This window comes from Anthonomus grandis, chromosome 7, assembly GCF_022605725.1.
Source record: "Anthonomus grandis grandis chromosome 7, icAntGran1.3, whole genome shotgun sequence".
Taxonomy (NCBI): domain Eukaryota; kingdom Metazoa; phylum Arthropoda; class Insecta; order Coleoptera; family Curculionidae; genus Anthonomus; species Anthonomus grandis.
In genome coordinates, this window is record NC_065552.1 from 2,199,077 (window position 1) to 2,260,024 (window position 60,948).

The 60,948-nt window shown below is 33.3% G+C and overlaps 2 protein-coding genes across 4 annotated transcripts; one reads left to right on the plus strand and one right to left on the minus strand.

Moving 5' to 3' along the window:
* The first annotated feature begins 16,693 nt into the window (after positions 1–16,693).
* Positions 16,694–29,870, plus strand: LOC126738377 (uncharacterized). Its single transcript, XM_050443679.1, has 7 exons — positions 16,694–16,978; positions 17,031–17,206; positions 17,263–17,474; positions 20,282–21,098; positions 25,658–26,085; positions 29,393–29,607; positions 29,665–29,870. Exons 1-7 carry the CDS (start codon positions 16,709–16,711, stop codon positions 29,863–29,865), a joined length of 2,319 nt encoding a protein of 772 aa, XP_050299636.1. The 5' UTR covers positions 16,694–16,708; the 3' UTR covers positions 29,866–29,870.
* On the minus strand, positions 29,867–52,076 carry LOC126738375 (ribosome biogenesis protein SPATA5). 3 transcript variants are annotated; one of them, XM_050443677.1, is made up of 9 exons: positions 51,496–52,076; positions 51,090–51,438; positions 50,647–51,011; positions 50,452–50,590; positions 49,234–49,516; positions 48,909–49,128; positions 44,703–44,837; positions 43,460–43,683; positions 29,867–30,107 (listed from the first exon to the last, which is right to left on the minus strand). In XM_050443677.1, exons 1-9 carry the CDS (start codon positions 51,869–51,871, stop codon positions 29,883–29,885), a joined length of 2,316 nt encoding a protein of 771 aa, XP_050299634.1. In that variant the 5' UTR covers positions 51,872–52,076; the 3' UTR covers positions 29,867–29,882. The 3 variants fall into 3 exon arrangements, with proteins under 3 accessions (XP_050299634.1, XP_050299633.1, XP_050299635.1); XM_050443676.1 differs by having other exon boundaries at positions 50,644–51,011; positions 51,496–52,072; XM_050443678.1 differs by lacking the exon at positions 29,867–30,107 and having other exon boundaries at positions 43,555–43,688; positions 50,644–51,011; positions 51,496–52,073.
* Positions 52,077–60,948: the final 8,872 nt, after the last annotated feature.

Below are 60,948 nucleotides of genomic sequence, written 5' to 3' on the forward strand. Positions count from 1 at the left end.
TTCTTGAATTGTAAGAAATTATTACGGCCTAATTTACGTAACGTGTTTTTGCCTTTAGAATTTATGAAATTTAGTTAATGCAGCTTCATGATCAGAAACCGTACAATCTACGAATTCAGGAGCAAAAGATGACACGACATAGTCGATGGTACTAAAACTATTTCTAGTTATTCTGGTAGGAAAGTTAATATGCATTACTATACCCATTGAGACGAAAATAGAGTGAAGAGATTCTTGAGCAGCACACACACTGGAAAAATTAATATTAAGGTCGCCACACAAAATTAATTTACCTTTTAAGGGCAAGGATTCTAGCAAGCTTAGTAGTTTTTGAAGGAAAGTCTGTAAGTCAGCGTCAGGTGTTCTATATACACAAATAATATAGAGGTCGTATGTATTATGGTAAACTATGGAAAATTCAAATACTTTTTCTGATAAAAAGTTATCAAACTTAATTAGCGGTGAAAAATCGTTGTTTATAGACATAATCATAGTGCCCCCATGAGATAAATTAGTTCTATTAAATCTTGCTATTGTAGTGTAATTTTGAACAAAAACAAGTTCATCAATGTTTAGCCAGTGTTCGGCTATAGCAACTATTTCTGGAAAATTTAGCTCTTCTAATAAAAGAAATAATTCATTAGTTTTGTGCCTTAAGGACTGAATGTTAAGAAGAAATACGCTAAGCTCGCTATCATCCGATTTATCAGAGGGTGCTTGATACTCTGGTCACGTCACGTTATTTAAAAATTTTTGTTCCTAGGTGAGGAACCACTGGAAAAATAATTAGATTGACTTTCTCGTATTTTTTGAAGCCTTAAAATTTTTTCTGAAGAAAAAAAAGGATCCAAAAGCGGAGAGGTCTTCTTCCACTTAAATTATTTTTATTTAATTAAATTTTTAACAAAAAAGGACCTTTAAGTTTTTGCCTTCTGACACACCATTTTCGTGTAAAAAAATTAAATCCATACACAAGGGTCCTTTACCCTTGAAAAAAAACTTACATAAAAAATTCCAATTATTTTAGAATAATTCTAATTGAAATTGTTCTAACTCTAATTTAGAACAATTTCATATGAATTTTATTACTTGATGGTCATAACTTGAAAACCACTGGAAATATTATCATAATTTTTTCACGCAAAAATAGTAGGATTCCTGAAGATAAATGTGAGAGTAGAAACATCAGAGTTAAATTAAATATTTGGATAGTTCTTTATAAATAGTTAATCGAATTTACCAAGTTAAAGTTAATTAAGTTACCAAATAATATTAAGGAATGTAGTTATATTGAAGAATTTAAACGGTTGTTAGGAGGGCATATCTAATTTTTATATTTAAGTAGTTTAACGTTGTATTTTAATCTGTTATTATTTATTCGCTTACTTTTATTTTTATTAAGATATTGTAAATATGTTTTAAAAAATTATAATATATATTATTGTACTTGTATGTAGTAATATGCTAAATAAATAAATAATATTATTATTATTATTAGTAAGAGCATTTTTGGTTGCGGAATTGTTTTTCCTAATTTTTTTGCCAATTTTTGAAACAAATGAGTCCTCTAGACGCAAAAGCGGATAAATCCACTTTTTGTCATTTTGGCGCAAACCTATAATACTATTAAAGTTATCTACTATGCATACTATGCAATATTTAAAAAAGTTTCAAACTCGGTCATATCACGCTTAAAAATGCCCTTTAAGCTCCTACTAAATTTCAAAACCAGATATATTTTAAGCTAAATGACATTGAAACAAAGGTAAATCCATTGGGCTGCAAATTCGGATATATCCCAACCGTGTCGCTTCGCGTAAACGCACAAGCAAGTCAAAACCCTCTAAATCCATTTTGGCGGTTTAATACTGTTTACATTTCTTTTTTTTGCAGTCAGTTGTTCTGAAAATTTGATTGAAGTAGTACCTACGTATTTAGTGTGATTTGAAATTAGTACTATTTAAGTGTTAATTAATGGTTCACATATTAATTATTTTTATAAAGAAAACTCATAATGAGCGCTCCTGAGGAAAGAACACCCAGTAAAGCACGGAAAGTCTTGAGACAGTGTAAAAACTGGAAAAGACATGCTGCTACCGAAAAGAGGTATGTTTCTTTTAAATGTATATGATATTCGTTGCTAAGCTTACGTTTTTTGTTTCATAGATATTCAGCACAAGATTTCCTTTATATTCTCACAACACACCTTCATGCAAGTGCTTCTTATTAACAAATGCTGATATTGCAACTTTCCATAAATCTTTCTTTGCTTCTCACAAAAAAACAATACAAGATTGTTTTATTATAAAGCACGGTACTATTAAGCAAGTTAAAAGACGAAGAGCTTCAAAAGATTTAAGAGCCCGAAACGCGTCTTTCCACTATTTTATACCTAAAAAGCTTTCCAAGGAATGTGTAAAAATACCTTTTGCGGGCCCTAAATCTAGGACATGAGAGAGTCAATGGTGTATTAAGTCGATTTTTTAAAACAGGACAAATGCCTTTAGAATCACGAGGTGGTGATAGAGTCAAAGACAAAAATTAAAAAAAAAAGAAATGATCATAAACTTTATTAAGTCGTTCTCTGTTATAGAAAGTCACTATTGTCGAGGCAGAAGTGAAAGGCAGTACCTGGCTAGCAACTTGAGCATTAAAAAAATGTGGAATCTTTATAATTCAAGTTTTGAAGACCACCGGGTGAAAGAATCTTTTTTTAGATCCCTATTTAATACCAAATTTAATTTGGGATTTAAAGCGCCTCAAACAGACGTCTGCTCACGCTGCTTAAAGTAAAAATTAAAAATTTCAAATACGAAAGACCAACATGAAAAACAGAACCTTATTAAGCAGAGTAGGCTCCATAAATTAAAATCTAAAGCATTTTTCCAATTGCTGCAAGAAGAGCGTCCAGGGTTATTAACAATGTCATACGATTGTGAAAAAAATTTAGTGCTACCGAAGATACCCGACCATCAAGCCTATTATAAACGCCAATTTTATTTATATAATTTTACTGTAGTAGTTGGCTCATCCCATTCGCAACTAACAAAACAGAATGCATTCTCTTATGCCTGGAAAGAAACTGACAAGTCGAAAGGTTCAAACGAGATCAGTTCCGACAGACTTCAAAAACTAGACTTAACAGGCATAACAGATCTGAGACTTTGTTCCGATGGATGCGGAGGACAAAATAAGAACCTAACAATGATCACCATGATATCGGTTTGGTTTCAAGGTGCTCCAGATCACATTCAATCGGTAGAGTTAATATTCCCAGTGACGGGCCACTCATACATACCCCCTGACCGGGTTTTCGCAAATATTGAGAAGAGGGTACGCAAGGATTAGACCATTATTATTCCAGAGAAGTACCATGAAATATTTGAGGAATTTGGTACCGTGGTACAGACTGGAAGGTTTTTGATTGACAGGAACAAGTCAAACTTAACATAAAATCCACTTCGTCACTACATTTTAAAATAAATTCATGTAAACGTATATTATTTACAAAAAACCAATCAGAAAATGTCATTGTTAAAGGAGAGCCATTTTATAGACAGTCCGTTAGTAGAGCCCAAGGTATATGGAAAAAAGGAAAAACACTGATGACTGAATCCTTCTGAAATGAACATGGGTTGTCCAAACTTAAAGCTAGAGAAAATTAAAAATGTTGACGAACTCCTCATCGAACACTTCGGCGCTGGAAGGCGCTGATGGAAGGAAGAAGCAGATATTTTAGGACTTCGGTACTACAAAGATGTTTTGAACAGATTTGGTAACTTAACTGCAGAACAAGAAGAAATGGTCCAGGAAGAAGAGCCTCAAGAAGACCACAATAGATTTGTGTAATACATTTTAAGAAAACATTCCAACAAATATTATTATTTGATTTTTTTGGACACGTTTTTTTGATTAAGAATTATTTTAAAGTTTATCTTGGTTACTAAAAGAAAATAATGCAAATTTTTCTTAAACAAATAATGTCTCTCATTAAACAGTACTTTAAAATTCCACAACAGATAAATCCTGGCCTAAGTTTCAAAATCAGTTATATCCACAGCATTTTTTTTTAAATAAGTGTTTAAAATTAAGAAAAGAATCATTATTTCTTTGCTATATTTTATTAGGAACCCATCACCTTTCGGTTGGTCCAATATTAAGCCAATAATATTGTTTATAAATAAATGGCAGTTTTTTGGAACTATCTCAGTTTTATTACAAAGTGATATATTTGGTTTTGCATCTAGAGGACTCAAATAATTTTTAGAAAATAATTATTATAATATAAAAAAAATTAAACATAAAAAAGGGCATTTATTTTCAAATAATTTCATATACGAACATTTCTAGTACTTCAAAAAATGTTTGAGTTAGAGACGATTTTGTCATTCAAAGTCCCCCAAATTTGAAAATTTTAAAACCAAATTGTAATTTTATGATTTTTATTTTTTTAACAGACATTTTGGGTCAGGACTTGGGAACCACTGGAAAAATTTTTATAATTTTTTCACGACCAAATAGTGCTGTTCTTGAGGATGACTTTGAGTGTAAAAACGTCACTCTGAATTCAAGATTTAAATAGATAGGGCAATTTTGATTGGACCACTTTTTTTGCTAATTTTTTTTTCAAATTTCTCCATTTTATTGCAAATATCCCTAAAAAATAATCGAAATATTTTTAAAAGAATTTCGCATAAAAAAGTCCAATTATTTTCAAACAATTTCGTATAAAAACGTTTTTTGTGTCTCAAAAATTTTTTGAGTTAAAGCCGGTTTTGCCATTGAAGGCCCAGAAGAAATCAAATTTGAAGATTCTAAATTGCCAAATTGTAATTTTATGAATTTTATTACTTGATGGACATTTTTGGTCATAACTTGAGAAGTACTGCAAAATTTTCATAATTGTTTCACGACTCAAATTGTTTGGGATGAGAGCTTAGTTAAACACCAAACTTGCACTTTTTCTTTACAAATACGTAACCGGTTCCTCAAAAAAAAAAATAAAAAAAAAGGTCACGATTCTACTTTATCGTTTACTTGCGTTACCAATTTAATCCACCTCATGATTTTTAACGAATTCAATGTTTAAAATAAATGTTTCTTTGTTCATTGTAAGTATAAATGAAATTGAACTAGTCAAACAGTGCTATCTGAACTACCACTAACGTCAATTATACTGCTTATTCTACGCAGATACATATATAAAACACTAAATCCATTGCAAAAAATTAACACGGTATTCCCTTCTGTATGGCAACTAATTCCTGCAGCAACTTTGCGCTTCAAAATTGTTATTTGGTAATTATAATGTAAAGTGTATTATATTATTAGGCGTAATTCATTCACCTTTAAAACTTCTTGTAATATATTGAATTAAACTTTATAACCATCAAAAGGATAACTCTGTATTTGTTGGGCGCCAAAATATCGACTTTGCAACGAATAGTTATTTGTTGGGTCAAAGTTCGTATTTCCCGAGCAGTTAACTGATTGATGCAAATGAATTAACGAATCTCTTATTCTTCTCCTAATGGCACTTCCTTTCTAACGGTCTCCGTACGGGTCAAACATTATAATTTAAAATCTAACAGATTTTGCATTATTCTAATTACAATAACCGAACGCGGAATAATAAAATGGACTCAAGAGGTATCCAATGTCCACCCCACTTCCGGTTCCCATAGAGAAAATAGACCCGTAAATAGAGTAATCGAATACACCGTATGTAAGTTAAGTAGAGCACTTCAATAGAATGTCGTTCTCATGAAATCCGTGCGTGTAAAAAAAAAAATTGTTATTTCCTTTCGAACCGGTTCTTAATGACTTTCTTTTAACTACAATAAAATGGTTGTTGCGTAAGTCGCGGATGATGATAGTCGGATGGATTTTAGGTGCTTCGCTTAATGATTCCTAGGAAAACCATTACGGTAATTTCCGATTTAAATATTTAACAGCTTTCGCATATTTACACGGTTTTCTTTATGGGGTATTAGTGGCCACTGGGACGTAAAGCCATTACGTGCTAATCGTCTCACGCGTTAGAATATGCATAGAATATCTTTAGAAGTGGTGAAAAGAATGAGCGACAAAAACGTGATGTTTAAGAGAACTCTATCTCATTGAAATAATCAGTTTATTGTCTAAAATTAGTGAAAATGTTGTTATTTTTATTGGGACACCCTGTATTTCATTAGTTATTTGGATTCTACGTGAAATTTGAGCGGGTCACACAATATACTTTAGTCAAACCGTTTTTAAGAGGTAATCCAATGAAAATCAGGTAGTTTGTATACAATAAATTACAATGTTATACCTAAATATCATATGTAGCAACAAAATGCAAATAAAAAAGACATTATGCAGAGATTTTCTATTAAAAAAATATAAACAAGAGTTATTCGTTAAAATGTTGAGGTTGTCCGTCCAAGATCCAAGTGGCGTTAATCAAACTTTCGAGAACTATAACTCAAAAGTGCTGTATCAGTTACAAAGTAGTTGTTAGTGTTGAGACTTTTTTAGGGAAATTATACATTCTATTCAAATATGTCTAAATTATTTTTGTAGCTTTATTGCTTCAAAAGTTATCCATTAAATTGTCGGGTTTATTCGTCCAAGACCCAAGTGACGTCAATTAAACTTTTAAGGACTATAACTCAAAAGCTGTATGAGTTACAAAGTAGGTGTATGATACTTTTTTAAGGAAAATTATTGGCTCTATTCAAATATGTTTGATTAATCTTTGTAGCTATAATCTTTCTTGAGTTATTCATTAAATTATCGAGGTGGTCCGTCCAAGACCTAAGTGACGTCAATCAAACTTTAGAGGGATCTAATTCAATAACTGTATTAGTTATGAAATAGTTATATGAGACTTTTTTAAAGTAAATTTTATGTTCTATAAAGAAATAATTAAATCACCCTTCTAACTTAATTGGTTTAAAAGTTATCCATTAAATTATAGAAGTTGTCTGATTAAAATTCAATTGACGTCAGCGAAATTTTGAGGGCTATAACTCGAAAGCCGTATTAGTTACATAGTAGTTGTATTACACTTTTTTAGAAAAATTGTACGTTCTATTCAAATATGTTTAAATTTTCTTTTTAGGTATATTGGTTCAAGTGTTATTCATTAGAATGTCGAGGTAACCTGTCTAAGATCCAAGTGAACTCAACCAAACTTTTGAGGATTATAAGTCAAAAACTGTATTAGTTAAAAACTAGTTATATAAGACTTTTTTAATATAAATGTTATATTCTATAAAATGATATTTAAATCACCCTTCTAACTTAATTGATTCAAAAGTTATCCACTAAAATGGCGAAGTTGTCGGTCCAAGACCCAAGTGACGTTAATCAAACTTTGGAGGAATATAACTCAAAAGCTGTAACAGTTACAAAGTAATTGTATTAGACTTTTTTGAGGGAAATTATACGTTCTATTCAAATATGTTTAAATAATCTTTGTAGCTATATTAGTTCTTGAGATATTTATTAAATTATTGAGGTTGTCAGTCCAAGACCCAAGTGATATCAATCAAACTTTTTTAGGATTATAACTCAAAAGCTGTATCAGCTGTATAGTAGTTATATAAGACTTTTTTAAGTAAAAATGTACATTTTATTCAAATATGTTTAAATTATTTTTGTAGCTGTATTGCTTCCAGAGGTACTCATTAAAATGTCGAGGATGTCCGTCCAAGACCCAACTGATGTCAACCCACATTTTGAGTATTATAACTCAAAGCTGTAACAGTTACATAGCGGTCGTATTAAACTTTTTTAAAGAAAATTGTACGCTATATTCAAACATGTTTAAATTATCTTTATAGCTCTATTGTTTCAAGAGTTATCCATTAAATTGTCGAGATTGTCCGGTCCAACACCCAAATGACGTCAATCAAACTTTAGAGAAATAGAATTTAAAAGCTGTAATAGTTACAAAGTAGTTGTATTAGACTTTTTTGAGGGAAATCATACGTTCTATTCAAATCTGTTTGAATAATCTTTGTAGCTATATTAGTTCTTGAGTTATCTATTAAATTATCGAGGTTGTCCGTCCAACACCCAAATGACGTCAATCAAACTTTTAAGGCCTATAATTCAAAAGTTGTATGAGTTACAAAATAGTTACATTAGACTTTTTTAGGGTAAATTTTATATTCTATAAAGAAGTAATTAAATCGCCCTTTCAACTTAATTAGTTCTTGAGTTATCCATTAAAATGTCAAAGTTGTCGTCCTAATGAAACTTGAACGATTCTCCGTAAAACTAGTAATCATGGTGGCCAAGAAATTTACAACTGAAAGAATATCTTTATCGTATCCTTATATAGCACTTATATCTCTATTTCTCTCTCTCTTTTTCTCTTAAACGCAATGCGTGTCATTCTCGAAAGATCAAATACAAATTTTTTTTTTCGGTTTTTTCCCATCGTTCCAATTTTTCATCAATCACGTTCGGTGCATTCTACGAATCGTGACCGTGTAATCACGAAACGAATTCATTCTCATGAATATGAAGAATGTCGTGATGAATTATGAAGCCGTTCTACGCATGAGTAACTGTTCTAAAGACCTTTGCAGTAAAACTCCTTAATATTGATTAGTTACTAATGGGGTTCTTTCAGTCTCAAGCCAACCAATCACGTCGATCCAATAAGGTTTGATTTTCCCGGGTAAAAGTTTATAAACTCGACATGCGCAGTAGAGAAATTTGTATCTAAACGTAGTACAAACGGGGGATCGTGTTATAATTGTGTCTGGATTGACAGGACGAATTTGACAAATAGTATGGACATTTCATTGAGAATTGTGTACAATGGCTTGTACAATTTTCAAGTAGAGGTATCAACCTGTACAATTTTTTGAAGTAATGATCGTAAAGGTGTACAATTTTTAAGGCATGTATTAATATGAAGTAGAATAAATGATAAACAAGTACAGTCTTTAAAGTGATTTTATAGAACTTAACGATTTTTCACGTAAAACGAATACAATTTTTTAGTGACATGATAAAAAAAGGTACAATATTCAAGGAATATTGTGAACTAGTACTATAAGTATAAATCCGTACAAATTTTTTAAGCAATATTATAAAATGTGCAGTTTTTAAGTATAATTGTAAGTAAATTCAATATTTTGGATTTTTTTTATGTACATGATATAATGATACAAATAAAAGTACAATTTTCAAATAAAGCGGTAAACAAGTACAAAATCTTAAAAGATTTTATAAACAAGTAGAATTTTTTATTGATTTTTTATAAAATGTACAGTTTTTAAGTATAATTGTTAGCAAATTCAATATTTTGGAATTTTTTTTATAAACATGTACAATTGTTCGAGTAAAATGAGTACAGTTTTTTTTTTAATCTTTTTAAAGACTTGTACAATTCTGAAGTATAATTTGTAAACGAGTACAATCATTTAGAAAAGGCTTTTTAAAGAAGTACAATTTTTCAAACGAGTTTAGCAGAAAATGGCAGTATCCGTTTACCTCTTATTCAATATTCAAAATCCTTTTGACTAGACAATTATAACAAATAGCGCAAATTAATAGTAAATATAAAATAAATAAAAATAAATTATATAACTAAATCAATTTGTTTCAAGATGTTCGAAGTGTCCACCGCATCGTTACTAATACAGTCGCGTACTTTTCAATAAGTAACGTGAACTGCAGCAGCCTTCACTTCGGCAACTGATATGCTTGTTACCGCATTTCTGATCCTGGCTATCATATCATCTCGTGTTGTAGGTCTGGTTTGGTAAACGATATCCTTTAGTCTGCCCCACAAATAAAAATCTAGGCAAGTCAGATCAGGAGATCGCGGGGGCCAAGGAAATATACTTCCTCGACCAATCCACCTATGAGGAAACCTTAAATTTAACACATTTATCGCAAAATGCGCGGGACATCCATCGTGCTGTAAAAACATCCTTGCACGGGTTTGAATTGGGATGTCTCCAAGCAGTACAGGCAAGTGATCTTGTAAAAAATCTAAATAGGTGTGTCCATTGAGGACCTCTTCAAAAATATATGGACCAATAATCCTTCCCCCTATTATCCCACACCAGACATTAACAGACCACCGACCCTGATACTGCACTTCTCTCATCCAGTGGGGATTTGTGGGAGCCCAATTAGTGCATATTGTGTAAATTTACACTACCAACACTGGTGAAAGTTGCCTCGTCTGTCCATAGAATGTTTGGGACAAACTGGGGATCTTCTTCCATCATATTGCTAAACCAGTTACATATTGAGTCTCTGCCATTAAAAAGCAAACTCATTTTATGTGGCGACCTAAACATTGATTTTTCCAGAGTGTGTGCTGCTCAAGAATCTCTCCAGTCCATTTTCGACTCTTTTGGCTTAATCATGCACATTAAATCACCTACTAGAATAACTAAAACCAGCTCTAGTACAATAGATTATGTCGTATATTCGTCGAGACTGGCTAAATCTAAAAATGTGGTTAAGGAAACATGGTCGATTGTTAATGCTTTGAGAAATAAGCCTTCTTTGTCAAATACTATCTCCACTTCATCTGAAAACCTTAATGATTATTTTGTAAATGTGGCAAATAATTTAATGAGTACCATAACTCCTTCCCATGATCCACTTTCATATCTTCCCATTGCAAATGAGAATTTCCACAGCTTCTTCTTTACGCCCGTAGTGTTACCAGAGCTTTGCAGTTCAATTAGGGAAATCAAAAACAAAGGCTCTTCTGGAATTGATGGAATTACTCTCAAAATGTTTTCAAATCTGCCCGAATGTACATTATGTCATCTTATTACTCTAATTAATCAGTCTTTTCAAAAAGGTGTTTTTCCTAACTGCCTTAAGTTGGCGATAATAATTCCACTACATAAAGGAGGAGACAAAGATCAGTCTTCCAACTATCGCCCTATTGCTCTTCTTCCCACACTTTCAAAAATTATTGAAAGATTGGTTAAAAAAAGACTTCAATCATTTTTGCTAAAATATAAAATACTTACTTCCCATCAATTTGGATTTTTAAATAACAAATGCACAAATGATGCTATGTTTCCTCTTTTTAATAATGTATACTCTAGCTTAAACAACCAACACCCTACAGCAACAATTTTCTGTGATTTTTCTAAAGCCTTTGATTGTGTTAATCATGACATCTTATTAAAAAAGTTGCAATATTACGGGTTCAGAGGAGCGCCTTTTAAATGGTTTAAGTCGTATCTCAGTAACAGAAGTCAAGCTGTGAGAATTGATTCGACTATGTCTTCTTGCAAGCCAATACAAAGTGGAGTGCCTCAAGGTTCCGTACTTGGCCCTATTTTGTTTCTTATCTTCATCAATGACATTGCTAATCTAAATATTAACGGTAAAGTCTGTCTATTTGCTGATGATACTAGTTTTACCTGGAGTGATCCGGATATTTCTAAACTTCATAGAACCGTATCAAGTGACTTAACTACTATCAAATCATGGTGCGACTCTAATCTCCTTTGTCTCAACATTTCCAAAACTAAAATGTTGTCCTATAAAAATACCTTGCAATCTTTTGTACTTGGTAATGCAACAATTGACGAAGTTGATTCTGTAAAGTTTTTAGGGCTAACTGTTGACAACTCGTTAAAATGGGACACACATATTGACTTTTTATCAAGAAAATTAAGTTCCGCTTGTTTTGCGTTAAGATTAATTTCTAAGGAGCTTAGCCTGTCTACTTCTAGAACAGTTTATTTTGCCCTTTTTGAATCGCACCTTCGATACGCCCTTCCATTCTGGGGTACATGTAGTGCAACTCAATTTGACCGTATTTTTAGACTACAAAAGAGAGCTTTACGTTATACACTGAGACTTAAATACAGAAGTCATTGCCAGCATTTCTTCAAAAAATTTCAAATATTAACTTTTCCATCTTTATTCATATTTGAGTCCCTTTGTCTAATACGCAAACACGGTTCAGCATCTGATAGGCCTTCCCATAGTTATCTACTTAGATACACGGAACATGATCTATACCTGCCTACCCCACATTCAGAGTTGGTCAAAAGTTCCATATTATATAATGCAAAAAAAATGCACAATCATCTGCCATTGGAAATTAAATCCATCACATCTTTTTTTGCATTTCGTAAAGCATTAAAAGCATTCTTACTGGAGAGAGCTTTTTACACAGTTAACGATTTTTTTTTGTAATCATTGATTTGAAATTTCGCACTAGCAGATTATGTATTTTTACTATCTGTACATGTTTAGGTATACTGCTTTTTGTAGCTATTTTAGGATTTTTTATAATTTTTTACTTTTTTAAACATTTTTTACATTTTTTTTAACGTAGAGAGATTTTTTAATGATCTTTTTTTTTTGACATTGTATACATTAAATTGTATATTTTATAATAATATTTTTGACTACTTACAATTTCTAAATTGTATTAATCTGTATATATTGTAGATAATCTATTCTATTTATTTATTTATATTTTTTTAAATTTTGTTTTGTTTTTCTTTTTTTTAATTGTGTTTTGTTTGCATTTTTGTGGCTTTTTTTGTTTTACAGCTTTGTCTACAAATTGTAACAATTTCTTGACAATAAAGCATTGATTGATTGATTGAATAAATCAAGTCGTCTATCAAAATCGGTTGCTGGTAATTCCTGATGCAGCACCATATGATATGGATGCAACCTAAAATAACATTCAAATTAGGTAAAAAAATAAAAATAATATATATTTTTTAATATTCAATTCTAGTAATAGTCAAATTTAATTATCAACTTTTTAACAAACCTGTGGTCTCTTAAAATGTTATGCACAGTTGATTTCGTAATGACCAAATCCAATAAAATTTGCCTTATTCCTATGTGAGGGTATAATCCAATATAAGCAAGCACATTACCAATATTTTCTTCAGATCGTCCAGAGCGTCGTCTTCTGTTAAGAGGTAAATGGATACTGCCATTTTCTCGCAACCGAGTAGCTAATCTTGCAAATGTCCTTTTCGTATAATGTCTCTGTTCTGGATACCGCATAGCATATATTCGAGAGGCAACCGTTGAGTTATGATTGCATCCGAAATAAACTGCTAGCATATTATAGGCTACTTCATATGGAATTTTCATTTTTAAACTTATTAATTTGTAGTAAAAAAACACTTACACATAAAAAATAACTTAAAACTGACAACTGTCAATTTAAGTAACTTTAAATAACATTTTCCAATCCTTTGTTTCTGTTTATATTTCCATTGGCCTATTGATATAATAATAATATTCAAATCGAATAATATTATCAAATAGAATCAAATAGAAACGCGGTTTTCACTGGTTTGTTAGTATGTTTTAAGTCTTCGAAACCGCAGTGAAAAAATCATATCATTGCATTTAACTTTTTAGAGAAAATCTCTAAAAACCCAGTCTCTGTTAAACAACGCCCTCTGACGACTTCACTGAAAACAAAGTGACATTGACAGGTGCATATTTTGAAAGCCCTTTGAATTTCCTTTTAAACGAGTAGCCGCTTGAATTACTTTAAATAAAGAATCTGAGTACAGGGCGATTAAATAGTTACATTATTTATGATCTTCCCCCACCCTTCTCATTGGAGATATGAAGAAAATTCTTTAGCCAAATTAAGGCAAAATGAATGAAGATTATTCTGATGTTTTCAAAATGGTACCTAATACTGGCTATTTTAGACGAAATTTGAATTTTTTGAAATTACTGTGCTGTTACGCCCTCTTGTGGTAGTCTTAGGAATTTGTAAATATTTTCCAGCCATTTTTTTTGGCCACTTTTTTTTTTCAGCGCTGTGCGATGAATAGTTTTCGAGATACAGCCGGCGTCCTTTCTTATTTGGACACCCGGTACAATTAATAGGTAAAACTATGAAAGTAAACGTAATTTTTTAAGGGATTTTTTTTTAAACGAATACAAGTTTTAAGTGGAATATAAACAAATCTAATTTCATTTTGTATTTTATAAACAAGTACAATTTTATAAGGTATTTTAAAAACGAGTATAATTTTTTGAGGGATTTTATAGACATGTAACATTTTTTAATTAATTTTATAAACAAGTATGTTTTTTTTAAGTAAACTTACAAACTTGTGCAATTTTCAGGGAAAGGTACAAACCGGCACAAGAGGAATTTATAAGCAAATACAATTTTTCAAACGAATTTAAAGTATTGTACAATCATAAATGTGTACAAATTCTTAAATGAAACTAGCACATTTTTTGAAAAAGTGATTTTATGAACTGTACAACTTTTGAAGTAGATTTAGAGACTTATAAAATTTTTCAACTAAAATGAGTACAATTTTTGAAAAACTTTGTTTTATGAACAGTATGATTTTAATAAATGTACATTTTTCAAGGAAAAATTGTAAACGAGTACAACATTTTTGGTACTTGTAAAGGCTTGTACAATTATTAGGTAAAACTGTAAAATTAAATACAATTTTTTAAGAGATTTTATAAAAGAAGTACAAAATTTAAAGTGATAGTATGGATTGTGCAGTCTTTTTAAGTACGACTGTAAGCGAGTGTAATTTTATAAACCAGTACAATTTTTAAGATATAAGATACAATTTCTTCAGGTAAAACTGTAAATGAAAACATTTTCACAAAATGTATTTTAGAAAATTAGTGCAATTTTTTTGAGTAAAATGAATACAACATCCTTGCAATCTTTTTAATTCATTCATTAAAAAAGTACAATTTTTTCAAGATTTATTGAGCACGTACAATTTTCAAGTAAACTATAACTGAGTACAATTATTCAATAGATAGTAATGCAAGTACAATTTTTAAACAAAAGTATAAAAGGCCTGTACATTTTTTTTGAGTAATATTATAAAAATGTACAACTTTTTAAGTGATATTAAGAAATGTACAATTTTTCAAGTGAATTATTTAAAGTCTTGGACAATTTTCAAGAAAAACTATAAACAAAAATAACTTTATAAGGTAATTTATAAAAAGGTACAATTTTTCAAGATTTTAATATCTTGTACAGTTTTCGAGTAAAATTATAGGCAAGTAAAATTTGATTAACAGATGTGATAACATAAATTATGAAGCCGTTCTACGCATCAGTAACAAAAAACGCAGTGTTTATTTAATTCAAATTTTCCCGCCACATTTGTCTCGTTGTTAGACTAATTTTTGTTTTTTAAATAAATGGGTTTTAAAATTCAGCCCTGTCCAATCGCTATTTAGGCATTAGAAGCTAGTAATAATAACAATGATCAGGGGCATAAACATATTTAATTTCCAAAGTGAACACTCACTTTAAAGTCCAATATCTGAGAAAATAATGGGGCTATTCTCATGAAACAAAAAGTATGATATTCAGAAGAATGTTCTTGGTAAATATTGTTTAAGGATTAAATGAGTTAAAGCAAGAATTTTAGACAAATCCGTCTTTTTCGGCAATGGTGTCACTTTGAAGTGTAATATCTAAAAAACTAATGGAGCTATACTCGTAAAACAAAAAGCATTGTATTAAGAAGAAACATTGTTTTGCCTTATAATTTATGATGCATAAAATCTGTAGCCACAATCTGCAGACACACAATAATGATGATCATCATCCCTTCATACTACACCCGACCGCAAAAGGCCAAAGAGTGATAATTTCAAAAGTAAAGTAAAGCATGACGAATGTTTTGCTCGACGGGGTACTCACTGTGGATCCGGTGTAATTGCGTCCGAGATTATTACGCGATTCTTTTTTCGATTTTTTTCTTTCTTTTACGGCCATTTTACTCGCCTTACAGAGTTACACAAAGGAATTGAAATGGTTTTTATCCTGGCGTAATCGAGGGCATCACGAGATACGTGGCGGGCTCTCGACGTGCATGGAAGTGAAACTGATGGGAAAATTAGCGAAGAAAATGGGGTTTCGGTTGCGTATGTAATGCAACAACAGATGGGATGTGAGGTTTGTCTTATTGTTTTACGAATTCCCATGAAATTGCGTATGCTGTACAGGTTGGAATAGTTGCATGAGAAATGCATAAGGACTATCATTGCGGCAACATTCCTACTTTAAGTTAAAAAAGAATTAGTCTAGAAATTAAACTTATTTAGATGTTTCAAGTTATCAGCTTCAGATGACCCATTTAAAATCACTTATCTTGAAACCAACTGAAAATTTTGGCTTGAAGCAATTTGCAGTTAATTAATGAATGATTGCTGCATTCCAGGTGTAAAGCAATAATTTATCCATAACTTTCCCTATTATCAGCAATTGATTGGGCAGCACCGCTTAAAATTACTGATATCTCTGACTCTTTTGCTGTGACTGATTTGAACCTTAATCAAAATGTACTAAGAATATTCTTTTGAATGTTATACTTTTTGTTTCATGAGAATAGCTCCATTAGTTTCTCAGATATTGGGCTTTAAAGTGAGTGGTCACTTTAAAAATGAAATATCTTTCTTAGGCATCACTGCTAAAAATTGTACAAAGCTTTAAATTGACTTGAAAAATTTTACATTTCTTAATATCACTTAAAAAGTTGTACATTTTTTTAAATCACATAAAAAAATGCCCAAGACTTTAAAATGACTTTAAAGAATGTACGCGTTTTTAGTTTACACGAAAATTGTACAAACTATTGTACACAATTGTAAACCATTGATTATTATCATTATCCTAAGCCTAAAAAATAAATCAAACAAAAAATGTCAAAGTCCTGTCAATCCAGACACAATGATAACCTTCACCATAAAAATCCTTTTGGCATTCAACATAAAACCCCCGAAAGAAAAACAGAAAGGGCACAAGTCAACAAAACCACACCCAGAAGGGAAGCAAAAAGGGAAGAAACCACCACCACCTCCCCAAGAAACCGAACAAGATCCCCCGTATGTACTACGTTTAGATCAAAATTTCACTACTGCGCATGTCGAGTACGAACTCTTACCCGGGAAAATCAAACCTTATTGGATCGACGTGATCTGTTGGCGTAATGCCGCTAAAGTAAGACTTAACCAGCCCTTATTAATAGTCAGTAACTAATCAATTTTAAAAGATTTTTACTGCAGATGGTTCAAAGGTCTTCAGGACAGTCAGTGGGAACAATTTAACCTTCGTGCCTATATCAATAGTCCATTACCTCAGGGAGTTGACTATAGATGAACTGCTCACTCTACAGCACCATGTGATAGAGTTCAACATATTCAGTGATAAAAATAAGCTGGGAAACGCGTGAGTTGGACAGTGAGTAACTGAGTTTTCTGTGATTCCCAATGGGGCTTTTTTAGGGCCAAAAACAACAAAACGGAAATTATTTATATCAGAGAAATCGACGTAGATATAAAAGGGTTCGTTGAGGGATACACTGACCGAGCGAAGAGCACCAGTTTAACCAAACGGTCGGTTTTAGGGAAAAGTGAGGGCACTGAGGAGGATATTGTGTCGAAATCTTCAAAGTTTGACGGACTTAGTCGGTTGAAGTATGATACAGACTATGCAGGTAAAGATTTTAGGTTTGAAGTTCACATGACCTTAACCAATATTCAGATGTAAATAGTTGGGGGACTATAATAGTTACGGGAAAGTTGTTTAATGCTTTTTTATAGCTACTTAGAGTAGCTATCAGTGAGTTTTTATTTCACTGCTCTATCTTTATTTTGGACAGAGTTATCTGGAAAAATATTGGGTCAATCGATTTAAAGGTTACCTGGCTTTAGTCAATATTTAGACGTAAATAATTTGGTAACTATAATAGTTACAGGAAAGTTATGTTGAACTTTTTTATAGCTAGTTTGACTAGCTATTAGAAAGTTTTTATTTTACTGCTCTTTCTTTATCCTGAAAAAAGTTATCTGGAAAAATATTGAGCCAGTCGGTTTGAAGTCCATCTGACTTTAGTCAAAGTTCAGAGCAAAATAATTTGCTAACTATAATAGTTACAGGAAAATGGTTTAATACTTTTTTATAGCTACTTAGACTAACTATAAGAATTTTTTTATTTTACTGCTCTATCTTTATTTTGGAAAAAGATATTTGAAAAAAATGTTGAACTAACCGGTTTGAAGTCTATTTGCCTTTAGCCAATATTCATATAAAAATAACTTGGTAACCATAATAGTTACAAGAAAGTTATTTAATACTTTCTTATAACTTGTTAGACTAACTGTCAAGAAGTTTTTATTTCATTGCTCTGTGTTTATCCTGGAAAAAGTTATCTAAAAAAATTTTGACCTAGTCGGTTTGAAGTCCATCTGACCTTAGTCAAAATTCAGATCAAAATAATTTGCTAACTATAATAGCTACAGAAAAATTGTTTAATACTTTTTTATAGTTACTTAGACTAACTATAAGAAAGTTTTTATTTTACTGCTTTAGCTTTATCCTGGAAAAAGATACTCGAAAAAATGTTGAGCTAATCGGTTTGAAGTCTATTTGCCTTTAGCCAATATTCATATAAAAATAACTTTATAACTATAATAGTTACAAGAAAGTTATTTAATACTTTCTTGTAACTAGTTAGACTAACTGTTAAAGAGTTTTTATTTCATTACTCTATGTTTATCCTGGAAATAGTTATCCGAAAAAATGTTGAGCCAGTCAGTTTCAAGTCCATCAGATTTTAGTCAATATTTAGAAGAACATAATTTGCTAACTATAATAGTTACAGGAAAGTTATTTAATAGTTTTTTATAGCCAGTTAGACTAACTATTACAAAGTATTCATTGCATTGCTTTATCTTTATCCTGAAAAAAGTTATCTAAAAAAATATTGACCTAGTCGGTTTGAAGTCCATCTGACCTTAGTCAAAATTCAGATCAAAATAATTTGCTAACTATAATAGCTACAGAAAAATTGTTTAATACTTTTTTATAGTTACTTAGACTAACTATAAGAAAGTTTTTATTTTACTGCTCTAGCTTTATCCTAGAAAAAGATACTTGAAAAAATGTTGAGGTAGTCGGTTTGAAGTCTACTTGCCTTTAGCCAATATTCATATAGAAATAACGTAGTAACTATAATAGTTACAGGAAAGTTATTTGATACTTTCCTATAACTAGTTAGGCTAACTGTCAAGGAGCTTTTACTTCTCTACTCTATCTTTACCTGGAAAAAGTTATCTGGAAAAATCTTGAGTCAGTCTGTTTAAAGTCCACATGACATTAGTCAATATTTAGATATAAATAATTTGAAAACTGTTATAGTTAGAAGAAAGTTATTTAATACTTTTTTATAGTTAATTGAACTAGCTACCAGATAGTTTTCATTTTATTACTCTATCTTCATCCTGAAAAAAGAAATCTGTCAAAATAGTTAAAGTCTACCAGACTTTAGTCAATATTCAGATGAAAATAATTTAATAACTATAATAGCTACAGAAAAGTTACTTAACACTTTTTTATAGCTAGCCAGACTAACTATCAGGAAGTTTTTATTTTACTGCTCTATTTTTATTTTGAAAAAGTTATCTGAAAGAATGTTGAGCTAGTCGGTGTGAAGTCCACTTGACTTTAACCAATATTCAGATATAAATAAGTTAGTAACTATGATAGTTAGGGTAAAGTTATTTAACACTTTTTTATAGCAAATTAGACTAACTATTAGGCAGTTTTCATTTTATTGCTCTATCTTTATCCTGAAAAAAGTTATTTGTCAAAATGTTGAGTCAGTCCAGTTTAATGTCCGTCTGACTTAAACCAATATTCGAATGTAAATAATTCGATAACTATAATAGTTACAGGAAAGTTACTTAATACTTTTTTATAACTTATTAGAATAACTATTAGGAAATTTTTATTTCACTGCTCTATCTTTATCCTGGAAAAATGTCGAGCCAGTCAATTTGAAGCCCCGACGTTAGTCAATATTCAAATATAAATCATTTAGTAACTATAATAGTTATAGGAGAGTTATGTAATACTTTTTCATAGATGTAAAAAAAGTGACATTTCAAATTGTGCCTGGACCATGAAATGTGGTAGAAAACGAAAAATTTCTCCCTTTTTTTCAAATAAACGCCTAAAAATTATTAAGGATCGCTGTAAAATGATGATTCTCGTCTATAGTGAGTTTAACTACGTCATAAAATTGATATTTTAAGGAGAGCCTGGACCATGAAATGTGGTAGAAACAAAAAAAAATAGTTAAATATAAAATTTATTAAAAAAGTTAGTTTTGTCGAGGCGTCTGTTTTATTGCTTCATCTGGGCCATTTAAATTATGTTATCCTACTTTTTTTTGATGTTTTCTTAGTTGGCCCTAAAAGTTCCATTTTACTCCAAATTTTCGCTTTATTTAAACCCTTTTAGACACATTTTACGAAATCATCGACTACTTGTCAGGCACTAGACCGAAAGAACAATTGAACTTCCGGGATTTTATCCAGGCCTGTACCCCTCTGGCAAACGACACCAAAACCCCAACCAAACCACCTGAAGAAAAAAAAAGCAAGAAATCAACCACCCAAAAGCCCAAACCGGAAAAATCCACTGGGAAACTCACCTTAAGAATGCAAGGGGAGATATTCTTCACCGATAGCGACACCGTATTCACCATAGAGAACCAGCGATCAGAAGTGAACCACTTGTTCGTAATTCCACAAGTGGAAAATCTCATTTCACGCTTCCAAAAGATCGAACTGAACCCGATCATAATCAAACTAAAATCGATCCAAAGGTTCCCGGTTAAAGTGTTCGAAAACACCGATTACACCGATTTGTTCCTCAAGTACTCGATCCCTTGTATAGCCGAATGTACCACCAGCGAGAAACCGATGGCGGAAACCATCCGGTTTATGGAATCCCACCTATTCCCCACGCATAAATTATCCAAAATCAAACTGCTCGAGTATCTGGAATCCAAGAGGTTCGTCGTGGAAGTGTTCGGGGTTCAACGGTACCAGCTGATCAATTCGGACCCGAAGATGTTCGGGGAAAAGGCGGAAGACCGGAACATATCCAGGATCGATGACCCTAAAGTGCCCAAGTACAGCATGGACGACCCGTCGAAGACCCAAGTGGTCCCGTTGGCTTATTGCTCTTACGACTTGAGTTCTTTGCTGAAGAACGTTTGGGATTTTAGGGCGAATGAACAGTTACACACGCCCGAACATAGAATTACGTCAGAGTAAGTAAATTATTTGGAAAATTATGTTTTTTCACAGAGGCTCAATTAGATCAAGGTCAATTGCCTTGAAGAAGTTTCTCAATACTTTGAGCCATTGTGAATCCGTTGAATATGTATATAGTAGATATTCAAGTAGTTTGTTTGTCTTGGCAGGTGACTACAATTTACCACATGCTAGATGGGAGAATGATGATCTTGGTTTGGTGGTTGGTGGTTGTCTGGAGAGTGACAGAGAGTCTGTGCTTTCTCTGGCCAACTGCTTTAGCTTCTAGAACTTTTTCCAGGTAAATGGGGTTCTAAATACCAACGGGGTTGCCTTGGATCTCGTATTTAGTAGCTCAGATTTAATTAGTGTTGAACGTGCAATAGACAAAATTTTTGAGAATAGCTTACACCATACAGCAATTAGTTTCGGCCTTTCTTGTGCAGAAAATTCTGATGATATGATATATGAGGAATATTTTTATGATTTTGGTAAGGGAGATTACATAGCAATTAATGATTGTCTTGCTGGGATAGACTGGAATCAATTGTTTTTGGGAGAGACATCTATTGATGTCATAGTTTCAATTTTCTATAATGTGATCTACTCCTCAATGGAAAGGTTTATTCCTCTAAAGAGGTACAAAAGTTCTTCTTTTCCATCTTGGTTTTCTTCAGAGCTTCGCAGTTTGATCATAAGAAAGAAACAAATTCACAAAAAGTTTAAAATTAGTGGTCAACAGCAGGATTATGATGAATTTGTATTGTTGAGACAACAATGTGAGTAATTAAGAGAGTTGTGCTATCAACAATACATTAATAAGGTGGAAATGAATCTCGCTGGCAATCCAAGGTACTTCTGGTCATATATTCAAAATAAAAGAACTGGTTTTAGTCTTCCCTCCAGAATGACATACAATAACAGGATTAGTATGAATATCTCGGATACTGCGGATATGTTTGCAGAATACTTTTCATCCGTCTATTCGGATGAGCAAGTCAATGACATACCATCTTTTGATTTTGATAAATCAATTTGTCTGAGCACTTTAACTCTGTCAACACAGGATGTTTATGAGGTTATTACTTCCTCTACGAATAAGCGCTGCTCTGGACCAGATGGGATTCCGGCATTCTTCCTAAAGAAATGTGTTTGTGTTCTTACGAAACCAATACTGTTCATTTTTAACAAATCTCTAGGTACTGGTTCTTATCCCACTCTCTGGAAGAGAAGTTTTCTAAAACCCATTTTTAAATCTGGTAGTAGAAATGAAATTTCCAATTATCGGGCTGTGTGTAACCAATCTGAGTTGCCAAAGCTGCTTGACTGCCTGGTCAGTCATAGGATTGCCTGGAGTTTTAAATCTTTATTTAATCCTGAGTAATTTGGATTTATAAAAGGCAGATCTACTGATGCTAATTTGGTGCTGTATGTCAACTACCTCTACCACTGCTTGGAGAAGGGACTTCAGGTTGACTCAATATATACAGATTTTTCCAAGGCTTTTGATCGAGTTAACCATGGGGTACTCTTGCAGAAGCTTAGGGCTTTAGGTATTGTGGGGCCTCTTCTTCAGTTGATCTCGGGATTCATCAGAGGTAGAACCCAGATTGTTAATCTTGAAGGTACATGTTCCTCTGAAATTTTGGTACCATCTGGGGTGCCACAGGGCTTTCACTCGGGCCCTGTTTTGTTTTGCCTCTTTTTGATTGATTTATTTTGGAAACTTGAAAATTGTCGTGTGCTAATGTTTGCTGATAATGTGAAGCTATTTAGGCTTATCACATCCCTTTCTGATGCTGTGCTCCTGCAAAAAGACCTCAATTTATTCTTTGATTGGTGCCACTTGAATAGAATGTCCCTTAATATCAATAAGTGCCATAAGATTACTTTTTCTAAGCAAAGAAACCCTATTGCTTTTCTTTATAAAATAAATAATGTAGCAATTGGTGTCAAAACAGAGGTTTCTGACTTAGGAATATTTATTGACTCCAGGTTGTCTTTTAAAAGTCACATCAATCAGGTGACTGGTAGGGCAATGAAAATGCTGGGTTTTATCCAACGGTCTACAACTGATTTGTCTTTGTTTACTTTTAGATTACTTTATTGCTCTCTTGTTAGGCCCATCTTGGAGTATGGCTCAATTGTGTGGTCCCCGTCATATAACTGGTACATTGAGCAGATTGAAAAAACTCAAAATAAATTTTTAAGGGTGGCGGCTTTTAGATGTGGTTACAGGAGACAGGAGTATTACTATCAGTGGGTCAGGGATAACCTGAACTTACCCACATTGGAGTCACGAAGAACATTACTCGACTTATGTTTTATGCATAAGGTTTTAAATGCTACTATAGATTGTCCCGAGTTATTGTCTCTTTTTAAACTTAGGGTGCCTTCCAGATTGAATAGACAATCAGAAATATTTTCAGTCCCATTCCACCATACCAATTATGGTATTAATGAGCCAATTACACGAATGGCTCGAAGTGCTAATGGTCTGTCAGGACAGATACACTTTTTTGACTCTAGGATAACATCTTTTAAGGGGCAGTTAAAGAATATTATTTCATAGGGGCTTTAATTAATTAACTCATCTACACCTTACACTGATTTATAGATAGTTTTGTATATAATGTTTCTGAATATATATGTTTGTATGGGTATGCTATGTAATACTTTTGTAAATTTGATTCCGTTAATAAATAAATAAATAAATAAACAATGCTTCCATCCAGAGTATCTAATTAGGAAATTCGTATCTGACAAGAATATATTTGCATATATTTATTTTGTTATCTTTAGACATGTATTGTAACTAGCTGCTGTGAATATAAAGCAGCTAGTTACAATATATGTAAGCACATCAGTGCTTAAAAATGATTTCGGGCATATGAGCGCCACGGCTGGTTTGAATGTAGCGTAATCGGGAAGTCCAATTTTCAACCACTTTTTTAAGGATCTGGAACCGTATCTCGGCAATAACGCGGCGAATGTTTGCTTCCAAGTGATCCAACGTCTGTGGTTTTCTCATCTTTGAAGACATGTGACTTCACATATCCCCAAAGAAAGTAATCCAGGGGTGTGAGATCACACGATCGTGGAGGCCACTTCACAGGTCTATTGCGATCATGGAATGTTTCCCACAATAAATTGATAGTGTCTATAAATTGATCAAGTCGGTTCAACTAAGGAACAAAAAAGTCGGCAATCATGGCTCTATAACGTTCTCCATTAGCTGTAACATTCTGGTCGTTATAATCTTTAAAAAAATATGGGCCAATGATTCCTCCTGACCATAAAGCGCACCAAACAGTGACTTTTAATGGATGTAAGGGCGTCTCAACAAAAGCTTCTGGATTTTCTCCACTCCAAATTCGGCAATTTTGCTTATTGACGAAGCCGTTCAACCAAAAACGAGCCTCATCGCTGAACAAAATTTTGGATTGAAAAAATGGGTCAAGCTGTTTTCCGCCCATTCACCGAACGTACGGCGCGCATAATGGTCACGCGGTTTCAGTTCTTGCACAAGTTAAATCTTGTAAGCTCGCAAGCCAATATCTTGCCGCAAAATCTTCCACAAAGTGGATGGGCACAGCCCCAATTGTTGTGCACGATGGCGAATCGACTCATTCGGGTCCTCTTCAACACTATGCTCCACAGCAGCAATAACTTCTTCTGTGCGCACTGTATGGCGTCTTTGTGGATGCGTATTATCAACTAGAGTATGCGTGGTACGAAAACGATCCATGGTTTTGCTCGGATGGCCGATTATGTCGACCGTAAAATGGACGCAGCGCACGGTAAGTTTCGCGAATTGAACTATGATTTTCAAAATATATTTGCACAATTTGAAAGCGTTGTTCTGGAGTAAGTCTATTCATTGTGAAATGGCAAACTGTACTGACCACGAATACACCATCAACTGTCAAATTGACAATCACCAGAAACAGTTTTGACAACTTAAAATCCAAACCTCTAAAAAAACACCCTTTATCAACTTGATATATGAACCAAGTCGAGTTTTCTTGACAGTAGGGTGGATAAATATTATATCTATAGGTATCATGATTAAATAATCGCAATTGTGGCCATCTAGGGACAAAAGTTTCGTTTACAATGACCGCTATTTTTAAATTTTCATCTGAAAAGAAAGAATCAGGGTGTTTACACTGCAGTGCCTGGTTAATGGTGTTTATATATTTGTAATTATAAGTGGAAGACAAAACATTCTGCGAAGTTGCAATGCAGCAGGGGTTCCCCTTTTTAGTAAACAAGGCTGTTGACACTTGACGGTGCTGCCAACTTAAATTTGGCGTGTTTTGGTTTGTAACCAATTAAAAAGTTGGTAATATAAAATGTATTTAGGATCTATAAATAATTCATCATTCGGTAACTAATTAACCGAGATATAATAATTTATAACGGGTCGTAAAGAAATCGGTCTCAAATGTCATAGGGTCCACGTGTTTAATCGTTTGCTTGTATTTAGAATGTGTTATTTATCTCGAAGACATATTACGACATAAATGGTATGTTTCTGGAGTGTTTGCTGTTATTTGGATTCTTCTCTTTATAGAAAACTCCAGCAAGTTGATCCACCAGAGGCGTCAAAGCAGCAGGCAGAAGACGAAGCGAAATGCGACTTCTTGCAACGCTACCGCGTCTCCATCAACCGAATCAACCTGGGAGGCATCGAGTTCTCGCCATCGAAGAAATCGCCGTTGAAAGAGTGGATGTTGATCGAACACGATACGGTTCTAGACCTGGAGGCTTACCTGTTGTCGCCACAATCAGCCGCTTTGGTGCTTCACCAAGTGCCCAACACCTACAAACGATTGCTGGTGATCTTCTTTGCTAAAGAGAAGGCTCAGACGTGCTTGAGAAACATCCTGACACACAACGGAAGAGTCATGAACGGGGAGTTGAAGGATAATGACATCTTAACGGGGTTTATCATTGACAATGGAAATAATTTCGTTATTTATGTTGAAGGACATTCTGTTGGTAAGGATTGGGTTAAGGGTATTTTAATTGTCAACTGTCATTTGTCAAAAATTTGTTGACAAGTGACATTTAGCGTCTCTCTATTCACTCGTCAACTGAATGCTATTAGGAATGTAATGAATTTTCATTCTTCAGTGTTTTCGTCCAGGAAGTTAAAAAGAAGAGTTTTCTGCATCATTTGATGCATGATTAACTAATTAATCATTTATCAGGGAATGTTTGACAAATGACATTTGACACGTTGACTATATCTATCACTTGTCAATGGCAACGTCAAGGTTCAACCACTGAGAAGTCAGCTTGAATCAGGGTATTACCAATGTTAAGTTAATTTTTCAGCTCAAGTATTCCAATAACATGGAAAATGGGTTAAAAAATAATTTTCTTTGACGATTAATAGATCACTAATGTGTGAAGCGACAGATTGAAAGGTAACTAACAAGGACCAGAATATCATAGACAGTTTATGGTAAATAGTCCAGGAAAAAACACTTCAACTTCCTGGAAGATTTTAAATTAAATTAAATTCCACTGACATAACCTTGACAAGTGACAAATAACCAATATATCAACTGTCACTTGATAAATATTCGTTGACAGTTGACGCATCAGTTATTTGTACTTCACTTGTCAACTAAATGTCATTAGGATTGTAATGAATTTTTAACCAGCATTTTCTGTCCAGGAAGTTAAAGAGAAAAGGACTTTTCTGCATCATTTCCTACATATTTAAGTAATTCTTCACTTGTCAAAGAACGTTTGGTAAATGACATTTGACTCGTCAATTTTCTGTCATTGACAGATTGTGACAGGACCGAAATACTTGTAGCAAATAGTGCAGAAAAACACGCTTTAACTGCCTGAAAGATTATTTAAATTAAATTCCACTGACATTGCCTTCACAAGTAACAGTGACAAGTAACTAATGTATCAACTGTCACCTGTCAACATGACACTTGATGCATCAGTCTTGTCAACCACATGTCATTAGAATTGTAATGAATTTTCAACCAGTGTTTTCGTCCAGGAAGTTAAAAAGAAGAGTTTTCTGCATCATTTGATGCATGATTAACTAATTCATCAATTATTAAGCTTAAATATACCAATATCATGGAAAATCTGTTGAAAGATAATTTTTCTTGCGTCAATGTGTCAACTGTCAACCATTCGCTCATAAATGACAGATCACCGAATTGTCATTTGTCGTTGACAAGTGACAGGTTGAAACAAGACCGGAATATCATGGAAAATTTGTATTAGCTAGTGGAGCAAACAATGCTTCAACTGCCTGGAAGAGTATTTAAATTAAATTAAGTTCTACTCACATTAGCTTGACAAGTGACAAATAACCGATGTGTCAACTGTCATTTGTCAAACATTTCTTGACAAGATTACGATAGGACCGAGATACTTGTAACAAATAATGCAGAAAAAAACGCTTAAACTGCCTGAAGGATTATTTAAATTAAATTAAATTCCACTGACATTACCTTGACAAGTGACAGATAATGAATGTATCAACTGTTACCTGTCAACCTGACACTTGATGCATCGGTCTTGTCAACCAAATCTCATTAGAATTGTAATGAATTTTCAACCAGTTTTTTCGTCCAGGAAGTTGAAGAGAAGAGAAGTCTTCTGCACCATTTGATGCATGATTAAGTAGTCTTTGTCACTTGTCAAGAAACGTTTGACAAATGACATTTTACACCTCGATTATCTGTCACTTGTCAGTGGAAACGTCAAAGTTAAACTGCTAAGAAGTCATCTTGAATCACGAGGTTGATAATGTTAACTTAATTATTGATCTCAAATATCCCAATATCATAGAACATGTGTTGAAGGATAATTTTCATTGAAAACGGGCAGATAACCAATGTCAACCATTCGCTTACAAATGACAGATTACCGATGTGTTATTTTTTGTGGACAACAGGACGGGAATGTTATAAAAAATTTGTATCAAGTAGTGTAGGAAAAAACGGTTCAACTGCCTGGAATATTATTGAAATTAAATTTTACGGACATTAACTTGACAAGTGACAGATAGCCAATATGTCAACTGTCAGTTATCAAATATTCCTTGATAAGTTAAAGATTACTAGTGTATTAACTGTCATTTGCCAAAAATTCGTTGACAAGTAATATATTACGACAATACCGGGATACTTGTAGCAATTAGTGCAGGAAGAAAGACCTCAACTGCCTGGAAGATTGTTTAGATTCAGTTAAATTCCACTAACAGTACCTTGACAAGTGACAGATAATGAATGTGTCAAATGTCAAACATTCCGTGACAAGTGACAGATTGCAGCGAGGCGCGTTATATACTTATAGCAAATAGTGTAGGAAAAAAACGCTTCTGTTGCTTGGAATATTAGACTGGGAAAACACGCACTGACCCTAACTTGCCGATAACCAATGTGTCAACTGTCATTTTTCAAACTTTTGCTGACAAGTGACAGATTGGGACGGAACCGGAATATCAGGAAATATGTATAGAAATGGTGCAGGAATCAATGCTTCAATTGCCTGGAAGATTCTGTATATTAGACTGGAAAAATTGACTAAAAAATCCACTGACATTTCCTTGACAAGTGACACGTAACCGCAGTGCGTCAATTGTGATTTATCAGATATTCGTTGATGGTAAAATCACGAACTTCTAATGTAAATGGCCACCATGACCAAAAATAGAGTAGTGACAGGTTCAGTGTCGTCACTTTCTTCCCTCATAAATAATTAAATGATATTATATAAAAATTATAGTCCCAAAATTAACGAAGGTACCTTCATTTTAAAATGCCTCAAAATATGACTTTACAGGACAATATTGTCCATATTCTAGAAAGCTTTCCTCTAAGGAGTAGAGTATTCGTTGGGTCGGAAAACTAGTTGCCAGTAAATAGAAATTTTGACATCTATTTCCGAGAACAAAGACATATTTTAAAATGCATGCATCTATCCCTGTAAGTTAATTGAAACTTACATGTACAAGAAAAATATCAGAACTAATGTAATTAACTTAAATAAATTCGTAACTAAATGTAACTTTCATTTCATTTTTTGTAAACCTCCCAAGAACTTTAATTGTTCTGTTTTCCTACAATTGGCACCACTGAAATTTGTGGTCATTAATTTTTCAATGGATTGGCAGTCCAGGTAATCCAGGTATATTTATTAAGTTCCTGTGGTAAAATACATGAGGTTCAGAGAGGATATATTTTAACCTCTGTAGGTGCAAATGCAACAAATAATCCAATACAGAGTGATTGAAAACGACTCTAAAAATAGTCCTAATTTCCAGGTTATATTTTAAACGTGTGGCAAGACATCGACGGCATTAGTCCTCAGGAAGCAAAAGTGTTTTTCAACACCGACCAAGCGTACGAACAAAGACTCTACCACGTGTGCAACAAGTTCAGCGGGTTCAACGTGATCAACATGAAGATCCCTCTGCAAAACATCTTTACGAACCAGAAAACTTACGTTAGAGGAAACGTTCCGTTGTTATGCTCACGGGTACAACAACAGAAGATGCATACAAATCAAACATGATTAATTTCCAACGGGTTTTAGGCTCTAACGAAACTCAACCTGATCTTGCTAACTGGAACAATGAAACTGATGTTCCAACACGATCTGTTTCCCACCATGGAGGAACTGATCAGTTTGGACATTGAATACGGAGTGCCTTGGGCATGGAAGAACTGCGCTCCCTCACTAATGTCCTTGGACCCTGAGGAAGTTGGTGACAGTGGAGAAGAAATAAATCGATAAATGATTTTGTTTAGTTTCTATATTTTCACGTTCATATAATCCTCGTAAATCTTAAGTAAACTATTTGGGGTCCTTGGGGTGATCAGCTGCAAAGCTTTCGCGAAATGTCGCGCTTCTACTTGGGTCGATTGCAGGTCTTCTTCTAGGGCCATCATGGCCGCCTCGTGGCAGACCGCGTTCACTTCTGCTCCGGAGTAGTTTTTTGTTTTGGTTACTAGTTCTTCTAGATTTACCCCTTTGGTCTGAAAAATGAACAGTTTAAGAGGTTTATTTAGGAAACATAAAGAAGCCAATATTTCAAGTTTTCCCTACGGGAAATTAATAGATTGAATCTGGCTAGAAAAAAATTGTGGAGAGTTTAAATTTATTGTGAAGTCTTTGAATGGAGTTAAAAATGATTGGTTCATCTTTTAACGATCCAAAATTTCGTTATTTCTCTGGTAAAATGTTGGGTTTCGGGAACAGTAAAATAAAAGTCCAGTTAAACTCACAAAATATATTTGCTTCTTTAGGGCGCTAAAACTACAGGAATTTTTTTTGGAGAAACGTTTTCAAGTTAATAACTTAGACCCTACCAATATACAGGGTGTCCGGAAAGTCAACGATAATACTGAAGGGGCTGATGGAGCAACTCATAAGCACCCAAAAAAACATAAAATGACCTATGCAACACTGAATAGCCATTTTACTGATCAAAGACACACATTAAACTAAACGGCCAAAAAATTTAATAAGAAATCTATTCTAAAATAAAGTATTACTTATTTTTATTTTTTTAACTTTGAATTTGACCGCTCATACTGGACCAAAAAAATTGTACGGCAACCCAGCTAATACCTTAAAAACTTTGCTCATTTAATCTACTTTTTAAAATTACCTAAATGTTTTTTTAACAGTTTGCTATTATTGTGTTATAGTAAAAAAATAACCCTAATTCACCTTATGATATCATTGTAAAAAAATTAAACAAAGTTTTAAGTTATGTTTAAAATGTTTTTATTTAACTTAAAAATTAAAAAAATCAAGAACGAAAGTAATTCTTATCACCATAGCAATAAACAACAAACATTTTTGGAATTTAGTTTGTTTACAGTATTCCGTGAACTAACTACTTTTTTGCTTGTATCCTAACGTTTCTGTTGCCTTTTGCTTTGGATTTGTTTTTGAGTTCATTTTTCTGTGGACTGTGTTCTTTGAACTGTTTGTTTTATTGGTTAATCATTTATTATGCCCTTGCCGTATACCGCTCAAGAATATGCAAACATGCATCTCATTTATGGTAAATGCAGAGGAAATGCTCTAGCAGCATCTAATCTTTATCAAGAAAGATATCCGAATTTGGCTAAAGACATCCTGACTATCGCCTCATATATGCATATGCCTCATGCTCCTGTTCGAGAGGGAAGACCTCGTATTGATTATGTTGATCAAGTTTTAGAAGACATTGAAAATGATCCGACTACTTCGGCACGAGCAATCGAAAGAAGAACAGGGATACCGAAATCGGTAGTAAACGACATCACTAGGCGATTTCAATATCACCCTTATCATATTCAACGAGTGCAAAGCCTACTGCCTCGAGACTACGAACCACGCCTACAATTTTGCCGCAGAATGTTGCAAAAAAATCAAGAGGATCCGAATTTTTTAAATAATATTCTGTGGTCGGATGAGAGTACATTCAAAAAGGATGGCTTTATGAACATGCACAATTTGCACACTTATGCGTTGGAAAATCCCCACTCTATTCGAGAAGAAAGGTCACAGTACCGATTTAAAGTAAACTTGTGGACCGGTATCTGGAACGGACGTGTAATTGGCCCATTCGAATTACCATAAAATTTGAACTGGCAGGCTTATTTAGATTTTTGTTGAAAAAATCTACCAATTCTTTTAGAAAATGTTCCTTTGGCCAGTCGCCGAATAATGTGGTTCCAAAATGATGGTTGCCCGGCACATTATGCCCATGAAGTTCGTCGGTATTTAAACCAAACATACCCCAACAGATGGATCGGCCGACTTGGTCCAATTTTATGGCCTCCCAGGTCTCCAGACCTAAACCCCCTCGATTTTTTTTACTGGGGTTGCATAAAAGATCAAGCTTTCTTTGCTCCTTGATCATCACACCGTTGCTGTTTCTTGAAAAAATATATTTTAAATTTAAATACTTTGAATTTAAAATTATTGATAAACTGCGACAAGAGAATATTACTGTAAATAATAATCCGGAATTAAAAGAAAATCAGTAGTTTGGGATTATTTTAACAAACTCGATGCAAAACAACCCGTTTGTAAGATATGCAAGAAAATTTTAAAATATTTTGGTGGAACGACCAATTTAAAACAACATCAATTAAGAATACATCCAACAGTATCGCTAGAAGTTGCTACACCCGAATCACATAAAATAGAAACATCACAAGGCCAAACAGTAAATGAGTGCTCAGTTTTAGCTTCAGTTCCAGTATCAGCCCAAATAGGACCTTCCAACACGGTAGTAGAGCCAAATGATGCCTTGGTACGTCCTTCCATCTCCTCGCAAAGTACTACCGTGCTGTTACCTAAAAAATCTATTAGGCCACAAACAATTAAGCAATTAAAACTTTTTGGTTCAAATGCATCAAAGGATCTATCAGAAAGTAAAAGAAAACGAGAGTTTCTTAGAGTACAGCCAGACTGAATTGCGGGCGGGCGTGAAGCGAGCGAGCGATTTTTTGGCCATGCTAAAAATAGAAAATCGCAGATTAGTGGTGTTCTGTCGCCAGTAAACATGGCGCCCTTATCAAAACTAAAAAAAAATACAGGGGTCGGCATAAGTCAGTTAACTTCAAAAAAAAAAGCGAACGCGGCAACGGTGCTTGCCTTATCGAATTTGTGCGATTTTTCTGTATAGTTTTTTTTTCTTTTTGTTTGATATGCAAATTGGTTAACTGACTTATGCCGACCTCTGTATTTTAATAGACAGTAACCCCTATATGAAGTGGAAATTATTTTTGGAGAAGTCTCGTAGATATGGAATACATCCTATTAATAAAAGGAGAAAAAAAATTGGAGAATTTCACCACATATACTTCGAATTAAGAGAATACCCGGAAAAATTCTTGGAGGCTTAAAATTAACGACAAATTATCGATCTCCTATATCAGCAGAAGAAAGACTGGTAGTAACATTAAGGTAAGAATATATTCTTTTTATATATAATAATGAAATGCTAGTTATAGAAATAAAAGTTTTTATTTAATTTTATTATAACAGGCTAATTAACCAAATTTTCTAACAAAAACTACATTATATAATATTATACGTTAAATATGAACCTGGGTCGTTACTGCAGCCTGCTTTGTTTTCCAAGTTACCAGTTTCCAAAAACGGAAGTTGTAAAATCTGCTGCTGCTGCTCTGGCAGCTTTTTTTTCTTTTTCTTCAAAATTAATGACATGATATCCGACTTAATTTCTAGTTTTTCAAATTCTGTGAAATGAGCCATATGGGGCAATAGACTTTTAAAGAACAGTGAATCGGCGTCATCATTGTCTTTCGCTTCGTTTTGCCACATTTCAATTTTTGTTAGTTTCTAAACTTAAAAATTCTTCTTGGATGTGTTTTTTGGTCCTTTTACGTACTTGAGAAATTGAGCTGCTTCTAGATGGTGTTCGTAGCGGCATTGATGAGGGTGAAGAAGGTTGTGAATGTAGATCGCTGGCTTCATTGTTTTCATTATTTTGAACGGAATGAAGTTCTTCGATTTTATTTGAATCTTCATTGCAAGAAAACAAATTCCCCTGTGTAGGGGAAGGAGTAACAAAATCTTTTGAAAAATAAATTTATTCAAAATACTGCCACTTTGGTCTTACATGTGGTGCACTGGCTCCCGATTAGGGAATGGGTATTTTTTTCACCTCCTTTCTGAACTGATCTTTTAAATTTTTCCACCTATTTTTGACATCCGTAATTAAAAAGAAAATATAATTTAATACACTATTAGGGCTAATTTATGATTTTTATATTTACAAAACTTTTGGTGATATTTATAGATTTTTTTTAGGTATGTGGCAACGGGTTTATTGTTCAGATCGTTAGCATTTGCTTTTCGAATGGGAAAATCTACAGTTTTCGAAAACTGCCAAATCATTTGGGAAGAACTAGTGGAAGAACTTATGCCAATTCCAACTGAGAACTGTTTAAAGAAAGTTATAGCTGACTACTTTAATCGATGGAAATTTCCAAATTATTTCGGTCGATCGATAGATGGAAAACACTGTCAAATAAGATGCCCACCAAATTTTGGATCTCATTATTTTAATTATCTACACTATTTCTCTGTCGTGCTACAAGCTGTAGCAGATGCGGACAAAAAATTTTTAACCATTGAAGTTGGAGGCCGTGGTAAACAAAGTGACGGTGGAACATTTGCAGGATCAACGATATTCAATTTGTTAGAAAGTAATTTGTTTAATGTCCCTCGTCCTACTAATTTACCGAACACAAATATAGAATTGCCACATTTTTTAATAGGTGACGAAGCGTACCCTCTAAAATCATATTTAATGAGGCCCTATCCGAAACGCGACTTAATCCCAAAAAAGAATAATTTAACAAATGCCTCTCCACTGCTAGAAAATGTATCGAGTGTGCTTTTGGAATACTGTGTGCCAAATGGCGTTTTTTAAATAAAGACATAGAAACACTGCCTGATAAAGCTTGCATACTTATTAAGTGTGCTTGCATCCTGCATAATTTAGTAAGAGACAAAGATGGCGTCAGTGATCTCCACTATCGTCATATATCGGAGCAATATCAGGAAAATAATCAACCTGCCTTTAATGGAAGAGGGAATAATCGAGGAAGTTCAAGAGCAATTGAAATTCGAGAACAACTTGCTGACTACTTATTCCACTTGCCAACTTAATTACACATCTAGTATGTATTAAATAATTATGTGATTGTGTGTGTAATTAAATAATTATATACGTTCATATTGATAAGTATAATATAGACCTGTGTTCAAAAAAAGTGTTTCCTTACCATTACAATTACATGCTTCGGCCACTTCTTGCCATAATTTATCAACAGCATTTTTACTTTTATATAAAGGGTGACTACCTTGCCACAAAGGTCTTCTAGTATGAACTTCAGATATCAGGAGCTCCTTCTGTTCATGTTTATTACTGCTACACATTTTATTTCTTTTTATTTACATCTGTTTTACGAGAAACACAGCAGGAAACTGTCTAAAAATCCAAACACGCCCGCTAGAATTTCAAACAAGTTTAATTACTCTTTTATCGCACGCTGCACGCTCAATTTTCGCCCGCCCGCTAAGCGTCGGTGTGGCTATTTGCATCTGTGCATTAGCTTTTGAAAAAATCGCTCGCTCGCTTATCGCCCGCTTCACACTCGCCCGTAACTCAGTCTGGTCGTACACTAAAGAGTTTACTATGAACTTGAACCTCGATATTCACGAAATATTATAACGAAGCCGCTTCATCAGTTTTAAATCAAGTAAAACATGTTGCTTTAACGACGGATATCTGGACCTCAGAGAGCAACAAAGCCTACATAACTGTCACTTGCCATTTCATTTATATCGATAAATGGGAAGCGCGTGTTTTAGCTACCAAGAAATTGTGTAGATCCTATAGTGTCAAGAATAAGAATAATAATAATCTGGCATTTATTGCAATATGGTAAACATACAAATAATTTTCTTACTAAACTTTTTAAAGCATAGCCACAAGAGAAAACTCGCGCGTAGAACACGAGACCAATGATCAAAGTTTTACTCACTATACTAGGACGCTAATAAACTAACTCTATAAAAATATACCTAACCAACCACAGAAAACAATTTAAAACCAGGATGCCTACATTTCGAGATCATAGTTGTCAATATTTTGAGGTTTTCAGTTCGCCTAAAAGGGCATATACTTCATTCCTAGTGATTTAACTTGTTAAGAAGAATTAAATTGCCCTTTTGAAAGTAAAAATTGACTGCACAGCTCCAATGATATGAGCAACTCTCTGATAAACGTTAGCGCTTAAATATTCAAAGCATCTTTGTCCAATTATTTTTTTAATTTATATTGCTGTAGAATTAAAAGACATTTCGAACAAGTGGGATATAGGAAATAAAATAGTAACTGTAGTATCTGATAATGGCGCTAATATTAAAAAAGTAGTATTTTCAAAAATTCTTTTTTGCTCATACGCTATACTTATGTGTATTACTGAAGCTATATCTTCGGTAGCGAAATTGAGCACTCTTCTAAAAAAATGTAGAGCTATCGTCGGTTATTTTAAACGTAGTATTGTTGCAAATGATAAGCTTAAAAGCGTTCAAGAACAAATGAACTTACCACTTTTAAAAAAGGACTGACCGGCTATTACTTAAGGATCCATTAAGTGTAGCAGTAGCAAATTTGCCAAATGTTCCTGAATTTTTAGACGCGGAAGAATGGAAGGCACTTGAAGCAGGGGCGGATCCAAGAGGGGGAAATGAAGGAAATTTCTCCCCCCCCCCCCAAAAAAACTTTTCGATTTGTACATTTTTATATCGATCAATTTGCATGAAAAAATTGATGCAACTTTCAAATTTATATATTTATGAAAATTTAAAAAATTCTTTCCACTCAGACTTTTCACTGCTTTTTTTTTTTTTTTTTTTTTTTTTGAAAACGTCATTTCTTAGCCATCAGTTACATACAAGATATTACAATTTTAACAATTTTATATACAAATTAATACACGAATTTATATAAAAATTAATACAGATTTTAAAAGCTAATATAAATGATAAAATCTTAAACAATGCATTTATAGCATTGGTACCAGAGTTTCATTAATAACTAAACCGCAACACGTGTAGCTTTGTTTACAACCATTACATTAATTTTGATAACACCTAAACATTCAAAAATCATTCCTAATATTGACTAACAATGATCTTGAGCTTCTTAATAAATCTGTAGTAAGAGGTCTCCTGCTTAATTTCAGAAGGCAAAGAATTAAATACCTGTGAAGCTTCATCAATAGGATTTCTCAGAGCTATATTGGTTCTCGCATTATTTAGTCTAACATTATTATTTCTTAATTCTTATGAATGTATGTCATTTGAGTATACAATCGTGTGATTGGACTTTTGTAGTCTATGTAAAATCTTAAAAATTAATTTGGCCTGCTCCAACTCGCAAATTTTTCCAATGGGCAATATTTTTAGCTTTTTATATAAATCATTCGTGTGCATAAGGTAGTCAAGATCGAAAAGGATTTTAAGTATTTTATTTTGCAAGATTTTAATTTTTTGAAAGTTAGTATTTGGACATGTGCCCCACACCGGAATAAGATATCTTAGTACAGACAAAATATACGCATTATATATTTGATACTTAGCTGAAATACTGAGAAAATCCTTACAGCGGTAGAGTGCTCCCATAAAAGGTATAAGTTTGTCATAAACATGTTCAATATGAGGATTCCAGCCAAGTTTTTCGTCCAGTATGAGACCCAAGTACTTTATACTACTTACTTGTTCTAGTGTAACATTATTTAGAGATATATTTATTTGATTTATTTTTTTATTTTTTTGTTTAAACAATATGTACTTCGTTTTATCTAAATTAATTTTTAAGTTATTTTGGAGCAGCCATTGACTATATTTAAATAGATCGTTATTTGCCTGATTAACTAAAACATCTAAGTCATTGTCTGAATACAAATGAGCAGTGTCATCTGCAAATGTAAAATACTGGGCAACCAAACCTGCTAACCTCAAACTAAGGACAAATAGTGCATATAGCAATGGCCCCAGAACAGATCCTTGGGGTACGCCACAGTTACATGTCAGAATTTCACTTTTCTGTTCGTTTAGATGCACATATTGCTTTCTGTTTAATAGGTACGACCTAATCAAGGCAAGTACAACCCCCCTAAACCCCATTTTTTCTAATTTATCTAATAAAATAGTATGATTTACTACATCAAAGGCTTTTCTCAAATCTACAAAAATTGCTAATACAATTTTACCATTGTCCAGATTGGTTGAGATATAGTTGAGCAGATCAACGGTGGCACTCAGAGTACTACTATTTTTAAGAAAGCCATACTGATAACAATCATATGAGATATATTTTTCAACAAATGATGTTATTCGCTTTTTCATAACTGTTTCTAGAATTTTGGAAAATACACTAATTATGGAAATTGGTCTATAGTTAGTTTGTTGAGTTTTAGATCCTGATTTATATATTGGACAGACTTTGGATATTTTTAGTTCTGATGGAAATTCACCAGTAACAAGAGCCCTATTTACAAGTTTTACCAATATATACATCACATGATCTTTTATATTGATTAAATCAAGCACTCCGATATTATCATGGCCTGGTGCTGCATTTTTGTTCAGGTTTAGTATTATGCCATTTAATTCGTTATGATCTGTAGGTTCTAAAAATGCATTATGACCACACTCAACTTCATAAAATTCTTGAATATTATTTAAGTGCCCCGTTTGGTTCTGTACATCCCTGACTATAGTCGTACCTATCTCTGTAAAATATTTATTTAAGCTATTTGCGATACCTTTACTATCACTTATCAGTACTCCATTTATTTCGATTTGATTAATATTTATATTTTCGCCTGACTTATTTATAAATTTATTTATTAGATTCCATTGTTTTTTTGGATTTTTTCCAGCCTAAGCCCATTTATTCTTAAAATAAAGATTTTTTAATACTTTTATTTTATTATTTACAAAATTTTTCTGTCTTATAAATTCAATTTTAAATAAGTCATCATTTGGATATTTTTTGTGTTTTTTATAGAGTCTTTCTTTTTCTTTTAATAGGATTAATAGGTCTGGTGTAATCCATTCATTACTTTTATGACATTTAATATTTTTAATAGTAGTCGATTCTTGTTTACAATTTGAAATAAACTTAATCAAGTCTTGAAAACAGTCAATATTTACACTTGCAATTTTATTTTGTATATTTTGTTTATATTTCTGTATATTTAGAATAGGATGTTGAATATATATTTTTGGTTTAAACCTTGTTATAGATTCTGTTACTTCTAAACTAATTAACCTATGATCGGATAGAGAATTTTCCTCAACTTTAATATCACATTCATTTTTTTTATTGGTAGAGCAAATCACATGATCTATTATAGTTTTAGTGTGTGATATTCGGGTAGCATTCACAAAACTAATTTTATTGACAATGCAAAAATTATTTAACGCTAACAAATTTTTATAATTTTTTGTGTTTAAAGATTCTTGTTCTTGTTCTAAGAGATTAATATTCATATCGCCTAATATAATGTGGTTTACTTTGTGTTTAGTTATCACAGATTCAAGCTTATTTAGGAACTCATTACCTGGAAGACACGGCGGTCTATATATTGCACTTATTTTTAGTAGTTTACCTAACTCTATACAAATCCAGTTATAGGGGTCACTTAAATTACTACAGTCGATTTTATTAAACTGCAAATTTTCCTTTATATAAATACTTGCACCACCACCCCTGGTTTCTCTACAGGAGTGCACTGCATTGTATCCATTCACATCAAAGAACTGTGTCTCATTAGGGTACAGCCACGTTTCCACAAGAACCACTATATCACTAGAAACACTCTTCATGTGAGCTTGAAACTCGTCAAACTTATTTCGTAAACTTTGAACATTGTAATAAATTATTTTAAGACTATTTAGAGGTTTATTTAGTTTTTTAGATCCTTAAGACTTTCCAACAATACAACCTTGCTATTATCATCCTTACGTAAAAGAATTTTACCATTATTTATCCACAAGTACTTGTAGTTATTATCTTGTTTGTATTGCCTTGCCTTTTGAAAAAGATCCAGATTATATTTTGTTAAGTCATGGTTTACATATATAGTTTCACATTTATCTCCATATCCTCCAATATCATCAGTTGTAAGTGTTTTTTGTTTTTTTGCCGTCATCCATCTCTTTTTGTCCTCTTCAGTGCGAAAATTTACTCTTATTGGTAATATTTTGTTATCCTTACGAACTCCCAACCTGTATATTTTATGTATGGTATTTGGTATTTTTATAATTTTTAGTTTCGTTTCCAACTTGTCAACTATTGCATCTAAATCTTCATTTTCTTTGTAAGGAATACCTTGAATTATAATATTGTTATTTAATTCTCGTTGTTCAGTATTATTAAGTTGCTTTTTAATGTCCTGAATCTCCTCTTGAAGCTTTTCGTTTATCATTATCTGTTCCTCATATTTTTTGAATAATTTATTGTATTTTTGGTCCATTTCGTTTAGTTTTGCCATAATATCACTGATTGTGTAATCATCTTTTTTCGTAGTATTTTGCTTTTTTTTTTTACAATTTTCGCATATCCACTCGGTATCAGGATTTTTTTCAAATCGCTTATATGTAGTTTTTGACATGTTTAAACAAGTTCTGTGACTCCATTTTTCACATGCATCACAGCAAAGAGCTTGTTCACTATCCCCTACTAATTTTTTACAAATTCCGCAGTCTTCCGCCATCTCCTCTGACTTTTCTACTTACTCAAGAATAATATGCGCTCCAAGCCGGCAACGTCGCGGCTTGCCCGCACACTACTTCCAGCAGCAGGCAGCTGTTGTGACTGTAATTATGGGAGTTTATTTGAACGTAACTCGTCACCTTTAGTTGTAAACACAATATGATGACTTATTGCTCTGGTCACTGTTCTTTTATTAATTTTTTAATCACTTTTCACTTATAAAATCACTAATATTTACGACACTTGTAAATAAACATGTTGCAGCGTTGCCGTTCGTTGACAGTATTTTAAATTATTAAACTGAATAATGTCACCCAGGAGTGATCAGTGAAGTATTTCCATAAGGTGTAGTTCACTGGCAACATTTTTCGTACTCGCAGTTACACTTAGCTCCATCTGTGAGCTTAGTAAATGACATACTCCTCTACTGTTCCTTGCAGTTTTCCGAGCATTGAAAAATCTATCAGCTGCCTTCAAAATGTCGTTGATTGTAGAAGCTTTGACAAACATCAGTGAGTGGAAAAACAAGGAAACAGCCGGAAAAGCAACAGTCCTAATAGCAGCTTTGTGCAAATTCGAATTTATCGTTGGCCTTTTCTGTCTTTGTGACACGTTATCATTGACTCATTCACTCAGCGTACTGCTTCAGAAAGAGTCCATCGATAATGCAAAAGCATCAATGATGATAGATACGCTGCTTGCAACGTTTCAAGATCGGAGAGAAAAAGCTGATGCAAATTTCAGAAGTATTTATTCAGATGCGAAAAAACTAGCACAAAAACTGGATGTTCCTGAACAAAAACCGAGAACTTGTGGCCAACAAACGAAACGTGATAATTACAGCGTTAGCAGTTGCGAAGATTACTACAGGGTCTCGGTATACATTCCTTTGTTGGAAACCATCTGCGAAGATCTCAAGACTCGATTTTCGAAAGAAGTTCTAGACGGTTTTCAATTGAGTATGCTGCTGCCTACGAAAGTATGTGAGCTCAATCCAACTGAAAGCGAAAATCTTATCAGCTGTTTGACAGAAAGATTCAAAGGACTCATAACTGATGACAACATCGTGCAGCGTTTTAAATTCAAAAGCGAGTTGAACCACTGGCAGTGCTATTGGCAGCAGAAGAAAAGGACTTCAGCGAATCCAACATTACAAACTTTGGAGAACTGTGATGTTGAAATATTCCCGACTACCAATGCTTATCTTCGTATATTTTGCACACTGCCTGTGACAAATGCAAGCTCTGAACGCTCTTTTTCTACTCTTCGCTGCTTGAAAACATGGCTGAGTCAAAAGACTGATTGGATTGGCTTTGCTATACATACACCAAGACATTGAAGTCAGTCCTGAAGAAGTCATTGAACGATTCGCAAAACTGGGGCCTCATCGTTTTGTTCTATGAAATAATTTTTCTGTAACATTTGCCTCAAAAACAAGGATTTGTGGCTGAACAAATGAACATTAATACATCAATTACAATATATTATAAAATTATAATATGCTGATCCACTGTGTTCAAAAAAATTTTCCTCTCCTAAAAATCAGCCCTGGATCCGCCCCTGCTTGAAGATTGTGTTATGGTCTTAAAATTTTAACAAGTATTCTGTCAGGTGAGAAGTATCTCACATTATCTGTAATTAGTCCTCTTTTACGTGGATTCGTGAGGATTAAAACTGAAGGTGTTGGATACAGTCGCACGGCGTTTATCGGGCTTTAAAACCATCAAAATTATTGCGAAGGCTTGTTTTTTAGATCCTAGATTTAAAAAATATGGTTTAGGCCTCGACGAAAATGCAGAGATCAGCTCAAAAATTAGGGATGAACTGACGCAAATATTAGTGGCCAAAGAGAGGGAAAATGTAATAAAAGAAATTGATGCAGAAGTTCGTAAGAAACAAGGAGAACATTCGAATCATTATCATGAGTATCATTTTGATAAAAAAAGAAACATCAGTGTATTCTTTTACTACTCCATCTTCAATTGCTACTCTAACAATAAGGCAATATTTAGAGAAAGGAATGAAAATGCCTTGGATTTCTGGAAAATAAATATGTATTAATGTCAGAATTGTATACCATGGCGCTGAAATATTTATGTGCCCCGTGCACATCTGTACTCTCAGAGAGAGTTTTTTCAAAAGCAGGACAAATAACCAATCAGAGAAGAAATAGACTATTACCCAAAAATTTAGATAACATAATTTTTCTAAATTCATGCCTTTAATTAGTTTTATTACGATTTACAATATATTTTTCTTTGCACGTATGTTAGAAATATTTGTTTTTTTAGTCAGAGATTTTGTTTAATTTTTTGCTTTCTACGTTATATGAATGATTTATTACCAGTATTTGCCAAAGAAAATATATTTATTTCTATTAAAAAAAAATTATAAAAGACTTAAAGGGAACTAAAAGAATTAATTATTTCATATTTACTTCTACCCAGTTCAATTACAATCTTAAATTGTATTTAAAAGTCGCATCCCTTCGTCCTACACCTTACAGTAATTAATAACAAAAAAATAATACCAGTATTATGTTTCTTATTATTAAATACTGAATATTTTATAGAAAATAAAATAAATAAAAATCTATTCTACTATAGATCATCAAAAATATGAAAATGAAAACGCAGCTAAAAACCTCGCTTCTGCCGGTTTAGTCCATACTTCCATGACAAAGCTCAATAATTGACCAATAAGAAAGTCCGAATCGAAAATAAACCCTGCTTACCGAGTGATCGCGAATATTGATCGACGATTATATATTTTCATCTCTTAATTTTTCCATCACTCATCCATATTAATCGAATTATTTTGACATAATCGGATTATGTCTTTATCTTGGTATTTCGTGCGGGGTTTAATAATCCATTAATATCCCACAGGATCCTCCTGAGATGCTTTAAACCCCATATTGCAGGGGATGTGGGGAAATCGTGCAAAGTGGACTTTATCAAGGAAAAAATGCATCTGAGCTTCCTTACTTTACACATTAAGTATCAATTTCATTAAACCTATGCAAAAACAAAATAGCTAAGTGGGAAATTTTGGTATACTTACAGGCATTTTTAACATTTTTATCCGAAAAATCTCCCTCCTAGTGTCATCATCGGGCAACGGCACGTAAACGATTCTGTCCAACCGTCCTGGCCTTAAAAGGGCCTTGTCGATCTTATCCGGTCTGTTGGTTGCCGCCAAAATCGTCACGTCGCCCAACGGAGTAACTCCATCTAACTCAGTCAACAGTTGAGCCAAAACTCGTTCTTGCACGCTAGTCGCCGAACCTACACTACTTATAAGTTAAAAATACAGTGATAGTAAATAGTACAGTCAATCTAGCGAATTTTTCGGCAAAAATAGTATCCTACTAAATCCTCAAGGTTCGCTCTTGAGCCCCTTACTTTTTAATCTTTATACAGCTGATTTTCACAAGAGAGCAATTAGAATTTAAAATATTGCAGACGATTTTTGTATTTATTGTACAGCATGCGACATGCCAACTTGTAGAAATTATCTTAACCACGTTATGTATAATTGTAATAAATAATCTCTAAGCAATGGTTTTAGTATTTCTAGCCAAAAATTAGCCTTAGTAATTTTCACACGACACAATCTACAAATAGATAATCAAATAATTTTAAGTAATACTACCCTTCCATGGATAAAAGAACTAAAATACCTTGGTGTATGTTTAGATCAAAAAAATTAAGAAAAAACGACTCATCAATATGTAATTGTGAGAACCAGTCAACTGATGATTTGAACCATAGTTTATTTGACTTATGTGTCATACTTTACTTATGGAAAACGTAATTGCGGACGATGGAATATTTTCCTAAATTTTTTGAAATTATCCAAAAGGAAAATATAACTTGAAAGTGTATGCACTAGTTAATAATTTTAGTTACTTGGAGATCCTTTTGTTGTTTATGTATTGTCTTTTAAAAAATGTCCGGCATTGGCTCCAGAACGAGAAGCGTGTGACCTTGTCTAAAATCCCTAGTATTAATATTTCTTGAACTATTCCTTTTTTTTTACATTCTTTTTTAGAAATTGGATACAATAAGATTATAATGTCATACTACCCAATAGTATAATTGTTTATATCCCTTATTAGCAATCTAATCTATTACGAATGAGTTCTTATATTGGCACACGTGACTAAATGTGTCACACACAAGGCCAAAAAACGAAGAGAAAAAAAAAATAGTATCACTATCCATATTTTTGATTGTCGATCAGGTTTGACAAAAGTCTGTATCTTAAAGATTGACTGTACTAAAAGGTTTGTTAGTTACTTTACCGGCACTCCTTTCGCCCCCCAAGGCGTCGATTTCGTCGAAGAACACTATCGAGGGCGCCACCTGTCTCGCTTTACGGAATATTTCTCTGACTGCCTTCTCGGACTCGCCCACCCATTTACTAAACAGTTCTGGACCTAGAATATTGTTTTACAGATAAGTCAAGGTGACGGCCAACAAATCTATGTCTAAACAGTGTTACCGACTTTATCAAAAACAAGAGTCGGTTATACATATAAATTTTTCCCAGGGAATGTACCATTTTTTTAATGTTTGTCATCTTGATAGTATAGCTTGGAGAAAAATTAAAATACGCCTACAAGGGTTTTAGTGAAAGAAAGGGCATTTATTTACCAATAATTCAAATTTGATACATGAACGTTTCTTGTACTACAAAAATTCTCTGAGATAGAGATAATGTTGTCCACGAAATTTGAATTTTTCAAACCCATATTGTAACATCCAATTATTCATTAGCGGAAATTTTTGGGAATAACTTGGGACGTATTAGGAATATTTTAATATTTTTCTATATTATTATAGAGAACTTTCTAGGGATCGATTTGAGGGCAAAAACGTCATTTTAGGTATAAAGGTTGACTACTTAGGGGACATTTATGGGTTGGGTCCTTTTGTTGGCTAATTATCTTACAAAATGTTCACTATTCTTGAGAATTTATAATTACTTGAATTTTTCCAAGGAAAAAAGACCTAAGTATAAAAAAAAGTTGTAAATGCATACGTATCACGTGTGATAAGGCATCATTTATAACTCAGAAGGGTCGTAAGTCGGCTTAGGTCCTTTTTAACTTGTGAAAGCGTCGAAGATCGGCCTCAAATACAACAAGTGCAAACGTGCACAGACTTAGGTTCTTCTTCCCTTGTAAAATGCTCGAGCGTTACGCTTCGTTACAAGAAAAGAAAGTCCTATGTCTTCTTCTTCGGCATTCTTTTCTAGTAATCGTACTAGCAAAGGTACATTATCCTCGAGAAAGCTTGTATTTAATAAGGGCAATATTCTTAAAAAGCTTCTAGACAAAAAAGAGGCTTTCTTACATAACAATTTCATATAAAGAATCTTCCTCTACCCAGTGGCGGCTCGTGGGTCAATCTTCAGGGGGGTCATTTTGGTTTGAAAACTTATAGTTTACTCTAATAAAAAAAAAAACAAATCAAACTATTGATTTTTTAAAGTATTTGAAAGATCTTTTAGCATTTATATTTTAGATAAAAAATACAGACTTAGATAAAACTCAATAATATTTACCGAGATATTTACCCTATTAAGTGGGTAAAACTAACTTTAAATGCTTAAATCGTTTTTCGAAAATTAACTTTGCCTTTTTATTAGAGTAAATATTTTAAATAAAAATATAGGAAAAAGGATATAAATAGATTATCGACTGATATAAAGGAATATTTATATAATAAATTTTAAATTTATTAAAATGAAACTTACCTTAAATATTTTTATATTTTAAGTCAATTCTCATATCCTTTAGTTCTGCAAAATAGTTTATGACCTTCTCATTGAAATTTGGAATGCTTTTGACAAGCGTTTTCTCGATGCTCAACATAGACAAGGCACTAAGTCTAGATTGTCCCATCGTATTTTGCAGGAATGTTTTTACTCTTTTTAAAAAAAACATCTCTCACTTTCCACGGTTGTCATAGGGAGTGTGCACAAAATATTTAATAATTTCACTGCTTCAGAAAATGTTTCAGACAAATTGATGTTAATAAAAAGCTGAAGTATGGCTACTGCACCGGTACTATTGCGAAAATCCTCACGACAATATATGACTTCAAGTTCCGATTTTAGTTTGGAAATATTTACTATGGGCTAATGAGCCTTCACCATATTTAAAATATTTTGCGGAAAGTTGGTAGTGTATGCTTAAAATTTCTCTGTGTAGAATAACTATCAATTTCAATCAAAGCATTTCTATCAATTTATGGAATCTCTAAGAAGCGATGCGAACGTACTGTTTTTCTCCTAAAAAATCACAAAACCCCTCAGGATATACGCGGTAAAAATGTAAGTGGAAATGCAATAAAAGGATCTGTTATTGCAAATATCCGGAACCACATTGAATCGTATCCGGTAAAAATATCGCATTATACGAGCCAAGAAATTCGTTATCTATATTGCAAATTATCAGTAAAGACAATGTTTGAGATGTTTAGAGAAAAACAACCAACTGATAAAATTTCTTACAAATTTTTTTGGTCCTATTTTAAAGAAAATTATAACTTAAAATTTGGTAGACCAGCAAAAGACACTTGCAGTACCTGCGAGGAACTTAGTGCTAAAATAAAGAGTGACTGTCTTAACGATAATGCAAAAAGAGTAGCAGTTGCTGAGCTTATGGTCCACAAGAGATGAAGCAAGAAGTTTTATACTGCTCTAGATTCGGTAAAAAAGCGCTGTACTGAAGACGAGCAGACTTTAGGTATTTGCATTTATTTCATGGCGGATGTATCGCTACTATAACTTCCGGTTCAAGATCTGTACTACTTTCCACAGCTCACTGTTTGTACTTTTGGGATACATAATTTAGGATCTAATAATATTGCTTGTTATGAAGGGGAGGCGGGCAAAGGTGCAAATGACGTATGCTCTTTTCTCAAGCATTACTTAGATCAGCAAAGCTTGCAAAAGTATAAAACTCTTCACATTTTCTGTGACAACTATAGTGGGCAGAATAAAAATAATACCGTGATTCGCTTTATAATGAGTTTAGTTGTTGTAGTTGAATTCAAGAGATTTAATGAGATTGAAATGTACTTCCCAATGAGAGGCCATTCATTTATGCCTTGCGACCGTGACTTCGGCCTAATTAAATGATAGCTTAATAAAATAGAACGATTTTACACCATCCAGGGATTATGTTGAAATAATTTCCAAGGCTTGCAAAAATCCAGCAAAATTTTCAACTGTTCAGGTGTCTAGCGATTTCGTGTACGATTTCAAACGTTGGTGGCCACAATTTTATAAAAGAACCTGTCTGAGTAATGCATCTTATGGAAAGAGTGTACCACGATCTCAAAAGAAATCGTTTTCTATCGCATCCTTCCAACATTTGAGTATTTCAACAGCCACTCAGATAGTTGGCCGTGAGTTTATAAACTGCCCTGTAAATAATACTTACCGGCTTAGAAATTCTGAAAAAGAATTAACTCAATGTTCTAAAAAAGCATACCTTGAAAAGATTTCAATTAACAAAAAAAAATGACTGATATATTAAATACAATAAAATTTATTCCTGAGGATTATATGGAATTTTGGAGGATCATTTCGACTTGGCCGACAAGTGAAAAAGAATGCGATGTAGAATGAGTATGTACTATTTGAATAAAGCAAATGTCAAAATTATAGAATTTTGTTTTATTTTACTGCAAAAAGGAGACATGTCCATATGTCAAAATTGACAATAACTTAATGGGAAATTTAAAAACACCAAAAGAGACGAAGGTGATAAATAAAATATACCTCCAGGTACATTTCCGCAAAAAAAAACAATAGTCAAATAAGCTTTAAGCAAAGTTTAGGTAGTTTTTTCCTCTTCCTGTACAATTTTAAAATTGTGACATATCCCCTTTCTGCAGTTAGTCATTCAACTGTGAAATCATGAGATGATCATTGAAACCAAACCTGTGATTTATTTCAGATATAATAATATCACAAATTTCCAGTGCAGTTCGTCGCTTTGGATCCTCTGTAGCTGTAGTAGTTTTTCTTTTTTTTGTCAAAGTGCGGGCGGCAAACAGTAGCTAACTAATACAAAACATACATCCAGTCGGGCCGTCGACTACGTTAGCGATATAGGACTGAAAGGTGACTCTCACTCCCGCTCACGAAATGCGAATCTGCCCTCTTTGTTCTATTTTACATGCATTTCTCCATAAGCCATAAGAACTGTATAGGGACAATTTAAAATACGGCCCAGCCACGGGCTTGTGTGATGAGCGCGAGGCGCGACGTTAGTAATATATTTATTTGTTTTGCTATTATATTTGTTTTGCCAATGCAGACTGCTTAGAGAATTTTATAATTCACAGTGAAGTTTTAGATAAAAGATATTTTTAATAAAATTGGTATTTTTATAAAATTATTTTAGGGGGGTCATTGACCAATTGACCCTAAGAAGGAGCCGCTTCTGCCTCTACCTCATGAACTCCTAAAAATCCTTACAAGTGACACTCACCTTTAATACTTAAAAAATTCAAGCCACTCTCAGTGGCTAAAGCTTTAGCGATCATTGTCTTAGAGCAACCGGGAGGGCCGAACATGAGCACTCCCTTGGGCGGCGTGACCCCTAACCTCACAAAACTATCCGCGTACTTCAAAGGCCATTCCACCGCTTGTCTCAGGATCAATTTCAGCTTATCTTGACCTCCAATGTCTGACCATTTCACGTTAGGCACCTAAAAATCGCCATTACGTTTACTAAATATAAAAAGGAACAATCTGACCACAAATCACATTTCACTATAAATGTTCTCATCTGATAAAACACTGTATGGTCTCACCTCGATTTGAACCTCCCTCATTGCACTCGGTCTCACTTTCCTCAAGGCCACTTTAAAGTCTTGCAATTGGATTTTGTCACCCGTCCTTCTTCCGCACACTAAACTGGCCTGGGAACAGAGAGAAACCAGATCGGCCCCGACAAAACCGTGAGTGGTGAGTGAGATTTCTTGAAAATCGTCGTCTGAGAGGTTGTGCGTGCCTAGAAGAAGTTTCCTGAGTATGGAGTTACGAGACCTGGGGTTCGGGGTGGGGATTTCGATTTCTCGATCCAATCGGCCGCACCTAAAAGGGTCTAATTGCATAAAAATATAGAGAAATAAGTATAAAATTGTAGTCTACTTTATTTAATCTGTTGTTGACTAACGTAATGTAGGTATTCATTGTTTTTTACCCTTATTGTTTCGGGTTTGGTGCAGGTGTTGTTTCAGGTAATTTTCAAAGAAGGTTATAACTCCCTTGCTATTGGAGATATAGAGATGATTCAAAAACTGACAAGTGCTTCAATCAAGAGAGCAACTTTTATGTTTCAATAAAAAAATCTGAGAAATCAATAGTTTTTAAGAAAAATCAATATTTCACTTTTTTGCCATTTTTGGGTTTTGGGTGATGTTTAAGAAACCTCATAACTTGCTTGCTATTGAAGATAGAGACTTGATTCAAAAACTGATAAGTGCGTCAATCAAGAAAGCAACTTTTATGTATCAATAAAAAAATCTGAGAAATCAATGGTTTTTAAGAAAAATCAATATTTCACTTTTTTGCCATTTTTGTGTTTCAGGTGATTTTCAAAAAATCTCATAACTTCCTTGCTATTAGAGATCGAAACGTGATTCAAGGACTGACAAGTGCTCTAATCAAAAAAGAAACTTTTATCTATCAATAAAAAAATCTGAGAAATCAATAGTTTCTAAGAAAAATCAAAATTTCACTTTTTTGCCATTTTTGTGTTTCACATGATTTTCAAAAAATCTCATAACTTCCTTGCTATTGAAGATAGAAGTGTCATTCAAAGACTGACAAGTGCTCTAATTAAATAAGGAACTTTTATCTATCAATTAAAAAATCTCAGAAATCAATAGTTTCTGAGAAAAATCAATATGTCACTTTTTTTGCAAGACCTCATAATTTCCTTGCAATAAAAGTTTAAGACAGGATTCAAAGACTAACAAGCAATTTTTCCATATATTTATTACTATTAACTGTTACTTTGGCATTACCTTCGAAAAGCCACATCAATATTATCCACTTTATTAGTAGTCGCTATTATAAACACCCTTAACTGCCGATTTTGTGCTATAGCATCCAATGATATCAATACTGTTGACACCATTCTTTTTTCTGAGTCAGCGATTCGACCTGAAAAGCCAACCATAAATGCCACAATATCCTATAACCTAAAAGACACTTACTACTTCTAGTGGGGCACAAAATGTCAACCTCATCCAAAATAATCACACTGGGAGCATTTTTAATGGCATTTTCAAACAATTCCTTAATGGTTTCTTCTGGACTCGTGGAGTTTTTGCTGTACAAGTCCGGCGCATTGATTTCTACCACATTTGCTTTAGATTCTTCGGCCAACAGCTTGGCCAAGGCAGTTTTTCCTGTGCCAGAGTTACCATAGAGTAGTACAGAGTTGCTCTGGACAAACTGGGAGTTCTTTGGCTTTTTTAGGGTGGCATTTAAAAGTTCTCTAATTTCTTCAGTTTCATTATCCAGACCGGCAATTTGGTGGGTGGGACCCTTCTTAGTTGCCTCTTCAAATGACCCTTTGTTACTGAAAACCTGATATTTATACACTATATCTTAAGACAGGCCTCAAAAAGCTCTTTTATTTAATTTAGCAAGCACTTACCTGTATATTTTCCATTTGGTACTTGCATCTACCAAATAAAAAGGTCTAGAATCCCCAATAGACAACTTCTGTACATAGTTACAAATATCCTCGTCCATCCTCTTCTCAATAGCTTTTATCTCAAACTGCAACCTTGTCCCATAAAACATTATATGAACCGTATTGCCCTCAGTCAAATACAAACCTTCATATGATTTTGAAAGTCTATTATTAAGTTCTGAAGTGATTTCTAACAGTTTGGGGCCCTCAAGAAGAACTACAGATACTTGAGAGGCTTTATATGAAGTGCTGTCATCAAATTTTCTAACTGTTACTATGTCATTTAATGAAAAAGGGGAATGTTGTAAGCCTATAAAAAAAATGTTAACAATAGAGGTTAAAAGGGTTTATAGTTTAAAATATTTACAATTTTTAGTTACTAGTACTGAAGTGAGGCTCTTCTCGTTGGTTGGCCAAACTTTTTGCACCATAGGCACAACTGTTTGATGGTTCGAAGCAAGTAAAACAAAGTCTCCGATAGGGAAGTTACATAGCTGCATGGCAGCTTGACTAACAAAAACCAGACCATCTTTTTCCCTGCTACTTAAATTTTCGATTTCCTCGTTAGTTTTCGTGTCCAAAATGCCACACAGGGTCTCCGAGTGGATAAAGGTGTGCTGCACTTCATCCAGTCTAGGAGGGCAAAAGTTCTCGTGGTTTTCAACGTCCTTGTTTAGTAAATAGGTTTGGCATTTCTCGCATTGGTACCAGGGAGACGTTTTTTTAGATTTTTGTTGGGACATGCTGGATGGAGTTTTATTAGTAAAAAATTCACATTTCAAAAGTATCCTAACCCTACTTTTATTTGTTTACATTTTGTTTGACAGGTGCAAAGTGACAGTTTAATGGGCGTGTCTTCGTCGTTTTTTAAGCCTTTTTAGCATTATACCGAAAAAACAAACTTAAGAAGCATAAGCTATACTCATTACAATCAGTTTTACGGTGATTACCTTTAACCCTATTTAAATATTTTTAGCAACGGCATATGCGCGGTTCGTAATGCTGTTTACAAGCCTCCGGAGCCACTAATGACAAATCTAACTTACTGTTCTGTACCTAACCTACCATCAAATTACTTAATTAAAGCAATATAGGGCAATAAACTTGATATTTCTCTTTGAAGTTGTCTTTCTTCCATTACAAAACGTCTACTGCTTTCCTTAGACTTTGTTAAGATATGCTGGAGTTTTATTTATTTTATTTGTTTATATTTTAAGTGACAAGTTCATTGAATGTGTGTCCGTTGGTTTTTTAAGCGTTGTATCGGAAAAAATAACTTAAGAAACCAAAAAAGAAACAGAATATGAGCTTCATAACAAACTGATTTTACGGTGATTGCCTTTAACCCTATAGAAATACACTATTTATGTTTTTACTAAACGCATTCTCGATCACGAAAATGTCAACATGGCAAAAATGACAGGTCACACTTTAGTGGGTGGCTCTTCGTTAATTTTTTTACGTATTGTATTGAAAAAAATTACTTAAGAAGCTTAAGTATGAGTTATATTATAATAAGGTTTTACGGTGATGATTGCCTTTAAACCATAGATACATATACACTATTACACTATTTATATTTTTAGCAACTGCACAAATGCGGTTCACATTGCTGTTAACAAGCCTCATGAGCCACCTGACATACTACAAGTGACAGATGACATTATCTAACTTACGATCCTGTATGTAACTTGCTAAACAATTACCTAATCGAAGCAATATAGAGCAATGGCCTTGATATTTCTCTATTAATTTCTTTTTGAATGACCCTTGCTTTTCTTACATTTTGGTTGGGATATGCTAGAGTTTTAATAGTAAATATATAACATTTCAAAAGTATCCTAAACCTACGATTATTTGTTTATATTTTAAATGACAAATGACAGTTTATTGCGTGTGTTCCCGTGGGTTTTTTTAACTTTTTTTGTTTTTTAACTTAAAAGGCATAAGCACGAGCTATATAACAATCTGGTTTTACGGTGATTGCCTTTAACCTTTTATCCTATACAAATACACTATTTATATTTTTGGCAACGACGCGGTTCACAATGCTGTTTACAAGCCTCACCGAGGACATATGACAACTAGCATTGTATATAACCTACGAAAAATTACTTAATCGAAACAACTGAGAGCAATCAATATAAGTTTTATTGTCATAAGAAAACTTGTTGGCAAGGCTGTAAAAAAATAAACTCGATATTTCTCTGCAAATTTTCCTTTGAACGTGTCTTTTCTCTTTTACAAAAATATCATCATGACAAAAATGACAGGTGACAAGTGACAGTTTAGTGGGTGGCTCCACGTTAATTTATTTAAGTTTTTTAGGCATTGTATTGAAAAACATTTACAATCAGAATTTACAGGCCTTTAACTCTATACAAATACACTATTTATATTTATGGCATCGGCATACGCGCGGTTCACAATGCTGTTAACAAGCTTTCTGAGCCATCTGACGTATGACAACTGACATAACCTAACTTAAGATCCTGTACGTAACCTACCCTATATCAATAAATTACTTAATCAAAACAACAGAGAAATAAATTCGATATTTCTCTATAAACCTCCATTGAAATATTCTTCCCTAAATTCGAATATGTCCCAAATTATCGTCATGAGGAACATCTCGCAGACCCCGAAATTGGGGCACCGCCTCATCAAATTCCGTTACGGACCCTGTAACCAGCAGCCCCAATCGTTGGGGGGTCCTCAGGTAACCTCGTGCCCCTAAAACCGCCCTTAAGTAAATTAGTGTGTTTTAGGGCTCTGCCAGCCCTAGCGCGGTGGGCTCCAAGGGGGTGCAATTAACCCAAGAGCCTATTTGGGATTTCCAGATTCCGGCTAGATGGCGTCGGGCTGCCATCAGTGAGAAAGAATGCGATGCCATCAATAGCGGTGGAGCTTTTTAAGAAGGTCGTCAAGTGGTGTAGTTATTTATTTTCTTTATTTATTGTTTTAAGAATTTTTGTGAGAAGTGTGTGGTTTAGTCAGGCGCCTAGTAAGTATTTACCTTCTAGGCCAAAACATGTTAATAGCTTTTTAAAATTGGCTTAATTGCTTATCTAAAAGACACCTGAGAAATCGACACACTTCAAAAAGTTTTAGGATATGTTAACTTTGCATATAAAGTATTATCAATACTGTATAAGGATTATGAAAAAATATTAATATTAAAGTTCTACTTTGCTACGTTGTTTTAAGCCCCATGTAAGTAACCCTTAAACTTATTTGTTCATTAAGTGAATTGAAGGTTATAGACACTTAAGAAATCCAGGTTTCAATCTGGATAACTTTTCTTCCAGACATTTCTGGTCACAACTGCCTGGAAGAAATAAAAATTTACTTTAACTGCTTAAATACCTGAAACACCCTTTCAAAAATCATCAAAATATTTGTTAAAAACATATGACATCCTCAACTGAATAGCAAATTATTAGGTTTCAAAGTGCCAAGAGAACATTAGGCATTTGACCAAGGCATTTGGATGAAATACTGCTATAGAAACTTGAGCGATATGGGTTAAGGAGTTTGGGTCTTATTTGCATAATAATAAAGTAAAAAGTGTTTCTTTGGATGGTGTTTTTTCAAGGGACCAGTTAGTGACTCATGGAATTCCACAGGATTCAGTTCTTGAACCAGTTCTATTTATTTTATTTTTTTTTATTTATTTATTACAAGTTCAGGTTGCAAACAGTACACAAGTACCAAAAAAGCATCCACTGTGTATATATAACAAACTTATGATAGGTTTACCAAATATTGTCTTAAATTTACATGTTACGTGTGTAGATACAATCAAAAAGAAAAGGGAAATTTAGATGAATACACTAATGAGATTAGATAGAGCGTAAATAATTACAAGTTCTGAATTAAATAAACAAAAATAAAATTATTCTATCTTTTTTAAAAAATAGGTTTTTAATTGGCGTTTGTAGGATCCTATCGGCGTTCTAAAAATATCCGAATTCAGAAAATTGTTGTAAAAATTAAAAACATTTTGAATTCTAGAAAGTGGAGAGTTCTGTCCTACGTTGGTTCGATAAAAATCAGCTGCAAACAAGTCTCGGTTTCTTGCATTTTGCCTTGGTATCCGTATATTAATGTGAGATAGAAGATAATGTAAATCGACGTGACAATTTACTATTTTATAAAGCGTAAAAAGATCTGTGATATTTCTTCTGTATTCAAGAGTTAAAATTTTAAATTTGGCTCGTATAATGGTATAATTATGGTTATTTATTGGCATATTGGTCTTAAATCCTAGATATTTTAGAAACCTATTTTGTACCCGCTCTAGGCGCGTAATGTCTACATTGTACTTCGGATTCCATATTACTGAGGCAAAAGAAAGTTTACTGAGGACAAAAGCATTATATAAAGAGATAATTGAATTTGGGTTTTTAAAATCCGTTGGATTTCTTTTTATGAAACCAGCCATCTTATTGGACTCGCATATCACTCGCTCAATATGAGATTTAAAAGTCCATTTTTCATCCAGGATTACTCCCAGATCTCTAATCTCTACAACTCGTTTCAGATTACTGCTGTTTATAGAGTAAGGCGATATTATTTTGGTAATATTTTTAGTAAAAGAAATACAAAAGCACTTTGCAGAATTTAGAAAGAGACGATTTTTCTGACAGTATTGTTCAAGGCGCAAAAGGTCTTGTTGGATTTTAAGGCAGTCATCCATGGTCTCGATTTTTAAGTAGATTTTCAAATCATCTGCAAAAAGTAATATTTTACAGTGTTTAAAACATTTTTTTATTGAATTTATATATATTATAAAAAACAACGGACCCAGGTGACTGCCTTGCGGTACACCTGATGTTATGTCAAACCACTCGGATTTATGGCCATCAATAGTTACTCTACTTTTTCTTCCTGTATTATAGGAACAGGATAATCTAATTATAGCAGGATCAACATCGACTTCTTCAAGCCTTTGTATTAATATTTCAGGATCAATTTTGTCGAATGCTTTACTGAAGTCGGTATATATCACATCCACTTGACCTTTGTTATCTATTGTTTTAGTGACAAATTCTGAAAAGCATAGTAGACTTGTTTCAAGAGATCTTTTAGGGTAAAAACCATGCTGTTCTTGAATAATTTTATGTTTTACACTCGGAAAAATTGTGTCGTACATAATTTTTTCCAGGATTTTGCCAAAAATGCATAACTTGCTAATGGGCCGATAGTTTGTCACGTCCTCCCTATCACCATTTTTAAAAATTGGTGAAATTTCACTTAATTTCCATTTTTGAGGAAAAACTCCTGATCTTAACGACTTATTGAATATAATGCCTAGTGGCTTGACCAAGCTATTTGCGCAGTTCCTTACCAAGATAGGTGGAATATTATCTGGCCCAGAACTTTTATTTACATCTAAATTTTTACATATCTCAAGGATTTTATTTTCTGAAATTTCGTATATTTTAATATTACTTTTATTAAAAACAACTGGATTTGATGTATTATAAACACTCTTAAAAGATTGAGCAAACAAATTGCTTACATCCCTGCCACCTTTTGCAGAAATATTACCTAATTTTACGGCGTGTGGAATAGACACATTGTTTTTTCTCTTATTGCCAACAAAACCCCAAAATTTCTTTGTATTTTCCAAAATGTTGGATTCTATGCTATTTATATACTCCTTATAGTCATTTTTTATCATTTGTTTAGATAGGGTTCTAAGCTCACAAAATCGATCGTATGAAGCTCGATCACTGTATATTTTATATTTTTTATGGAGTTTGTTTTTTTCTTTTATTACTGCGATTGTTTCGAAACGAAAATAGATAGGAAAGTTGCCTTTAACTCTACGCACCGGAACTAATTTTTCTATAATTAGTTCTATTTTATGATAAAACTGGTCCACCAAGACATCTACGTGAGCGCCCGTTAAACATTGACTCCAATTGATTTCTGATAAGGATTGATTTATGTTATCGAAATTAGCTTTTTTAAAGTTATATATTTTATTATTTGAGGCTCGGAGAGGTCTCATGCAAGAAACTGACCAAGCAAATTCAATTGCTTTATGGTTAGCATTTTCTTTAACTAAACAGCTAAGAGATTGTTGTAGATTACTTACTAAGCCTCTATTACAAAGAACTAAATCTAGTATTTTACTTTTATAATTTTTCAAAAAATTATATTGTTTAAATTCAAGATAAGAAAACATGTCAAGAACTTCCGAAAACTTGTTCCCAGATTGGACTGACTCAAAGAACGATTCATTAATAATTGTACGCCAACTTACCGTTGACATGTTAAAATCTCCAACGATCAGGACAGAACTACTCTGCAATACATTTTCAAACCTAACCAAACCGCTTATAAAAGTTGTCATTGAATAATCACATCCAGGTGGAATATAGACACAACACACTAATACGGTCTCTCCAGTGTTGGATTTGATTGAGACCCAAATATCTTCACACTCCAGCTCTAGATCATATCGTCGGTTGGACTCCAGTGTTGATTTAACCGCCACTAGGCATCCTCCTCCATCCTTCTTCTTTGAGCTTGTTGTCTCTCGATCCCGGCGATATACCAAGTAACTGTCGCTAAAAAGCTCGCTTGATAAGATATTATTGTTTAGCCAGGTTTCGGTTAGGCAGATGACGTCATAATCGTTAAGGAGTAGATTTTGGGAGAAATCATTAGTTTTTGTACGGAGACCCTGTGTGTTTTGGTAGTATATATGTAGATTTTCAGCCATTATACTGAGCTAATTTTCTCATGGCATGATTAAATTTGGTGGCAAGTTACAGCTTTTCCAATACATCACAATCACTGATATGAATAATGCGCGAAGAATCATCTTTTCGAACAAATATCCTTCCATTCCTAGACCAGCAGTATTTATAGTTCTTGTTTTTAGCAGCAGATCTGGCTTCTTTAAAAATAATTTTATTTTTCATGGTAAGATGCTCATTAATATATATGCTGTCAGATATTCCTGGTATTGACATTTTTGGAGAACCATTTTCCTTTTCTAGCCGTTTTGCTTTTGCGGCTGCAAGAAATTTTTCTTTATCTCGGCGAGAAACAAACCGGACTATTATGTTTTTAGTTTTGTTTTTTGAATTCTTATTTAGTTGGACTCTTGTAACGTACTCAGTTATCTCGTTTTTAATTTCACATTTTACATACTGACCTATACTCTGAACAATGTTATTTAAATTTTCGTTTTCCCTTTCAGGTATACCTTGTATTTCAACATTGTTTAACCTTGATGTTTGGTCTAGTTCATCTAACTTGGTTTCCAGTGCAAGCACCTGTTGCTTAAGCGTGAGGTTTTCTTTTATTAGTTTGTCGGTATTACGCATCCACTCGTTCATTCTGTTCAGTTTTTCTTCAAAATCGGACACTTTATCTGAACAAAATGTAACGGAGTTGTATAGGCCGACCTGCTGTTCTCTTATTCCACGTAACTCAGATTTTAGGTCATCGATGGCAACCAGTAAGTCCTCATTTGTAGTTGTTGTGTGTAACAGTTGCATCCCAGTAGGATTACGGTGGGCATCGACTGAAATATTGTTTAATTGATTATTCGCCTGGACTAAACCACTCGTAGACTGCAGAGTTTCACCGATGGACTGGCGAGATAGGCGCGCGCTACGCACTGTAGTCCAGTCGGCACCGCTTTTACGTCGACAATCGCTACATTTCCACGCTACTCTGTCATTAATATAATATTTGTCAATTATTATATTAATGACACAGCCAATATTGGAATCTCAGGAAAATTTATTCAGTTTGCTGATAATGCAACAATTTTGTGACATGATACAAATGTAAAAAATCTAAATACAATGTATAACAGATATATGTATATATTTTGTATATTTCAGAGACAATGGAGAGAAAGAACAATACAGAGGATATTTGTCATTTAAAAGGGAATAGTAATGATCATTTGTAGTGTGTCATACTACAAATGATGAGTTATAAAAAACTCAGCATAATGACAGCATCCTCCTATGTTTTACATATAAAAATTTAAATTTGTTAAAAAGAAGCATTCATATAAATATGATTTATAAAGGAACACGAAATAGTCAAGATCTTGTAATGCCAAGACAGGATTCCACATTGTTCGAAAATAGTACCCACATGTATATTATAATGTATATTATACACATCAAAATGGTCTAGAATGGTAAAGAACACTTAGAAAAATAGTTTTTTTTCGCATTATAAATTTTTTATATATTTATATTTTCATACAGAACAGATACTACCTTTAATATTAAGATATATATTTGGGTACAAAAAGTCATGCCAGAACAGCGTTTTTTGCTACTTGCACATTTTGTTGAAATAACTCAGATTATAATTTTTAAATAATTCTAACGCAATATCGCATTTTCTGTGGTTCCAACCGAACAATTGTGATTTAGTTTTTATTCAGTAAAAATGGAAAGACGACATTTAACTCGAGAGGAAATGCTAAGAGCAGTCGGAATGCTTGAGGCAGGAACAAGTCAAAAAGACGTTGCAAGAGCTTTGGATACATCTTCCAGAGTAATTAACCGTTTGTGGACAAGATATAGAGAGACAAATGATGTTAGAGAACGGCATCAAGGCCCGTCGCGAGTTACCACACCTGTCCAAGACCGTTTTATAACTTTGTAAGCTCAAAGAAATCCCACGGTAATAGCCTCTGTTTTGGTTCAGCAGCTCTCACGAGTGCATAACGTCGAGGTTTCAGGTCAAACTATTAGAAACCGTTTGCATGAGAGAGGACTTCATGAAGACCCCTAAGGGTTCCTAGTTTCTAAGAAAGATGGGCCAAATTTTTTTTTTACGGATGAGTCTCGATTTTCATTTTATCCTGATTCTGGTAGAATTCGTGTCTGGAGAGAGGAAGGAGAAGAAAGTCGTTTGCGTCATGCCCGGGAAGTAGTAAGGCAACGAGGTGGATCACTAATGTTTTGGGGTAGCATTAGACTTGACGGAAAAATGAACCTCATTTTTGTGTAAAATACAATGACTGGAATAAGTTATAGGGATAATATACTACTGCCTGTAATTGTTCCATATTTACGCGAAATGGGCCCAAATTCGTTGTTGCGACAAGATAATGCCCCACCACATCGAGCATGGCTTGTACGAATCGTTATTGAGGAAAATCAAATCGAAAAGGCAACTTCTTCAACAATTTGACTTTTTTCAAAGCGCTCTGGAGCTTCGTCTTGCTGTGACACATGTTTGGGAGGAGTTGCCCCAAGAATTAATTAATAATTTAATTTTAAGTATATGCCTAAGCGATGTCAAAGTGTTATTAATAATAGAGGTGGACCATCTGGCTACTAGTTTAATTTGTATTTGGTGAATTTTTATTTTTATAATTTTTTTTAATAAACAGTAATAAATGGGATTTTGTTCTTTATTTTTATTTGGGCCCTAAATTATGAGTAAATTATAATCTACAAAAAAAAGTTAATAATTATATTGTTATTTTATTCGAATAATGTAAAAAAATTGCAATAATTAACCTTTTTCCAATCTTCTCAAAAATATTAAAATATTTGTGTGTTCCCTAGACCATTTTGATGTGTGCATGTATTTCACTCTTGGGGTGAAAAAATTGGAGATGCGTTAATCAAAGAATAAAATAAATTTTTAATCAACATCCATTTTATTCAATAAAAAATGTATTAACCTTTCAAATTAATTAGGAGTATAAGGTTTTAGCAGCTCATATTGCTGATTTATGTAAAACTGAATGTGATGTGTATATAGCTTTTATTATGTACATAAATGTAAACATCAGGTTTATAAACTACAACATGTTTCC

Bases quoted from the DNA above. Each gene is read 5' to 3' on its own strand.
- LOC126738377 (XM_050443679.1), top strand. From the start codon at position 16,709: ATGATAACCTTCACCATAAAAATCCTTTTGGCATTCAACATAAAACCC. The intron at 21,099-25,657 runs GTAAGTAAATTA...TTCTCTTTATAG, and splicing joins GAACATAGAATTACGTCAGA to AAAACTCCAGCAAGTTGATC. The intron at 26,086-29,392 runs GTAAGGATTGGG...CCTAATTTCCAG, and splicing joins TGTTGAAGGACATTCTGTTG to GTTATATTTTAAACGTGTGG.
- LOC126738375 (XM_050443676.1), bottom strand. From the start codon at position 51,871: ATGTCCCAACAAAAATCTAAAAAAACGTCTCCCTGGTACCAATGCGAG. The intron at 51,439-51,495 runs GTAAATATTTTA...TTTTTTTTATAG, and splicing joins AGTACTAGTAACTAAAAATT to GCTTACAACATTCCCCTTTT. The intron at 49,517-50,451 runs GTAATGCCAAAG...AGACCCTTTTAG, and splicing joins ATTGATGTGGCTTTTCGAAG to GTGCGGCCGATTGGATCGAG.